The sequence below is a fragment of the Typha latifolia genome, chromosome 11, assembly GCF_019914945.1.
Source record: "Typha latifolia isolate L0001 chromosome 11, TyphaL0001v2, whole genome shotgun sequence".
Taxonomy (NCBI): Eukaryota; Viridiplantae; Streptophyta; class Magnoliopsida; order Poales; family Typhaceae; genus Typha; species Typha latifolia.
The window spans coordinates 5,158,144-5,230,232 of record NC_133096.1 but is presented as its reverse complement, the minus strand read 5'-3'; the positions used below and the strand labels follow the sequence as shown (position 1 = coordinate 5,230,232).

Sequence of the window (72,089 nt, the reverse complement as noted above, 5' to 3'; positions counted from 1 at the left end):
ATAACTTAAGCTATGTTGTTTGCATTTTTTCAAGTTAAGAATTAATTAAAAAGATTATGCTAACATGTGTGACTATGGCGAACGACATGTGTTTGAATATCTGCTGTGCACACAGATTAATGATATCGAACGTAAGGCCACAGTATCGCGACTATATCGAGTGATTAATCATCCACTAAGTGCCTCTCAACCCTCGCGCCCACTCGGGTATCCTCATGTCATTTCAATCATCTAGAAGGGTGCCCGGTCTTGATGGATGTTGATATCCTTAGCGGATGGAATGGCATTATTATGTTTGAAATACCCTTTGCGGATAGCAAAATATGCTTTGAGCCTTCGAGCATGATGATCGAACTAGGTACTGAATATTGACTGTGTATAGTGTTATAGTATTATGATGATATTTAGAGATGACATTGATAACTGAGATTTTGATAAATGTATGATTTTATTATCATCTGATAAACCTAATTATCGAGTGAGCATTATGCATCATATGTAGTTGCATTTGATATCATAATATGGGCATAGTCGGCATGCATCATATGTAACATATTAGAGAGAGTTATAATGATGCTATGACTTGGATATTTATTTATACATTGTTGAGAGTTATATACTTGATTATTTATGACATGATATCTACCATACATTTATACATTATCGATCATACATTTATATACTCATTCATTACATGATGTTCTTTTTTGATTCGTATTATTTAGTATGTATATAATTTAGGGATAATTCCTTTTTCACCCCCTAAACTATCACTCATTTTCACATTAACCCCTTGAACTTTTTTTGATACACACTGAACCCCTTAAACTATCGAAAATACCTCACTTGACCCCTTCTGATAGGGTTCCGTTACCCATTTCCATCCAAACGATGTCACGCGATAATCACTTGACAAATATATGACAATTTTACCCTCGTACATGTGCAAGTCACATGCTAAGTCATGAGAAACTTTTAGGTGGATGAAAATACCCCTCATTCTCTCCCTCCATTACTGCGGCCTTAACCTAGCCTACCGTAGCCTCCACTGCCATAGCCACCACATCCACGGCGTTGACCACCGTCGCCTTCTCTATAGCCTACCGTCGTCTTCCTCTCCGGCATGCTCGAGCTCGAATACATCGCAAGATTTGCATTCCCGTTGGAGTTGGATCTTGGATCAGCATAGCTTTGGCGACTATACCGCCGCCTCCAACGACTACAGCCAATCAAGGCGAGACAGATCCACCCTCTTCTCCGAGCCCCACCTCGACGTTGCTATCGCCCTCTTCTCCGAGCCCGGCATCGTCATTGCCATCTTCTCCGAGCCCTTTCTCTCTCTCTAAATTCCTCCCCGTCATCGTCACCCTCTTCTTAGAGCTCTCTCTCTCCAAATGCCTCACGCCATCATCTCCAAGCCCAACATCCCTCTTCTCTAAGTCCGGTGTCATCATTGCCCTCTTCTTCGAGCCTGGCATCGCCGGAGAAGTCGCAAGAGCCATTGGGGAGGACAAAGGCTAGCGTCACTATTGCCCTCTTCTCTGAGCTCGGTATCGCCGAAGAGATCGCAAGAGCCGTTGAGGAGGAGGAGGGAGGGATCAGGATCGGGATTAAGGCAGAAGGAGAGGGTAATGAAAGAATTAAAAAAATTAAAATATTTAGAAAGGGGATTAAGGCAGAGAGAGAGGGTAATGAAGGAGTTTTAAAAAATTAAAATATTTAATATTAGTTAAGCCATTTAATTATCTCGTCATTATAAGTGGAGGGGTAATTTGGTTAATTTATTAATTCTGTCAACGACGTCATGGGGTGAGGTATTTCTGATAGTTTATGGGGGTTAGTGTGTACCAAAAGAAAGTTTAGGGGGTCAATGTGGAAATGTATAATAGTTTAGGGGGTGAAAAGAGAATTATCCCTATAATTTATTTTTTATTTGGCATCACTAATTCGGGATAAAGTTTATTCATTGAGCCTTTAACTCATTACTCTCTTTATTTCTTTTATAATCCCCTTAGATATATGGTATCTGATAGCAACTTGAGATATCCTAAGAAGATACTTTACAGCAAATATGAGGTGAGCTATAGATGTGAGATGGTTTAGAAGATAGTTTATCTAGATATTGAGTTGTACTATTATTTAATATTTGTACTCCATTATATTAGACAATGATTTGTATAATACAGATCAAATTATAGTATACTCATGTATTAGTTATTTTAGTTATATCTTGATGGTTTGTTATGGCTTGTTATGGCTTGTGTGTGCCCTACCAGATTATGCCCTACTAGATTATGTAGCTGTCTAGTATAGTTGTTATGGATTTAGATATGAATATGTTAACAGGTTCAACTTGATGATATCATGATTTAATTTGTGATAGATTATGTGAGCACAATGATGCTTCTATGTGTGGCGGCCTTGCCCGTCCTTTTGTGTGCACCATACATGCCGTGTGGGTGAGTGGGCGTGAACTTACCCATGCCGGGCTAGGTTTAAGGATGATCTGGCAAGCCATCAAATACACTAATTATCGATTTTATTTAGGGTTATGCTAGTAGTTGATCTCTACGAGTTTGATATTTATGATAGATGTCTAAGTTATAATGTTGAGGTTATTAAGTGTTGAAAATTGACGATATTAATAGAAATAATTTGAGATATTGGTATATGAAGATGAGATGCATCTGAGCATCAAGACAATTTCTTAGTAAGTATATATAAAAATGTGTCTTATAGTTTATTTTGGAGATATATGACTATTATGCATTGGAGTCAATTGAACCTTGTGCTAATAAATTCTTAGATGTTACAAATTTTGAGGAGCAATTAGAAGCCGATATCTTACATAGTGAAGGAGAATTAATTTGCTTACTGTTGGAGAAGCCATAAACAATGGATGGTGCTCTTAATAATTGGTGAATACTCTAGTTAGATAGAATTTGTGTTCTTGATATTGAAAATGATGACTAAATTGTCATATATATTATCAACATTAATTAGTTTGAGATGTTCGAGCTATGTTCCCAATTAAGTATTTTGTTGTGTTGTTCTTTAGTGGATTTAGATTAATGCAAATTAGATATTGTTCATATGTATTAGGATAGGGCAATGAGCAATTTACTTTGCATTTTGCTATGGTGATGTCTTTTATGGCATTTGATTATTAAGCTCTAGAAGTCTGTTGTGTAATATGACTTATTAAATTCTAAAGTTAGACTATTAATTTTTATAAGAATTACCTTGAATACTGTTATTATTTTGATGGTCATATATTGTGAGACTTTAAAGATAAATAAATGATCTCTTGGATGAAAATTATCTTAATGATGGTAGAATGTGATATTCAACGAGAAATAAATTAATAGTTATGTGATCTCTGATACAATTCGGACTTCACCGATGTCATCTCAAGCATAGGTACATTTTAGGGGCATCTTTGTCTCTTGTTTTAGTGTTTAATTCTTAAAAAAAAATTATGTATGTTGCGTTCAAACGCGGGTGGAGTGCGTTCAAACGAGCTTGTGAATGTCTGCATAAGGTTCGCACATCCAGAGAGTGCGAAATGTGCGTTTGAACGCCGCGTTCGAACGCACCTGCAAATGCCTGCATCACGTTCGCAAATCCAGAGAAATGCAAAATATGTGCATTTGAACGCGATCAGACGCATTTGAACGCGGTGGGCGAAAATATACTGTTTAGGGTTAATAATTACTATTTTTGAATTATTTGGTTAGCCTCTAAAGGTGTGGATGGCAACCATGGAATTATTATTGATGAATTGAGTTTTTGCCCTGCCTCCTTCGTCTTCTTCTCTCCCATTCTCTCATTCCCCAGCGACGCCGCTTCTAACCTCCCTCGACCGGCCAATCACCCTAGTCCCGTATGGGCGGCCCTCTCCTCCTCCTTCCAATCTATCCATCACTTGTCATAATCCTTTCATCACCCATAACTCTTCCACCACCAATCCACCACTTACTCACTGGTGCCACCCCATTAATGCCGGTCCACCACCATCCACCATCATCTAGGATCTCATGTCTCCATCCACGGATCCTAAGACAGACTACCGATGTTTGGCTACTAATAGGATGATATATCGAGATCTCGACATTCGATTCACCTGAAACTTACTTTGATGGAAATTTCTTTTCTGGGGCTACAACATATCAAAATCTCACATCGATCCGACGATGGGCATCATTCGAGATCTATTTTCAAAGTTCTATATCAGATCCTGTCCAAATCTGAAAATCGGAACAAACTAAGCCTTTGGCCAGAAAGGGAGATCGTATCAATCTCATGATAATCCTCTATTTTGTTCCTAATGATAAATATTCATTTTTAAGGATGAAACTTGTTTTAACAATGGTAGATTTTGGAGACCCTTAATTTTTGATAGATTCTATATTTATCTCTATTGCATATTTGAGTTAATTTGTATTATTCATGTTATTTAGACTATATAAAAGAGAATGCCTACTTCTACTTATTGTAATATTATTAATAGTCACTAAAAGAGCTAGTTAATGTTGGAAAGAATCCATAGAAATTGTAATATTAGGTATCCATCCGGTGTAGTTTGTACCAATAGAAGAAGAAAGTATATTCCTCTAATTTTGAAATCATAATATTAGACCTAAAGAAATTAGTTAAGCATGTCAAAAATTAAACTGATGGTTATGTTTCCTATTATGACCTAGCTTAGAGGGTTTAGTGGGTCTAGTCTAGTTGAGTTAGCTAGTCATGAGTCCATTACTATTCCTACACTTGGTCTAGTCGAATCATGTATTTTACTACTTTGTGGGTTGAGTTAAGTCTAGTCTAATTCTTTTCAGCTTTACTTGGAGGGCAAGTCACCTAAACGAAATAGCCACTATAAAAGAGGTGTAGTGAGTACCCTAAAGGTATTTAAGAGGAACTACCCAATTTGCTTTCTCTCTCTTTCTCTCTCTCTCTCTAAACCCCTACCCTCAGCTAGCGGTGCCCATACCAAGGCCACTAGCTGAGTTTCACTCACACTAGCCTAAGACCTATACTCCATTCTCCCTCACATCACCTTATCACAGCCTATCTTCTTCTTCCTCAGCTCGACGCCACCCCACCTCCAATCTCCCTCACTACAACTCTAATACACCTAGTTAGAGTCTTTTCTTATTGCATTAGTTATTTATTTTTATTAAAATAAATTTTTTGTAGGTCGTGTTTAAATACAGAAAGGGGTGCGTTCGAACGCCTTTACGATCATCTGCATCAGGTTCGCAAAAATAGAGAACGTGAAATGTGCGTTCGAACACTGTAGTCAGGGGCGTTCAAACTCTTGCATCAGGTTTGCATCGACAAATAACGTCTTTTGTGCATTCGAACGGAGTCGGGCGCGTTCGAATATGATTGGCGGGAGTCCACTAGAATTAGGGTTAATAATTATTATTTTGTCTTATCAGCTAGCCTCTATAAAGGTGTAGATGACAGCCAAAATCATTATACTTAATAAATATTGGTTTCTTGCCTCCTCTATCTTCTCTCTAGCCTCTCTACCATGATCTTCCTCCTCCCTCTTCACTAACCAACCACCTCTACCGTTGGCAATGTCTCTCCTAACTTCTAATCTCTCTCGTTTGTCGAGTCCTCCCTCTTCCTTCGGATCTTGACCACTTCTTTTTCCATCATCTTTATCCCTTAAGCAACATCAACCATCCACCCTCATCTCTATTATCATCCATAACCCTATCATCCACTCCACCCATCACCACCACCTTTATCCCCACTTTATCATAATTTTGTCCTAGTTGTAGTTTGAATCTGCGAAAGACGTAAATATGGAAAACGTAGATTAGGAAGTTATGAATCGATCCAACTTAGCTTCGTAATTTTCTAACTATAGGAGACTATTTGGTGAATATTTTTCCTCAATTACGCGGACTGCTTCCTATAATAAATTCAGATCTTGAAGGGATCATTCCGTAGGCACCCTATCAAACCCCCATTTGTACCTCCAATACCTCTTCAAGCCAATCCAATCCTAGTAACAATAGTCATCATCCTTCATTCCTAACTTTGACATAATCCCCACCACTCTAACCAGCTCGACAACCTATCTCCCTTCCCCGTTGACCAGTACACTGGTATTTGAGTCGTCTATCCTCGGCCATGACAACCACGCGAGTGATGGCAAAACGATGAGCTATTGCCGAGACGCCAACCCCCGCCCCCCCAATGTAGAGGTCAAAGCCTATTTGAGCATGCCGTAGATGGGAGGGATGATGCAACATGAACCCCGTACGACCCTTCTTCTCCAGCAGCTTCTCGACCTCCAAGAGTGATCGCAAGAGTAGATGAGGGGCTTGAGGGCCGATCTGTGATTCCTAGTGCTCGGCAGCCAACTGTAGAAGTGCCTTAGTCATTGAAACTACAACAACCACCTGTATTGGCATGGGGGCTTCCTTCAACCGCCAGTCCTCTTCTTTTGCGCCCATCTAGCATGAGAAGCCCACTCTACTCAACCGGTCACAAGTGGGAGGAAGGAGAGTGCAGCAGGGGAGCCAGTAGGCCTCCGAGCCTGCACCCACCATCATCGACTGCTCCCAGCCTGCAGCAGGCTAGCTAGGGCTTGTAGCCACCTTAGTAGGCTTCCCTTGGCCTGTAGCCATTGTCACAGGCTAGATATGGCTTGCAGCCACCTCAGTAGGCTTCCCCTGATCTACAGCCTTCGTCATAGGTTGGCTATGACCTCAGCCCACCTCAGCAAACTCCACCCGACCTATAGCCACCATCACCGCAAGTTGGCTATGGCCTGCAACCACGTCAGCGAGCTCCACCCAGCCTACAGCTGTCGCTTAGCCTAGAGAGCTTCTAGCAAAGCTAGTGCCATCATGGGCAGTAGTCAGCTATGGCGAACCCCTACTGCCATAGCCCACTTGCTCGAGGTTCTCTTTCACGACCTCCCTAGCCGGGGGAGGTGCTGAGCTGAACCACGCTCTCATGGGTGATGACACACCGGCCTACCACCTCAGGCCAATTTTCCTTGGGCGACTACCACAAGCTGAGGGGGACCCACCACCTCCACTGGACCATAGGACTCATCGTCAAGCTAACTATGGATTGGATAGAGAAAGATTGGGTTATAGATACGGATGGAATCTAGAAGGGGAAGACATCGCACTAGTGGCTCCTTGGTTGAACTAAGAGGACTTTGGCAGCATCGCGATAGGGACAATTAGAGGCAATGTGACTCAGAAGTGCTGATCCTTCACCCGCCCATGATTAGACCCGAAATGGCGTATGACCCCAACCATGATAATGACATCCGTGGGTGTGCTACATAGTTCAACTTTCCAAAGTTTTAAAGAGGTAACCCATTATTTTGGATTTTCCAAGCTGAACAATTTTTTTATTCTAGGGCACAGCGGAGGACATCAAGGTATTGTTGGCAAGCTTCAATTTGGAGGGGGCTACCCTATATTAGTACTAGTCGATGAGCACCCACTAGCTATTCGAGTCATGGACCAAGCTCATAGAGGGGTTCTCAAGGTAGTTTTAGACCTTTCTCTTCGAGGACTACCACGCTACACTCTCCAAATTGGTTCATCGAACATTTGTAGCCACGTACAAAAAGGAGTTTGAGTGTGTGAGTAGCAACTGTCGACCTCTGTGGTAGCAGCAATTGTTGATCAACACATTCATCTTCAAACTGTGCAAGGAGGTCAAGGTCGACATCCTTTCCTTACAACCTTGAACCTTAAGCGAGGCCTTCGAGGATGTCACGCAGGATGGAGCGAAGCGCATGACCTTGAAAAGTGTCATGAGGACCACATGGACCTGTCTGAACAGTGAGCATGCACCAAGGAAAGTCTGTGCGATCGGCGAATCCAAGTTGGGCCCTAGGGCCACGCCTACACCTTATGGCATGAAAACTATATCGAGACTAGCTGCAGGCCTTAGAGAAGGGAGGACATGCCCTTTGGTTCACACTCTCACACTGACACAGGTAGAAGAGCAACGAGCTAAAGAATTATGTTTCCCATGCAACCAGCAGTTCACTCCGGGCCGCCGTTGTACTAAGGGCAGTAGGAGCGTGATGCTGATTGAAGGTCAAGATGATAGTGGTGACCATGTGGCTAAGGATGATATTACTATGGAGGACAGTAAGGAGACACCGAGCAGTTCTCTCTACATGCTTGTTTCGGCATGAGTGGCCCGAAGATCTTGAGATTGGATGGGCTAATCAAGAAGTAGTGTGTCCACATCCTTATTGACACCGGGAGCATGCATTACTTCTTGGATGAGCATCTCTGAAACTGAGGTAGAGATTTGCGATGGCACGAAGCTACGAGTGAACAGTTTGTGTTACCAAATCGAAATCCATATACAGGGACACAAGCTCATTGTGGACCTATACTCACTCACACTTCGAGGAGCTGACATTGTCCTAGGTACATAGTGGTTGCAAAGTTTGGGACCCATGACATTTGACTTCGGTAAGCATATTGATGGTGTTTCGACAGAATGGCAAAGTAGTTGGTTCGAGAGCGCAAAGACGAAGCCAAGCCCAACTTTGCATTAGATGAAGGGGCTACCTTGGCCCACATGGATAGGGGAAGACATGGCGGAGGTACTTCAGCCATTAGCAGCACAGCCTGAAGCTACGAGTCTAGCTAGCAACAAACCAACTTAGAACATTTCTCGACTTATCACCTTGAGAACAAGGTGAAGAAAGCATGGTGGACTGTTATAACCTAGTTTGGAGGGTCTAGTGGGTTAGTCTAGTTGATTTGGTTATGAGTCCATTACTATTCCTCCACTTGGTCTAGTTGAGTCAGTCATGTATTTCACTACTTGGTGGATTGGGTTGAGTCTAGTCTAGTTCTTTTCATTTTTACTTGGAAGGCAAGTCCCTAAACGGGATAGCCACTATAAAAGAGTTGTGTGAGCACCCCAAAGGTATCAAGGAAGAACTACCCTAATTTGCTATTCTCTCTCTCTCTCTGTCTCTCTGTTATAAACCCCTACCCTCACCGGCAATGCCCATACCGAGGCCACCAACTGAGTTCCACTCATATTAGCCCAACACCTACACTCCCTTCTCCCCTACTTCACCTCAGCGCAACCCATCTTCTTCTTCCTCAGCTCGACACCACGCCACCTCCAATCTCCCTCATCGCAACCCCTATCTCCACCTCCGATCCGTCTCCGAGCCAATCCAACTATAGTCGCAACCGCCATCTTCCTCCATCCCCAACCTCGACGCCATCCCCACCACTAACCAACTCAGCAACCCATCTCTCTTCCTTACCAACCACTATATTTCCTTAAAGAAATCCTGTTATGCAAAACTACATTTTTAGGTTAATGACTAGATTAGCACTAATAATTTATTGGTAAGCTAACTGATTTTATAATCCACGGTTAAAAATAATAGCAAAAGTGAGTATTTCATTAATTTTGGACTATATTCTTTTAGGTTTAGTGTAAGGTAGTAAAACTAATATGCTTATAAAACTAGGTGTGATAGTGGAGTGACCAAGGCAAACAACTATGCAAATAGGAGTTTCTCAACTATGCATATATGAGTTTCTCAACTATGCACATAGGAGTTTCTCAAGTCTTTGAATGCACAGTTGCTTTTAATTTATTATATAGTTTTGACTTTTTAACTAACTATGTAATGGAACGATTAGTAGGAGACATGATGAGATGTATGAGTATTGTGAAACGGATTGATTCAATCTGATCAAACTCAAAATTGTATTCGGATCGGACTAAATACGGATGCAAATTTGCTAGCCATCCTATATTTGGATCTGGATACAGATAGAGATTTAAAGAAAAGAACCAAATTTACTCATTTATATATAAACAACTAAAACTCTCTAACCTAACCTAGTTTTCATCCAACAGACCTCCCTCGGCCACCACCAAACTCCATGGTCTTCCGATGTGTGACCTCCTACCTTGATCGCCGCATCCTCGTCAATGTCGACTCTAGTGACTCCCTCTCTTTCCTTTTCCTCCGCTCTATTGTCTTCTCTGACACAGTCGCCATCTCCTCCCACCTCTCCGCTTCGTCGCCTTCTCCAACTCCACTAAAGTGATCTTATCACCATTATTGCCAAGCCCACCACCACCATTATAACCACACACTGTCGTTGTTGCCATGATGGCTCTAGTCTACCAATTCCCTCTTCCAAAACCTCCACCTTTGAACAAACCTCTATGAGATATCTCCTCTTCTCTTCGCCTCACTGGTCTGCCCACTCTCGCTCCTTCGTAGCCATTGAAGGTCGGGTGTCATGTCGCCTCCGTCAGCAAGGAGGAGACTGAGGTGCATGTCTCCGATGGTGAGCAGCAGGACGCCACCCCTAATGACTTGTAAAATAATCCTAAGATCAATCGTGTCTCTATCTTTCTCTTTTTACCTCTTTTTATCTCTTTTTAGTTAGAAAATTAGTAATTTTTGCAAGATTTTCATCTTAGTTTGTTAAATATTTATAGGTTTTGGAGCTTCTCAAGACCAACAGGGGTATGCTTTTTGGCGAGGTAAGATTATCTTATATGCAATATTCATTTGACATTTTCAATTTTTTTTGGTGACTTTGGTCTTTAATTATTTCTTAGCAATCTATTGATTTGTGTGTGATTATAAGAGAATCTCACTTCAAGTAATAAGAACGTTAAATGACAAACCATAGTAGGTTATCATCTGATCCGTGTCCTCTTATTTGTTAAATTTAATGTGTTATTTAAATCTAGTATTAGAAAGTGAATAAGATTTGACAAAGATTCACGATTGTCACATTGCTAAAGCTATCGGCCTAGTGAATAAAGAAAGCTTGTCTGGTACTTCTATTCATCATTTCACATCAGCATATAAAATTATTTGTGTATGTACAAGTTCATTTATACTTGTGTTTTAAAAAGGAGAATTGCTTATCTATTGAGCATTGTATAATTTTATTTAGTGATCCAACTCATATTCGTAACCAATTAAGATTTGATCTGTTTAAGATTTGATTTATATTCGACCTGTTTAAGATTCGATTTTTATCCGACTAATATCTATATTTGTTTAAGACCGGATTCATGTTTGACTAATATATGTATCTGATTATTTATGATATGATTTTAATTTTTGCTATTCATCATATATCCGTATCTAAATTCGTGTCCAGATAAAAAATATGGATTTAATTGTGGGTTGAGCATTATCCAATTCCTACTCGATCTGTTTTTCACCCATATGTATGAGTCTTTTAAAATTTTGTGTGATCATTTAGGAATAGAGAAAGATAAATAACTCTCTTATGAGTTATATAAGTTAGTGGGAATGGGCCATATATAATTCTCTAGGAAAGTTTTGGAACTACATGGTAGTAGGAAGCTAATGCATACATATGGGTAGTTATTCCCGTGTTCTAGATCCGACATCAACTTGCTCTTCCTGACCGATTTACCAATAAATAGAGTCTTTTAGGGAGTGCTGCTAAACTCTCCTACTCCTCCTCCTCCTCCTCAAAATCCTTATTTTTTCTCGTTCGTCCTCTATCCTTTGGTCATTGATTGTTTAGAACTGCCCCCTCTTTGACATTCCAGCAAAGCTGAATAGGCAAGGGGGTGAGTGAAGAGTGCCCTTTTAATCATGAATAGGAAAAGAGTTGAATGTGGAGCTAATATGGCTAGCTACAGGTACAACCAAAGAAAGATTATGCACATAATAAATTATATAAATAAAGTTGCCTATTTTGAGTTATTAAAGAAATATTTTTTAGAGGAATGATTTCTTCTTGTTTTTTGCCTTTGCTCCTTAGTGGATTTTGAGTGAAAAAGAGTGTGATCAACTTTGATGTGGTGAATTCTATGAAAACGCAAGTGTTTATCTAGTTGTATCTTTGTTACCGTCTCATGTCTCTAATCTTTCTAATATTAGTTAGTACTAGAGCTTTGTTTTTTATGGCCAACCTTCTAAGTTGATGATGTGGTCCTAACACTAAGAAGGCTCTAGTCTCTAAGCATGACTTGTGGGATATCAAAGTGGACGACTTAAGGAGACAAGTGCTAGTTCTTCAAGAGCAACTTTGTAACAGCCTAGAACTAAAAAAAAATATTAAGGAGACAAGTGTGGCCGGCCTTATGCCCATGCAAAAGGGGAGCTGCCTGCGGGTGCCACGCACCCCGTAGCATCGCCGCAGCCATCCGGCTGTGGCTAGCTAGCCGCGACGGGCCCAAGCGCTACCGCAGCCGCCGCCAACCCCCCACCGCCTCTCTCTCTCCTTTTAAATCTCTCTTTTTCTCTCTCTTTTTTCGATCTCTCTCTCTCTCTTTCCCCCTGTCGACGTCAGCTTGCAGCCGCCACCGCCACCTCCACTAATGCGGTGAGCCTCCTCCTTCCTCTCGTCTCTCTCTCTCTCTCTCTCTCTCTCTCTCTCTCTCTCTCTCTCTCTCTTTGTCTCTCTCTCTCTCGCTTGCACTCTTAGGCTCGAGCTCGCCGGAGCCGAGCAGCCGGCGAGAGACCGGCCACGGGCTGGCCACCAACGGTCGATGCCCTTCCCGCTGTAGCCAAGTCCTCCTCCCTTCCTTTCTTCCTCTCCTCTTCTTCTTCTTCCTTCTTTCTTCTTTCTCTTTCTTCTTTTTCTTTCTTTCTTCTTCCATTCTTCTTCTCTCTTAGCTCCTTCTTCTGCTTCTGCAATAGTGCTGGGTGAGCCCAGCACTATAGCAAGCAGTGCTGGGCCGAGCCCAGCACTGGTGACATTATTTTTATTATCTACTTTATTTTATGTTTATTTATTTATTTAATTAGGTATTACTTTCTTAATTAATGCAGATACATTATTTAGACATTAATTATTTTAATAATAATATATATTCTTCAACAGGATGATTATTAATTATAATTAGTATAATTAATGATTAACTATGTTATAAACTATTATGCATAAATATAGGTAATACTTATTTTTATTTAATTATGTATTTATATTTCCATTAGATTAGTAGATAGTGTTGTAAATTATAATTATTAGATTTATGTACTGATATTTATAATATATGCATTTTTAGTAATCTTAAAAATTTCTTATATACTATCGTGCGTAGAATAAGATACTAGTCTTATTAATTAATTAATTAATTTGCATAATTAAGTAAATACTATATAACTTCTAATTAATCAAAATAGACTAAGAATTATAAATTTATTATAAATAGATCTTATCTATATTTATATCTCATTTATAATTATTTAGCTTTTACTTTATAATTATATATTTAGAATATTATAAATAAAAAGAAACAAATATTTCTCCTTGTGTTATAACTAGCATTTTATGATAATAATATAATTATAGTATTTGAATCGTATCTATAATATAGACCTAGTTATGTAATCAAAAATAAAAGAGAAGTGATTCTAAACCTAATAAACAGTTATATTTTACTTGAATTAATTTTAATTAGATAAATGACTAACTTCATGGTAATTAAATATTTTCAGACCCCGAACCCCATTATGTGAGACCCCGTGGACCCTCACGATGAGTTGATATTTGACTGGCGGACGTGAGAGATGCGTGGTTCATGTCTTCTGATCAAACTATAAGTAGTCTTATCCCCTAGACATCTTTCTCAAATTAGGATATATTATATAATTATGTATATGCATGTTTTGCTCTCCAGTATAATTATATGACTTTATTTAGAGATGATTTCAGTCGATCATATTTTATCATGCATTTGATTAGGCTGATCTGAGATGTGAGTACATTGGTAATATATAGAGATGATTGGAGATGACCATACTGTTATGGTTTTATGTCAGAATGATCTCTATCATGAGTATGCATGTAATATATTAGCATGAGTATGCATATGTTGACTACATGGTTGGAGACTATATTGTATTATTTTTTCTTGATTTCTGTTCTACCTAAATTTCTATTATGCATTGATTTGCTATCGTACTAGATATATGCATATGATCTGGCATTTAGAAGGAAAGTATGAAATGTGATTGATAGGATAGTTGATAGAAAGTGTGAGGATACTCAAGTGGGCGCTAGGGTAGAGCGTGCTTGGAGATGATTGATCGCTCGACATAGTCGCTATTCTGTTGGCCTTACGTCTGAGGTCATTAGTCTGTGTGCGCAGCAGACATTCAGACACATGTCGTTCGCTAGGGCATATGTGACGAGTTATCCTCACGAGGTTTCTATTAGCTATGAGAGTGATCGGTCTGGATGGATGTTGATACCCTTGCGGGTGGCGGGGTATGATTATATTTGAGATACTCTTGCGGATGGTGAAGTATGCTCTAAGCCTTCGGACATGATGTTGAGACCGGGTACCAGGTATTGACTGTGCATAGTGGTCTAGTATGATGATGATAGTATGAATAAATTGGTTTCAACTATTTTATTGATAGATCATATCATAACAGTATAAATAATTCGGGAGATTGACTTTAGTAGCTTATTAGTTCTTGGACGGTATTTTATGGATGTATCTGTACTTTATGGATGTATCTAAATGATATTAATGTATTTTTAATTATCAAGTATGATGGATTAGTGAATTCTTAGAACTTTATTAGTTATATGATGCTAGGTTGATGTTATGGAGTATATGTTAATCATTGTTGGATATAAATGGGTATTATGAATGGAGTATTATGTTGTCGAGTTATTAATTAGATTATTGGATTACTTAGCAGAATTTACTAGAAAGCCGTAGCATTTCAATATTATTAAATGATGATCATAGTGGATATTCTAGTAGCAATAGTGATTGAGTTAATTATGATTGGATTGAAATTATGTGAATCAAGGGATAAATAGTTTAGATACAGAGAACAATTGATAGGAAGATCATTATAAATTTTTAACATAAATGTTGCTCGAGGTAGTCTGGATTTAATCATTCAAATATTGCAGGTTAAAAAGAAGGACCATGTTGGGAATATGAAGGTTGTATAAATTTCATTTGATGTTGTAATATGATTAATATTAAGGGTTGGATTAGATGTGATGTATGATATTTGGAAGAATGTATTATGAATACAAGTGATATTGTAGTCTTATATTGATAGGTGTGATCTCTTATATTGATTTATTTAGTAATTTGTATATTAGTTTAAACATATGAGCAGTGTATCTTTGGATAAGAGAATTTCTACTAATGTCTAGAATCAGAATAATTCATAGGTATTTGATGATAGCAGAGTAGTTACGAGTGAAAATTGGGATTAGCGAAAAATGTATTTTGGAAAAGAAATTAGAATTTGATGTTTTGATCATTCTATGGTATAGTATATATTTACTGTTTTACCCAGTATTAGTGATAGTATTGAGGGATAATAGTTTAAGCATGTTGGGATCGGAATATACATTCTGTAGACTTTGGAGATAATTTACTTAAATATGTTGCATTGTATTATCATAGTTGATTATGGCTTTACATTGTTATATGGTTGTAGTTAGCAGAAAAAGTGATAGATTTAGACAACTTGAAGTATTTGGAGTAGAACATGATTCAATTAATAGATGACAATACTTTCTATATTGTAGAATGAATGTACGTTCTTTCTTGCAGATCAGTGGTATTATCGGTGTTTCTAGATATAGTATGATTACCAAACTAATATAGATTTATGAATTTATTCTTATATGAGAATTACTGGTGGTGGTGTAATGTTAAGAGTTAATGAGTAAATTAGTGAACGAAGAATGAGTTATGGATCTGAAAAAGTGAGATTAGACAATTGTCGATGTGATTAGAAGGTAGTGGGAACTAAATATGGGAATTTTTCTTACAATACCAATGTGATATAAATTTCGGGGTCAAAATTTCCATAAGGGAGAAAGGAAAATGTAACAACATAGAACTAAAAAAAATTATTATGAGCACGACATGGTCGGCCTCGTGCCCATGCAAAAGAGGAGCTGCCTCGGGGTGCCACGCACCCCTAGCATCGTCGCAGCCCATCCGGGCGTGACTAGCCGGGCTGCGCGAGCCCCAAAGCTGCCGTAGTCGCCGCCAACCCCCCCCCACCGCCTCTCTCTCTCCCTATAAATCTCTCTTTCTCTCTCTTTTCGGTCTCTCTCTCTCTCTCTCTCTCTCTCTCCCCCTATCGACGTCAGCCTGCAGCTGCCGCTGCCACCTCCACTAACATAATGAGCCTCCTCCTTCCTCTCTCTCTCTCTCTCTCTCTCAATCGCTTGCACTCTTGGGCTCGGGCTCGCCAGAGCCGAGCCGCCAGTGAGAGGCCGGCCGCAAGCTGGCCACTAGCGGCCGGTGCCCTTCCCGCCATAGCCAAGTCCTCCTCCTCCCTTCATTTCTTCCTCTCTTCTTCTTCTTCCTTCTTTCTTCTTTCTCTTTCTTTTTCTTTCTTCCTTCTTCTTCCATTCTTTTTCTCTCTTAGCTCCTTCTTCTGCTTCTGCAACAGTGCTGGGCTTGGCCAAGCAGTGCTGGGCTCGGCCCAGCACTAGTGACATTATTTTTATTATCTACTTTATTTTTATATTTATTTATTTAGGTATTATTTTCTTAATTAATGCAGATAAATTATTTGGTCATTAATTATTTTAATAATAATATATATTCTTCAACATGATGATTATTAATTATAATTAGTATAATTAATGATTAACTATGTTATAAACTATTATGCATAAATATAGGTAATACTTATTTCTATTTAATTATGTATTTATATTTCTATTAGATTAATAGATAGTATTGTAAATTATAATTATTAGATTTATGTACTGATATTCATAATATACTTTCATGTGTAGAATAAGATACTAGTCTTATTAATTAATTAATTAATTTGCATAATTAAGTAAATACTATATAACTTCTAATTAATCAAAATAGACTAAGAATTATAAATTTATTATAAATAGATCTTATCTATATTTATATCTCATTTATAATTATTTAGCTTTTACTTTATAATTATATATTTAGAATATTATAAATAAAAAGAAACAAACCTTTCTCCTTGTGTTATAACTAGCATTTTATGATAATAATATAATTATAGTATTTGAATCGTATCTATAATATAGACCTAGTTATGTAATCAAAAATAAAAGAGAAGTGATTCTAAACCTAATAAACAGTTATATTTTACTTGAATTAATTATAATTAGATAAATGACTAACTTTATAGTACTTAAAATATTTTCAGACCCTGTGGACCCTCACAATGAGTTGATGTTTGACTGACGAACGTGAGAGATGCGTGATTCATGTCTTCTGATCAGATTATGAGTAATCTTATCCCCTAGACGTCTTTCTCAAATTAGGATATATTATATAATTATGTATATGCATGTTTTGGCCTCCAGCATGATTATATAACTTTATTTAGAGATGATTTCAGTCGATCATATTTTATCATGCATTTGATTAGGCTGATATGAGATATGAGTACATTAGTAATATATAGAGATGATTGGAGATGACTATACTATTATGGTTTTATGTCGGGATGATCTCTATCATGAGTATGCATATAATAGATTCGCATGAGTATGCATATGTTAACTACATGGTTGGAGACTACATTGTATCATTTTTTCTTGATTCTTGTTCTACCTAAATTTCTATTATGCATTGATTTGCTATCATACTAGATATATGCATATGATCTGGCATTTAGAAGGAAAGTATGAAATGTGATTGATAGGATAGTTGATAGAAAGCATGAGGATACCCGAGTGGGCGCGAGGGTTAGGGCGTGCCTGGAGATGATTGATCGCTCGACACAGTCGCGATCCTATTGGCCTTATGTCCGAGATTGTTAGTCTGTGTGCGCAGCAAACATTCGGACGCATACCGTTCTCTAGGGCATATGTGGTGAGTTATCCTCACGAGGTTTCTATCAACTAAGAAAGTGCCTGGTCTGGATGGATGTTGCTACCCTTGTGGGTGGCGGGGTATGGTTATATTTGAGATACTCTTGCGGGTGGCGAAGTATGCTCTAAGCCTTTAGACATGATGTTGAGACCATGTACTAGGTGTTGACTATGCATAGTGGTCTAGTATGATGATGACATATAGAGATGATATTGATGACTGAGATGTTGAGAACTGTATATGATTATATTCTCATCTGATTACCTAATTATCAAGTGGTCAATATATATCATATATGGTTAAATTTGATATCATAGCATGGCCATGGTCGGCATGCATCATGTGTCATATTTGATAGAGAGTTATGATGATATTATGACATAGAGATTTGTTTACTTATTATCAAAGATTATATATTTTTATTAGTTATGATATGTTATCTATATTTTAATTATATATTATTAATGTTACATTCATACACTCATTCATGACATGATGCTCTTTTTAATTCATATTATCAAGTACATGATTTACTCCTTGTTTGGCTTCACTAATTCGAGGTAAGGTCTATTCACTGAGACTTTTGCTCATGACTCTTTCTATTTTTTTTTCTAACCCCCATAGATAATATGGTACGTGATACCGACTTGAGATATCTCGAGGAGATAGTTTAGAAAGATGAGGTGAGCTATAGACGTGAGATGGTATAGAAGATAGTTTAACCAGATGTTGAGTTGTACCATTATTTGATATTTGTACTTCATTGTATAGACGATAATTTATATAATACATGTCAGATAGTATACTCGTGTATTAGTTATTTAGTTGTATCTTGATGGTTTGTTGTGGCCTATGTGTGTCCTGCCAGATTATGTAGTGGTCTAGTATATATTATTGTGGACTTGGATATTTATATGTTAACAGGTTTATTTGGTTGATAATATGATTTCTTTGGTGTTGGATTATGTGAGCATGGATATGTTAACGGGTAATATTTGATGATGTCATGATTGTATGTGCATAGGAGTGTATCTGCACGTGACGGGCCCCGCTCGTCTTATTGCGTGCGCTGCACGTGCCGTGTGTGCGCTTGGGCATGCACGTGCCCGTACCGGGCAGGGGCGTTACAAACTTGCTCTTACTAGATGAGAGGTTTTGAAATATAATCCTATTATACTTAAGTGAGAGCATCTAGTGAAGAGGCTTCTCTATGTTGTCATCCTAGAAAGGAATCCAAAATCTAACAAGATCTAAATATCAAATTTGACATTCCTAAATTTAAGACTAGGATACAACCAAATAACTTCATAGTATAACTTCATGTTGTGGAGTGAGTCTTTGAGCATAAGATAAAGATCGTGGTTATTAAACTAAATAAACATGCCTCCATTTGATGAGAACAACTCAAACTTGGGTGAGATCATAAATTCAGCCAATATTGTGATATGAGATAAAATTATGAAAGAACTTGAAAGAAATTTATAAATTTCATCGGTTTACACAAGGGAGTCACTCTATGGAAGAGTACACTGAAGAGTTTAATAATCTCATGATGTGGTGTAATGTCTAGGAATAAAAGAACAAATTATAGCTCACTATCTTAGTGAGCAACAACAAGATCGTTGATATTATAAATCTCCAACCAAATTAGACATACAATGATATATGCAGGCTTGCAGTTAAAGCAAAGCGGCAAATAAAATTCAAGAAAAAAATGAAAGTTGATTGGTACAAGCGTTTCTCAACTTATGAGTTATGAGAACATTTATAGCTGAGAGAGTGTCTCTCAATCTCCTAAAAAATCCTCTTCTAAGTAAGATATTGAGATATCATTAATGTATTCGAGCTTATCTAATATTAACCCTTGACGATGCTTCAAATGCTAAAGACTCGATATATCACTTTCGAAAGTCCAAAATTTCTTGGAGAAAGTTCTTGAAGATGAAGAACATAAAGAAAATCCATTATATGATAAAAAAGTCGGAGAAGAAGATATCATTTAAGATGACAAAGCGAGGCTCTCATCATTCGACAAGTCTTAGACATTTTTCTTGTTGAAGATAATAATTAGTTCCATAACAACATCTTCTATACTCGATATACATTTTATGGCAAAATATGCAATATATTATTGTTGGTGGAAGTTGTGAGAACATGATCCATTCTATCATGGTGAATAAATTATCACTCAAGGTTGAGAATCACCTAAAATTATACAAATTTATTTGGCTGAACAAAAATGAGGTAAAATTCACAATAAATGCTTAATTTAATTTTCTATCAGTAAAAACTATCATGATAAAGTATGGTGTGATGTCATCCTCATGGTTGCGTGTCACATATTTCTTAGACATCTTTGCAATATGATAAAAAATGTGATATATGATGGGTTTAAAAATACATATTCTTCAATGAAAAATGGGTAAAAGTTACCTTAGGTCATTTTAGACTGGTATGCACATCCAAACCTTGTAAAATTTTATTTTTGAAAGAACTTTAAGGTTCAAAAAATAGTTATATATTAGTTTTGTTATAAGGTAATTACGTCCAATCTAAAATTCTCTTAATTATATTATCTCTTATCTAAAATTTTACAATGTAATAGTAAGGAAATTCTTTCTAGTCTTCCATCAATGAGAGTATTTAATAATACAAGTCTCTTACTCGATGCTACCCTTCCCAATAAGGTAGTATACTATATGAGATAAAAAAGAATGAAGAGTTCTAATGATAAGTCAATGAGCTTATTTGAAAAAAATTGGCGTGGAAAAGATTGAAGCTATATCTACATGGCCCTTGTCTTATCTTAAACAAATATGAATTCTTAACAAGTAGTGTTATCTTCTTAGGATATATTATCTTTATACAAGACATCAAAATGAACCCAACAAAGATTGAAGCTATCTCTACATAGCTCGTGTCTATTGTAATTCATGACATCTAAAGTTTTCATAATGATGATTTTCTTTACCAATATTTTATTAAGAGATTTAACACTATCACCATTTTTATTATAAATTGTGTAAAATGAATTTCTTTCAAATAGATGGGTGAATCATAAACTAGTTTTGAACTTCTCAAACAAAAGATGATGAAGACTCCACTTTTTAATTTGACAAAAAAATTTGAAGTGGAGTGTGATGCATAAAAAATTAGCATATGTACAATTCTTAGCGAAGAAGATAAACCTATAATTTTTTTTGTGAAAAATTGATCGCAAAAGCTATTCTACTCATGACAAAGAACTTTATGTTATTATTTAAGCTTTGAGATATTGGTAAAATTATCTAATACCTAAGGCGCTTGTTCTCTTTTCAAATTCATAAAGTGTTAAGATATAAATAGTAGCCAATACAAGTTCCATAGTAGACATGCAAAGTGGGTTAAGTTTCTTCAAACCTATATTTTTCATATCAAACACAAAACAGAGTTACAAAATAAATTGACAAATAGACATCATGGCAAACTAAAACCCATGGCGAATGGTCCATTGAAAGTTCTTGCAAGAATATGAAAACATGTGACAAGATCGAACATTCGGGAGATTATAATGTGTTAGCCACTTTCAACGTCATCAATCTCTCACCCTATTATGGGAAAAATAAAGCTATAGAGCTTAAAGACAAAAGAATAACACCATAGTGACCAACGATAAAGAGTTTCTCAAATCTTTGTATGCATGTCATCTTTATTTATTTTATAGTTTTGACTCTTTGACTAGTCATGCAATTATAATGATTAGTGAGAAACATAACATAAATTCTCTATATTTACTACTTAGTGGTAAAATTTTATTTCATGCAAATGTTCTCATATTTGATTTATGAAAAAATTGATTTTAACAACAATGCGTTTTAATATGCATGAATGTACTATACAATTTTTTTTAGAAAAACTAAATTTACTTTTTTCAAATACTCAAAATGAGTTTGATATTTGAAGCTTTTGTAAAGGCATATGTTGAATTATATGCTTAAAAGCTATCATTTGAGTTATTTGACAGAAACCATACATTGTAATCATTGATTAGTAGATACATACTAACATGTAATCATATAAATAAAAAATATAAATTTTTTAAAATGGGACAATAATTAGTACCCAAAAGTCAAGGGTGAGCCTTATCAATAGAAGTAATACACTGATACTTTAGTATTCCAGAATTAAAATGAAATAAAGTTATCAAATATGTGATATTGACCGTGATTTCCTGAGATAACATTTATATATTTGAGATATATATATATATATATATATACAATATTAGTTTGATTATGCTACATACACTGAATTTATGTATTAAAGTTTTATTTTGAGTTGATTATATAAATACGGGTCTAAAATTACCTACGATAAGATAGGTTATAAATAATAAAACTCTATAAATGAGAAAACTACTAATATGTTGTTTAAAATAATATTGTCAAGAGTCTTAGTATGTCCTCGCATATATTAAGAGATATTTAAAATTAGAGGTGAAGGGAGAAAATATAATGAGTTCAAAATTGAACTTAATAAGTAAAATCGATTTTTAAAAACTGAATATGCAATTAAAATAATAATCACAATTCCTATAACATTATAGAAAAAGTTTTAGCTTGTTGTCACAAGTGAGGCATCAAATTTTTATTTAATATAAAGATGTTTAAATATATAGCTGGTCATGTTCAGATTTTATTATAATGAGAAAGTTGTGAATAGATAAAGAGATGTAATAATATGTGAGAGAGGATATCTAGCTATCGTTAAAATACTCTTTGAAACTTTTAGCCTTCGTTCGTTCTTTCGTTCACTTCGGGAAGAATTTTTTCTTATTCTAAAAAACTTGTTATTCTAGAATAATAGCTAAATATTATATTAATCACATTCTAGAATATAAATGTTATTTATCAAAATTATATATTATAATACACACTAAACGTAATTACTAATTTACTATTGATATATATCCTATTAACCTATTTAATATCAAATCAAAAAGTATTTATAATAATTTCATAAAAAATAAAACATATTTTTTCTTTCACTTTATATCACATCAAATATTATTTTTACATTCTTATTCTATAATATAAGTAAATATAAGAATAATTATTTCTAAAATGAATATCTTATTTTAGGATAAGAAAGAGGAATATCTATTCTAGAATTGATTTAGAGAAGCTAAGTCCGATCTCCAACAGATTTATTGTTGAGTCGAGCCTGATTCAAAATCCGGTTGGGTTATGGCTCAAAAATTAATTTCGGTGAGCATCTGGCGGGATCAGGACTTTTAGGCTAAAGATCCGCATATTAGACGGATCATGATCTGAGTCGGTTTCACACTGAGCACAAATGACAAAAACGAGTTAAATACAAACCCGAGTAAAGAGAAAGGAGTTAGCTTTAGAGTTAAGCAAACTGGGCAAAAAGCAACGATTACGCTGCGGTCCCCCCCTCCCCAAAAGAGCATCGCCCTCCTCTTTCTAGGGTTAGGTTTTCATCTCTCTCTTCGCTTTCGCCTCCGCTGTCTTGGTCCGAGATCTTGTTGGTCGGAGATGGAGTGTTTGACAGAGCTACCCCAAGCGTACATCGAGCGCCGCCCCAGGAAACGCCAGAGGTTGGGGTGGGACGTTGTCCCTGAATTTCCCGAGGTGCATCTCCCTCTTCTTTTCTTGATCCATGCTTTTTTTTTTTTTTTTTTTTTTTTTGCCTTTGTTCCCTTTTTTTCTTGATGTAATTTGGCAGATCCAGGGTATTTCTGTAGGTTTTTCGCTGTATGAGGTATGGTAGGTGTATTTGTTTCAATATATTTAGGATGATTATATCTTGTCTTAATCTGGAAGACTTTGATTGGAATCATTTCGATTAAGAAGAGATCTGATGTCGTTGCGTCAGATCTGTTAATGTTGATAATTTCGTGTTCGTTTCCAGGGGATTTCTTTAGATCTTTTCGTTGTATGAGGTATGGTAGATGTATATGTTTCAATATCCTTTCTTTGACCCTATTTTGTCTTGTTCTGGGGGATTTTGATGGGAATAATGTCCTATTTAAGGAAGATATGATGTTCTTTGATTTGGAGCTTTTAACATTGATAATTTTGTGTTCTTGTATTAGGTTTTATTTATTTTATTTTTCTTCTTCCTTTGACAATACTTTTGTATTTTCATATTAGCTTTATGAGTAGTTCTATACAAATTATTTATTTTAAATTTAATAAAGTAAATATTTTTTGGACTAAATCTAGATCTGCTAATATTCCTTATTTACATTATGTTTATGACAATCACAGTTAGTAGGTTTGACAGTTCTTACTACAGATGCACTCGTTCATTGTATTAAATTTATTGATTAAAATCTGAAGTGGGTCATCTTTTAGGAGATGCCAGCCACTCTGGTGTTCATCATATTTGCTAGTTATTCTGTTTACAATCAAGAAAACATACTATTTATAAGAAATTGTTTGAAATTATGATCATAATTTGTGGATTTGGCATTCTGCAAGTAGAATCACAGCATAAATTCTTTAAATATATTGTTCATGATATAAAACATGTGGCGTGTTTAAAATAAAATGTAATTGTGGTGTTTATTATCTTTGCTAATTTCTCGTTTAACATCATAGAGGCATATTATTCATTTGGAAGTGATTTACCAATATGTTGCTGGTTTTAACACTGATTTTATATGATTTAGTTAGTGGTAATTAGAAAACGTATTGCTCATTTAGTTCAAACTTCAGGTTAGTTAATTTATTTGCATAGCTTTGAAGCCAGATATGTGGTCATTACTCTGTGTATTAAATGATCATTTATCTATTTAAAGTGTCTGCACTCTTGAATATTGAGTTTTAGATGTCAAGATGCAACCTGAAGCTAATGGTGAATTGAATTGATGGTTTTTATTGTTCTCATTTTGACAGGATTATAGTTTCCTGGCTATAAGTTTCAACCATTGCCCCATTAGTTTTCTGCTTTTTAACTATTAATAAGATATTGGAAGTTGTTTGGTGGACTAACTCGATCATATGAGGGGTTATAATATTTTTTCTTTAGTGGGAATGTTAATGGGTGGTTCTGTGTATGCTCAGATAGGATTATCATGTGGGCAAGAAGTTGGAGATGTGGTCAGCTTGATATCTTTGGTGCCTTCTTCAGACCATACTGGTTCTTCCCAGTATCCAAAGGGTCTAATTCGATATGCTTCCCCCCCTTGGAGAGAAGATGATAAAGATGGACATTACATGTTTGCAGTTGGAGATAATTTAACATCTCGCTGTAATTATACTTGATCCATCTGCAAAGTTATTTTTTTAAAGCTCGTTTTGGCTTTTGAATTCTTCACTCCTAAATCCATGCATCTTTTATAAATCACTAATGATTCCTAGGTCAATCAACCTACCGGTACATGTACCATTTTATATTTTAGTTGTGGGACTTCATTTACTTGTTTAAATATTTTTGATTTCTCAAATTTTTCCATTACAATCTTGCCAAGGTGTAGATCTGTTTTGCAAGTTGTGACTATGCAATTTTGAATTAGCATTACATTTGAATCAGTTACTCTTTGTGATCATCAGTGTTCATTTCCTTCATTACATTTATTTTCTGAAATATTGGTTTGAACCCATCTTTTTCTGCTACAGAAGTTCATTACTTTTAGCTGTCTTAAATGTTACTCCATTATTTCTGCCAGGGGAAATGTCTCTCCCTCTCTCTCCAAGCATGTGTTCACTTTTGTTCCTCATGTTCTTTTTTTCTTTTTCAACTTTAAGGGTCTTTTGTTTTACTCAGTTTTATTATAGTGCATGAGGTTGCTAGGGTTTTATCGTTTGGATGTTTTGTGTGGGACCATATTTCTCTATTTCAAATTGGGATTCTAATTAATTTATATTTTGTTTGTCTGCAGATAAGATCACTAGCAAAATGGGTGAAGGTAAGTTTGTAACCTACTTATTTTATGTGCTTTCAAGGTTTTCCAATAATGATTATCAGTATGAGTGTTATCCTCTGTCTTATAACATATTCTTCCTTCTTGCTTGATTAATTGGATTTTGAAGAATTGTTTCTTTTGTCTCTTTGTCATTGTAGGGTGTATTGTTTTGCCATCTCATTGTCTTTTGTTGTTTTATCATTTATGTTAGGTACCTTTGGCCAGGTTTTGGAATGTTGGGATAGGGAGGGGGAGGAAATGGTGGCAATCAAGATTATTCGTGGGATCAAGAAGTATAGTGAGGCTGCAATGATAGAAATTAATGTACTCCAACAGCTTGCGAAATATGATACAACTGGATCTCGGTAAGTATTGTTTTAGCTATAATATTGAAGATGCTATGCTCCTTTTAGGTTCATCATATTACTTGGACAAGATATATGTGTATAAGCTGGTCTATTTTTGCAGTTGTGTACAAATACGGAACTGGTTTCACTATCGTAACCATATCTGTATAGTAAGTATATGTTAATTTGTTGTGATTTCCCACTTTCCCAAATTCTAGCCTTGGGAATTGAGACATATCAATGAATTTAAATGGTTAACAGGTTTTTGAGAAGCTTGGACCAAGCTTATACGATTTTCTACGGAAAAACAATTATCGCTCATTTCCAATTGATCTAGTTCGTGAGCTTGCCAGACAACTATTGGAATGTGTAGCATGTGTGTAGACACTTCTCATCAATATTTTTTCCTATCTGATGTGATTGCTATTAGTAGTATATTTCCTGTTGTTTCTATATGTCCCTTTATCTGGATTTATCATTCATCTCAGTTTCATGGTTCTTGTAGTTGGGTATTCGTCACATTATTTGCTTTGATTATTATGTTCATATTTCCTTGCCTTATATTTCTCATTTGGTAATATATAATGTGCAGTGGTACCTTATTATGCATTCCAATTCACCATGTAATTTTCTTGCAGTTATGCATGATTTGCGCCTCATTCACACTGATTTAAAGCCTGAGAACATTCTTCTTGTTTCTGCACAGTTCATTAAAGTACCCGACTACAAAGTATAGTTATTAACCTCTTCGATTTAATTATGCTTTATCTCCTGAGTAGTTTTTTTCATTTATTTTTCCTGTTATGCAACTAATGCATAGTTGTTTAATCTTCCCTTCAGGAAGCTACAGTAATGTAATTAAGATTTTTTTCTACTGTCTATCTAGGTTTCACCCCGAACTCCAAAAGAGGGTTCTTACTTCAAGCATTTGCCCAAGTCTAGTGCTATCAAGGTAATTGATTTTGGCAGCACTACTTATGACCATGAGGATCATAGTTATGTAGTTTCCACAAGGCATTATCGGGCTCCTGAGGTTATCTTGGGTAAGTCTGTCTTGAAGAAAAATGTTTTTATTTTCTTAGTTTTACACTGGGCTCAAAGTTTCTTGGTCATTGCCTTCAGGACTTGGATGGAGTTATCCCTGCGATATTTGGAGTGTTGGTTGCATTCTTGTTGAACTATGCTCAGTATGTTGATTGGGTTTTTGTTTATATATTCAAGTTATATTGAATACTAAACTTTGGAAGCCACACTGCAGGGTGAGGCATTGTTCCAGACCCATGAAAACTTAGAGCACTTGGCCATGATGGAGAGGGTATTAGGACCCCTGCCCTACAATATGTTGAGGAGAGCCGAGTAAGTGCTGTTCCTTTTTTCTCGCACAAATTTCAAAGAATAAGAAAATGAGATGGGTGGAGGTTGATGGTGGTGGTCAATTTTAGTTCATCAGCATGATGGGCCTACTATTTAAGTCTTCCAACATTCTTAATGCTCTTTTGTATTACTTGATTCTTATAGTCGGCATGCTGAGAAGTACATCAAAAGAGGCCGGCTGAATTGGCCGGAGGGTGCAGGATCAAGAGAGAGCATGAAAGCTGTTACAAAACTCCCCCGGCTTCAGGTATGACGTCTATAGATAATTAGTAGGTTCACAAAATTAATATTCATGAATTCTCTTATTGATGAGGGGTTTGAGTATTAAATCATTATTTACCATGCTAAATCTGCATAGCATACCTGCTGATAATTCAGCTTTTAGTGGCACTTCAATGGAAATGCATTAGTGATCAAAATGAAAGCTAGTTGTACTTGGGCTAATGCCACAATTAGAGGTGAAGTCCAAGAGGTCTGGGTAAATGGAAACATCTTGACATTTTATGTTTTCCTCTTTTTATCCTTTTCTTCTGGCTACCTCCGTAGCTTGACCTAGTTCTTCAGCTTGTGCAATACATTGCTCTTGTTTCGGTGGTGTCTTGCGTCATGCTTTGTTGTTTGAATTAACTTGATCCCTGCAGCATCTGTGTAATTGGTGTTTTGTCGCTCTTATTTCGTTGTGCAGAACCTGGTGATGGATCACGTGGACCATTCAGCAGGGGATCTTATTGACCTCTTGCGTGGTCTTCTTAGGTACGACCCTACTCACAGGTTGATTGCCCGTGAAGCTCTGAAGCATCCCTTCTTTACAGAGATCCATCAACGGAGGTTATAAGTACATCACCCAACTACTGGAAGATGGTTTTGCGTCGAGCTCCATTTTTCTAACACTGTTGAACAGCGGGAAGTGTTTCCAGATCTCTGTTCTAGAAAATGATCGGCAAAGTGCCTGATCGTTGAGTGGGTTCGGTCAACTGATAGTGTAAATTCCTGTACGTATCTGATTTAATCAAAAGTTCCTGTGCAAATTTGTGCACTGTATGTAATCTTAGGTACAAGTTAAAGTGTTGTTTTGCGTCAAATTTCTGGAATCAAATAGGAAATATGGTAAATGTTTAGGGTGCCATTTTTTATCGACCATAATCTAATAATTATAGGCTAGGCAAAAAGGGCTAGCTCTCTTACATGGCCTGTTAGAGGTACATAACGATGCAATGGAGAATCCTTTAGCCATCATGTTTGTTTGTTCGTATATTAATTTATTATTCTCTCTTATACCGTACAATTTTTAAAAATTATTTAATAATGATTTAAAATTATTATTTCCTTTATATTAGATTATTGTTTTATATCCAATCAAGAGTATCTTTATCATTTGATTTTAAATGTCATTAATTTTTAACACAAATTTATTATTTTTATTGCTTTTTAATATTAATTTTATATCATGGTAAATATGATTATGTTTTATATCAATATTTAACTAAATAATAAAATAGTTCGGTGTTAGCTTTTCTCTTTTGATATTAAAAATTAGAATAGTTCGTACCAGCATAAAATATTAAGTTCAAACTATTTCTTCATTTTTTTTCATCCAAAGTAGACAATATTAGACTGGAGAATTGAATGGGAATGTGGGGGCAAGATTAAAAGTAGATTTTGAAGGAATTTAAAAAAAATATTAGAAGTTTTAAGCTTTTGGAGAAGTTACCGTAAAAGCTACTACTGGAGAATGTGGAAAGATGATAGGGTAATTGACAAAGATATCCTGTAGAGCATAAAGAAGGACGCGGAGTATGTTTTTCCACCTGAAGTCTGCATATAGTAGATAACGAAGAACATATATGGTTCTATATGCCATCTTCCAATGGATAATTCTACGTATCCTGTTAGTCCCTGGCTTAACAATTTCATGCACAAGTTGCTTCATACTAAAGTAGGGTTAACTAAAAGCCTTTGAAGGCATAAATGTAGAACACATGATTATTAGTTGGCTGCAGACTATCGTAAATTAACACTCTTCAATCTAAAGCTAAAGCATTGGTTGGCTTTATAATACCTAAACAGACCATAACTCGTTTTCTTGGCAAGAAAGTATTTGAACCAAAAAGAGGTCCCATTAATTCCACAACGTAAGCGTATGTATATTCCCTTTCTTTATTCCACACGTATCCCTAATTATTCTTTTATAAATTTTAAAAAAAAAATCCATCACAGGCTTTCTATGAACATATACACTGAATTGTTCCCAGACTCAAATGAGGCTATTATATCTACCTGGCATAGAAGAGATATTATAGATGTCAAATTCTGAGCGAGAGAAAGTATTGGCTGGAAACACAGCGATTTTACTTGCAAAGCAACGCATGTTTCTTTAAGAGAAGTGAAAATTTATTTTTAAAAGAAGCGGAAACTTAATGGTGTCTTAATTAATCAGTATTGTTGGAATTTAAACCTGAGTATACTCATCCAAAATAAACTCTGAGCATCATTCCATTAGCTCGAATATAATAGATAAGAGTTTTAAAAAAAACAAAAATACAATGAAATTTTGCCAGAATTCATTGACATTGTCCACTGACCCGTTCATATGCAGCACTAGCTTCTGTTAAGAGTCGACAAAATGGTTATTGCCACAATCATAAAAACAGATGGTTGTTAGAGAGTGAGACAGTCCCCTGCACAAAATGTATTGCATCCTGTGCTGTCAAAACCTATGGATTTCTAAACATTTGCCAACATCAAATATATAATATCAAAATTATATTGTACTACACGGAAAAATGCTACCAGCAACCAAAGATAGCATGCCTCCACTATTAACTGAAAGCTGAATGGGGGAGAATAACACGGATGTTGATACAAGATTTACAGAACATTTAACTGGAATCTTGGCCATTTTCAACATTTTTTCCTCTTAAGAGAGCCAAAGTGGGCCCTATAGCACTACCTCTTAGTGCTCTATAGGACCACGAGGTAGTTGTAATGCTCTTCTTAATTGGGCTCTGACTACAACCATTTTCCTGGAGTTCAGACTTTTTCTCATTTAAAGCTTGATAAATCTGCTCCCAACCAATATTTGACTTGTTTCCTAGAAGTTCATACATGAAGCTTGTCAATTCTACATATGCAGAAATTTTAAGGTAATATAACCAATTCTTGCAAATAATTGTATATACACATAAATAAGCCAGTCTGAACTTTCTTTCTCATTCAATGCATACCTGTAGAGACAGAAGCTGAATCTATAGTATTGTTTTCAGAGAAAGCCACTTTTGGGTTATCTTTTGAGCTACGTTTACCCAAGGCCACTTCCCCATTATTCAGTGGTGCTGCTTCCTTGTTTCTTTCACTACAATGAGAACTTGTAGTCAGAGACTCCAAGTTCGCATCCTTCAGCAGTTGAACATCGACAAGAGATGAGTATTCTATCTGATTGACAAATATTGACTGTTATTGTCAAGTTCCTTTAAAGATAATGTGGAAAATCATGTAAATGACAATAAAATAACAGAACACATGATATTTCTGATATACCTCTAAAGAGCCATCCTCATTGTAAACTGACATTTCAATTTGCTCTGTGATCTCTGTACTTTCCTTTCCTTCCAAAAAAATTGGGTACTCTGGAACAGGTACCAGAATGATTCTCATCGACACATTGTCATATGATGAAACTTTTCCAACCTAAACAACAAAGATGTCAAAATAGAGAATCACTAAATCCATTAATGTATCACCATTAATCAAATATATGTCTATAAAATTTCACATTGACTGGAGATCAAAAGAATCATACTCGTTTTGGAGAAAGCTCAGGACACCATGTTGATGATAACTCCACCAAACGGTACACAATCACATCACCTTCCTACAATCGATAGAATCTTATTATATCGTATTTCTCAGTAGCAAGAAAACAAAACTACATGACATCTCACACCACAAGCCATAAGGCCTGCCAGCCATATGTAGAACATTTCAGAAGCGCGCATGCTATTCTTTACCTGATATAATGGTGCAAAAGAACACAAATGCAGGCAAAGTAAAAAGAAGACATAATGCGGATTCAAAAATAACAATCACTCTTTGCACTAGAGCATCAGAAACATAATAAAGAAAAAAAGACTCATCATTTTAACAGCAAAGCTATAAGTAAAATAATAAAGAGCAAACCTTGGGTTGGCGCACTAAAGGAGAAAGGCTCTCAAAATCTAAATGATCATGTACTGGTTGTCCTTCTTCACCAACAATCTTTTCAATGGCCCACTCATCAAAAGCTTTATCATCATTGCTCCCCCTCATGGCCTTCTCCCTGCCCCACTTCTGTCCTTTCTTCTTGCTGGTTATTCCATTCCACTTCAATGTTTCCTGGAGAGCATAAATAATAATATGTATCATTCATGGGGGCACTTATATATAGGTAGTCATAAATTATCTAAAACCAAAAGTTCAGTGAGCATATGACAAGAGCTTAGCATAAAGACATCTCAACACAAGGTTTCACTAATTGCACAATCTTTATTAACGCATATTGAAGCTTTGTTCTCAGTCTAGAAGGAATATGGACTTAATGCAATCAATGACATGAATAAGCATTAGATGAATCATCCTGAGAACACAGCAAAAAGGGTTTAACTAATGACTTGTTTCCTACAGTAGCCCATTTTATATTATCCAAATTTCACTAGTACAAGGAACCAACATGTATCAAATGTTCATATTAGGCTCATTCACTTATAAACCTTGAAGTATTGATCTAGTAACAAAATAAAAGTGCTCCTAATAAAAGTTGATGAATTCCAAAAAAAATAAAAATAAAATCAATCAATTTAAAGACAGGCTTATCTCTTGTTCATCTTAACCTCATCTGTTTTAAAACTTATTGATCATTGAGCATCCTTGTCTCAAAAAGGATGAAAATAGGAATCTTTCCAAGAAAGGGAACCTGAATGAAAATAGAAAGATTCTTAAGAGTCTATATAAATCTAATGGTTGCCAGGTAAATTGTCTTAAGAACATTGTAGTAATTTTAGTATATTTCCTCCTATTTGGCTTCAGTTCAATCCTGGCAGTCAAGTGCTAAATATGCCATCCTGGACCTAAATGATTATCATACCTAACTAGTAATTTTCATGACCTTGCATATCTTCTAACTTCTAAGTTCACATGTTGTCGTTCCTGCTTTTGACAACTTGACTTAAAAGATTGTTCTCTAAGATTTGTGCAATTTAAGACATGCTTCTAGACTTCCACTCTTGGACTTATGTTTACTTAAGCACATTGCAACCATTGCAATTCGGGTATACTGCAACACAAGGAAACAGACAACTAGACTAAACTTCGAGATCAAGTCATGTATTCAGAAAGTACTTCTAGCTTCAAGAAAATACTGGTTGAGAGTATAAAAGAAATTCTGGGATGGATGGAGCTTAAGATACTAAAGATCTTATTTTTGGCAATCAAGGCATATTCAAATGGAGCTTCATTGTCAGTGATGTGAGCCAATCAATTTGTAATTTCAGCAAAAGATTATTGTGTTCTGGCACATCCACAATGTCAGAGTGGTGTCAGTTCATCTAGTACTGCAGCATGGGTTTATTTCAACAATAATTTGATAAAAGAGGTTAAATATGAAGTTCAGAATAAGATTCTTAGACTAAGATTTTGTTGCACAATCATATTACTACTCAAATTTTATCACTCATAATTGCTTCTTCTACTATTATTTAATTGCAATTCTAAACTATAGTTTACCAATATATGTTGGAATTTGGAGTGATTCATTTGAGATAAATTATTTACGAAAATCCGTGCAACCTTATCTTTTCACCAATGCACATTTTTTTTCCTAAACTTGGATTTTACTAATTTTGCAGTCATAATTTATGGACAGACCTACATTACCTTCAATTCAATATGTCATGAAATTTCAGAAATTTTCCTGAACTTTTGCATGACTTTCCAATTTTGAACTTTAGAAAAGAGGAAATATCTATTTTGCGGATCTCAAAATATGGGACTTCATGGAAGATGAATATTGTAAGGTCAAGTATGATGATTTTCCCTTACATTAGTCACCAATTGCCAATTTTTTCTATACTTTTTAGCTTTTTGACATAATTTTTTTTTGAGGAAGTTGACTTTTTATTAATTTTTAGCCAACCTTTCACTAAATTCCTAATCTAGAAATTCTAACCCTCTCCCACGCACTCACGTGACAACACAGTATTCTTAATGATTTTCTCTTGGCATTCAGTTATCATAGAGATCACCAGTGCAGCACCGAATCTGTATCAGCATGTCACAACCAAGGTTCCCAGTTTTGGCCGATCCCAGCCGATATCAGTCGGTTTGCTGGTTTCGGCTGCGGTTTCGGCAATTTCAGCCGAAACCCGATCCATTTCGATCGGGATCAGTTTCGGCAATTTCGGCCGAAACCCAATCTGTTTCGGTCGGGATCAGCCGTTCCGGCCGATCCCAATCGAAACGGGTGGGAACGGGTCGGATCCGACCTAGGGGACATCAATAATTAATGTCCTCACCCCCACCTGCCTCTCTCCCTTTTCTCTCTCTCTCTCTCTTCTTTTTTCCTCTCTTTCTCTATTTTCTTTCTTTCTCTCTTTCTCACGGATCTCTTACTCTCTTTCTCACCAGTGACTGAGTAGTGAGTAGATCTCCGCTTCTCCGGTGACCTCGACCTCCAGCGACGTTCTCCGACGAAGATTTGACGACCTTGATCTCTGACGACCTTGGGTAAGTTTTTTTTCAATTTATTTTTCACTGTGCAGCAGGTGCTGCTGCAGGTGCTACTGCATTGCTGCTGTTGTTGCTTCTCAGCACAGCAGCAGAAGCAAAGTGGTAGCTGCAGCAGCTTCTCTACTGCAACAGCACCTGATGCTGCTTATGCAGTTATACCTCATAAATTTTAAATTATTTTATATTTTATTTTGATTTTTGTTTATATTTTTTAGTTGCAGAGTTAAAATATTAATGGCTCCAAAAGAGAAGCCATATGATACTGACATTGGGTGGCAACATTGCAGCACTATTGGGCAAGATAAAAAATGCGTTAAATGTAACTGGTGTGGAAAGAAAATGAGTGGTGGTGTTAGCCGTTTGAAAGAACATTTAGCTGGAAGACAAGGAAATGTAGCAACTTGCACTCAAGTGTCTTTGGAAGTTAGAAAGTAGATGTTGACTCATTTAATTGGCAAAAAGAAGGATAAACAATCTGAACAACAAAGAGAGTCAATGATTCGTAAAGAATTGATGTATAATCCTGTACACATTGATGATAATAGCAGTGAGCAAAGTGAGAAGGATGAGAAAAGACAGATGAGGAGGACAATGAAAGAGAGCAGAAATATGTATAGAGAAGAGGAAGAGATGAGAAGAAGCATTGGTAGTAACTTTCAGAGATCTAGATCAGTTAATATACGAGGAGAGAGAGCATATGGGGACAGCAGTTCTACCCATAGGATTCTTAATATTACAGCAGAGTTTGAAAATATTGGACCAATGAATACATATCTTCAGAAAAAAGGGGTCGTACACAGACTTCCATCAAGACAGCTCTCAAAGGAATTAAAGATGCAAAGAAACACATTGGTAGTGCTATCTCTAAATTTTTCTTCTACAACTATATTCCTTTCAATGTAGCTGATAGCCCTTACTATCACACTATGGTGGATACTATACAATTAGTAGGGCATGGTGTTCCCATTCCTAGTTCAAATGATATTGCTACTAAATATCCTGACTCAGAGGTAGATAAACTTCATATTTATATTGAGACATTTAAACGGTATTGGGATAAATTTGGTTATACACTGATGTGTGATGGGTGGACTACACAAAACAGAAGAAATATAATTAATTTCTTAGTATAATTTGGCATGGGGACAATATTTTTGAAGTCTGTGGATGCTACTGCTCATTTTAAAAATGCAGATTATATTTGACAGTTGATGGATAAGGTGGTACAAGAAATCGGTAAAAAAAGAGTAGTCCAAGTGGTTACTGATAATGGGGCAAATTATAAAGCTGCTGAAAATTTACTGATGATTAAAAGACCTCATTTATATTGGACGCCATGTGCTGCACATTGTATTGATCTGATGTTAGAGGATATTGCAAAAGAGCCTGAAATTAACATGGTCATATGTGAAGGTCAAAGGTTAACAAATTTTATATATAACTATGGTTGGGTTCTTAATTTACTCAGGCAGATGACTAGCGGTAGGGAGATCATCAGACCCGGGGTCAATAGATTTGCCACTCACTTTTTAGGCTTGGAGAACATCATGCGCTACAAGGATGATATTATGTGGATGTTTACATCACAAGATCCATATGCTAGTTATTATCTTCAGTATCCTTAGTATTCTCAGGCACAAGATCCAAATGTTGGTTATTATCCTTTTCAAACGCAAGTCACACAACAAGATCCATACAATATGACTAGTATAATGGAATCACTTTTTGGAGCATCAGGTCTCAAACATCAATATTTACAAACTTATGGTGATTATGATGATGAAAACTATAGAAATTTACGAGAACCAGCTCGGTATTCATCAAAGTTTTAAATTGTGAGTAATTTTTGTTTTCTTATTTTTTGTCATTTTTTCTAAATTTTTCTACATTTTTCTGTATTTTTAAATAATATTTAGAATTTTATATATTTAAAAAATAGTCCAATCCGATGCGAACAGCCGATACGTATCGTTTTTCTGGACGGCCGATACCGATCCCGATCCCGATACTGGGAACCTTAGTCACAACTCACAAATGACAGAGATACTTAACTCTCAAGTTTCTCTCCCTATATTCATATTTTGTATGTTTTAAAAATATAATATGCATTTAAGATATTACACATTAATTGCAAATATTGTAATGAGAATGTTTAAGAGGTGATGACTAATAAGGAATGTCCCTTTCTAACTTAAATTTTGAGGTTGAGAATTAATAGTAAAAACATTTAGGTTCATCATAGAACTGACTCCGCGAGTTTCAACCTAATGTAAGCTGCATGATTATGACAACAATCTTAATTGTACATTATACAGTTATAAAGAGAACCAAACTTTCAGTTTACCCAAATAAAATACAAATGCATCCAGTTTATTGCAGGAATATTATGGTGTCTAGTTCAATTATGTGCATTGCATATGAAGCATCAATGCATCTTAATTAATTTGCTTAACAGAAACTATACTAAAGGGAAGTACTTAAACATGGACCAAGATCACCCCAACATCAATAAGCAACACATCAAGTCACTCCGTAGAAGTTCAAAGAACAAACCTAGTGAACGATTAAGAGATTAAAGTTTCATTAATTAGTATACAGGACTCATTCATGATCATGGACTTAAGTGCATTTGATGCTACTAGCCTGTAAATTCGAAGTACAAAAAGAGAGAACCATTTCACCATTTTACATGGTACGGATTCTCCGGCACCTTCCCCTTCCTAGCAGTATTTTTTACACAACAAGAGAAATTTTTGTCACGAGACTAAGCCACTCTAGAATGTGGCACTTAACGAAGGCAACATAAGGCAAAATGTGCACACACCTATATAATGGTGAAAGGACTGCTTGAAGATTTCAAACCTGTGGCTACAGGTTTAAGAATGGAAAGCCTTACCATCGAAATGATGCCTAGAAGGAATGAGTACTTCCATACTCTAGCTGTATTAGTATTGAGTACTCACTATTGAGTTATTGGATACTTAAAGACTATCTCATACTAACTTTAGGCAAATGGTTTTCATATAAAAATGATAATGGAGATAGGACTTGGCTACTTCTAAACTACCATTTTACATACTTTGAAAGTCCAGTTCTTTTAACTTCATTCATCTCTATTCATTGCAACAATTTGTGTGAAATTCAACAACATTATATCTTTCCTTACTAATTCCGCCATGTTAGTTATGGTCTTTCCTTCTATATGAATTAAATCACTCATTCATATAGGTTCACTAAGCATCTAAATCTATTTTCATGGATATGGATTGCCACATTGGGTGTTTAGACCAACATTTGGTCATGCCAGTAAATTATTGAAACCAGTACATGAACAGCTCGATATTCCCAGTCTCCAATGCCAATCAGTGGCAACCACACAAAAAAAGTTGATTGGTACATATCATGTTGATGCTCAGCCAACCAACACTTCCCTAGATGATCTAAGACTTTGAAAGAGAGCCATGTTATCATTTCATGAGATTTATTGATGAATAAGTTGATGTGCCTGGTTAGACAACATTACGTGTAGTAATAATTTCTATATAAAAGAAAAATACAAGTAAATGCATAAGTGCTCTTTTATATATACATATATGCATATATATGGAGAGATGTATATAGAGAGTAAATATATAAACGCTACATAATCTTTACATATTGTATGCTTATTTTTTCCACTGTTTTGGAAAGCGGTTGGGCCTATGCAGATGAGCTGCCTAGTCACTATTTAGCGCCCGCATAGGCGGGTCGGACCGCCTAGTCTGCATTTGGAGGTCTATAGGCAGGCCAAGCATTCTAATGGTTCACAGGCAACTTCTTGTCCTAATAGGCTCCAACTACAATAGTGTTTTATAGAGGAGTGCTGTCAAAACCAGAATAAAAAAAAATAAAAAAATAAAAAAAGGGGTTGAGAGAGAAGGGTGCACGTGCCCTGCACGTGCAGCCCCTCCCATCTCCCTCTCCAGCACGCGTCGAGGCTGATAAGGGGGGATTTCATCTAATCCGAATCGGATTAGATTTAATCATCTTCTAATCTATAAATTAGCCCTAATCCTCTCTCTCTTCAACCCCCAGCCCTCTTCTCTCTCTCCTTCCTCCTTTCTTTCGCTTCTTCCTCACCGTCGGAGTCATCGCCGTGGAATCGGCCAGCCGGAGCGTCGCCGGAGGAAATTGGAACCACCACACTCCTCCCCGGTGAGCCCTCTCTCATCCTTCTAGTTTAATTTAAAATTAAATAGGTAAATCCGAAATACCTAATTTGCGGAATTCGGCCTTGTCAGCAAATCTGGCCGGCCGGCGGCTTCGAGTCGCAACCGCATCGTCACCGGAGGCTCCGTGCTCCGAGCCTGGTGTCGGAGATGTCTTCTACGAGGCCCTTGTGGCTCTGATCGGCGTTGGATTCCGCGTCGGCCGTCGGTGATGAGTCCTCCTCCACCTCGTGAGGACGACAGAGGAAGGGTGAGAGGGAGAGGAGAGGTTGAAGGTGGTCGTGAAGGGGTCGCCGGCGGTCACCCTCTCCCTCAATCATCTTCTCGCGTCGGTCACGAGGGGGGAAGAAAAGGGTTGGCTGGGCTCGGGTGAAACCCGAGCCAATCACCTTTTCCTTTTAAGTCGGGTTCAGTTCGGGTTTGGATTTCGGATCCACAAACCCGAACCGAACCACTTAAGTTGGTGGGCTGCGAGTTAGCTCGAGCCTAATTCAATTAATTCGGCTGGGCTTCGGCCCAATCCGATTTAGTTGATGTCTTTTGGATTGGGCCGGGCCAGCAGCCCAGCCCAATCCAATGGGAAATTTTTAAACCCATTTTAGTTATTTTTGGTTTTTAAATTTTAAAAATATTGTTATTATTCAAATTAAAAATTTGAATATTATTTATTATTTAAGGTGGTGAATTTTAGTACGTGAGCTAGAGATTTAAGGTTTCGGTTGTCTTGCCTAGACTCAAGTGAGTGGGTTCACTCACGTATTTATTTTATTGTATTTCGTATTTTTGTCAGACCATGTAAATTTTCTGTGTGCAAATTATTTATTTCACCCTTATATGTAAAAATTAAATTGTTGTAATTTCTATGTGCAAATTTATTTATTTCATCCGTACGTGCGAAAATTTAATTGTTTTATTTTCCTGTGTGCATTTAATTATTATATTCAGTGCATCACCATACTTCGTACAAATATTGAAATTTGTGAAAAGAAAAATGAGACTAGTATTGATACGACTTAGAGAACAGTCTCGGTATAAATTGTTTACGATTTTCCTTGGTGACTCAAGTCTATCTGGAAGTCTAGGAGAAAGTCCTAAATTAGATCACTGCGGTGACTTTCTTAGGTGACTCTGGCGGGGTTAGAGAACAGTCCTAGGATGAATGAGAAAATTTCCTAGGTGACTCTAACTTCTCTCAACGGTTAGAGGAAAAGACACTATGTTGATCACAGGGTGATACCCTTTGATGACCCTAACCGGATCAGCTATGAAGAAAAGTCCCGAGCGTCATCTCGAGGTGACTTCTAGTTGATGTGGATCCACAGGGTTTAGACCCATTGAGACATATGACAGTATAAATATCAAAAGATGTTAATATGTTGAAAACGTGCAAGGTTACAAGTAGTAACATCTCTCTCTATTGTTATCATTGTTATTATTCAGAGAGCATGCCTATTGCATATTGTGATGGATATTGTTGCTTTTAGTTTAATTTATTCAGCATTAATATGAATTAAAATTTATTAGGTTAGTGAATGGATTCCACTCACTGAGCTATAGTTGTTGGCTCACGGGTTCTTTTGTTTTTTGTATTTGTTTATTTATTTCAGGTAATAGTCAGCGGGGCGACTGAGCGAGATGTACCCGGACTCCACCTCCACTTAGGATTCACCTATTTACCTTTCCGCTCTTTTGATTTTATGCTTTAGATTAGACATTTTATTTATTTAGTTTAGAGACTCAAAAACATTAACATTGTTTTTATATTTTTATTGCAATTAGTTATAAAATTTAATATAGCACATTCTGATTTATTTATTTATTTTGCCATCGTACACGTAGAGAGTATTAATAAGACTTCGTGCATCTCAAGCATATTGAGATGCATGGCCGGTCATGATTCCTATTTTGGGTCGTGACAAGTATTAATAAGGCTTCGTGCATCTCAAGCATATTGAGATGCATGGCCGGTCATGATTCCTATTTTGGGTCGTGACAAGTGCCAAGTCCCTAATTATGCCCAAATTTCTCCTCTTGCTCATGGTTTTATTGTAAATATAAGTTTTCAGACATGAGGTTTGGTAGTGTTATTCACTTATTCAGTTATTTGTGTGTATATAAGATAGAGTATAGTTACACATATTGGTTTATATCAAATATAGATTTTCTATTATATCTAACATATATTAAATTTTAATATTTCTAATTGCTAGACTGCATAGGCACTTGTTTATGCGGACATATACCACCTATGTCATGAGGTGGCCACCTACATACTGAGGTGCTTTTCACAATATTGATTTTTCCTCTTATGACCTTTTGTATTGCATGTCTCCATTGTTTTTAAAAACGTTCATAGCGGTCACCTTAGCCGGTGCATTGCCCCGCAAATAGGGCATGCAACCTATTTTATGTGATCAACAGCATATGCGATTTTGACAGGCTGAGTTTGGCGGGCATGGCGGGCATGGCGAGCAAGTGGATCGTGCACAATAGCAGTTAGTTAAAAGATAAAAAAATTCATCTTCTTCTCTCTCGAGCTCTCTCCTCTCTCGACGGTGGCTAGCAAGCAACTCTCTCCTTTGTACCTCTCTCTCTTCTCTCACTCTCACTCTCTCTTGCCACCCTCATCAGCAGCCACTGTGTCCCTCTCAATCTCTCATCTTGCTTTCTCACTCACTCTCATTTGTGGTCAGTGGACTATTAAAAATTTTACATATAATATATTAGTATCTATTATATATTATATATAATTATTTTTAATTTTTATATATTAAAAATGCTAGACTGCATAGGCGCCCTTGTATGTGCCTGCATACTGCAGATGCCTTCTAACACATTGCATGTAACCATATGCATGCTTATAGACTGAAGCTCTCAAAGGCTAAATGGCTTGACAAAAGAACAATGGAGCCCATCATCAGAGGACTTCACAAACAATGTGATAGCAGCAAAAATTCTTTTCTTAACATTATGGAAGGTATCTTCTAAATTATGAAAAAACATGGTTTGTTGGATATAGAACCTTTTTAAATCTCTCAAACCCTACTACCAATACTCCCTTTTATTTTAAGTATCTAATCCTAAAAACGAACACCCATATCAGCAAACTGAAGCCCCAATTTTGCATTTACTATGGGTATCATATCTTTCACATTCCGACACCAATGATGGCCAAATATCATGTAGAACAACCATTAAAGTGTAAGTCCATAATGAAGAACAATAATTTTAAAAGCTCCAGGGTACATATGAATCAATGGACAACAGAAAAGCCTATATGGAATATAATCAGCGTGAGAATGGATCTTACCATTGTTCTATCTTCATGCCCCATTGACCCAGTTGATTGCAAATTGCTCTGTTCTTCATCTGTCAGTAAGTACTTTTTATCAGTAGCTTGAATATGTCTTGTAACTATGACAAAACATAAATGAGGCAAAATTGTAGGTATCATTAATGAAATACAAATGTGAGAAATGTTTTAGTGTTCTACTGCTTAGATATTTATCATGTATCAGCAACATCTTATCAATGAACATGTCGATAAGCCCTAATGAATAGCAGATCCTAGAGCCTATATGGAAATAACAATCTCAGTTAAATGCAGGATATGTAGATATAGCAGCATAAAACAAACTATCACCTTCATCACCTGAATTCTAGGAAATATGCAAGATGGCTTCCTATTAGAGTGCTAGGATTAAAAGTTAAAACATTCATTTGTTCCACTAGTTCGCCATAAACATGTAGAAATACCATCCAATAATCGCAGCTCAAACTATTAAAAAGAACCTTCCCAAACTTCAATCCAGAGCATATGCGCTAAACATTCAGACCAGTAAGGATGTAAAGTAGGCAGAGTAAGGAGCATCAGACTATACCTACAGGCTCAAAGCGAATGTGACCAGGACGAATAATGACAGGAACAATTTCGTCCATTTCAGTGTTCTGGACTACTTTTTGATGATCCGGAGATGTGCAAGGCACCTCATTTTCTACATCTTGGATCTGTAGACTCTGCAGATTTTAGGATTTATTTTGATGAATAATCCAAGTATTTACTACAATAAGACACATAAGGATAAGAATAGGACATTACAAACTAAGTGCGCTTTCAAAATAAAAAATCTTTTTTTATATATACCTCTTCCAATTGACGACTAGACAATTCCCGCTTCCATTGTCTTTTAGCCTTCTTACGACGAGCACTTCTACTGGGAAGCTAATCCAAAAAGATAACACATGACTATATAACATATGGATCTAAAATGAACTGAAAAGAGGCGAAAAACATAAAAGAACTAAAAATGGTTGTCTGCAGCAAGATTTCTATAACTCGAAATCAGGATCGGCCGTTAGAAAAACAATACATATTGACAGTTCGTATTGGATCAGACTATTTTTAATTACATAAAATTTTAAATATTATTTAAAATGCAGAATATTTTCTAAAAATTTATTAAAAATAATAGAAAAATAAGAAAATCAAATTAGTCAAATATAAAGCCTAAAAACTAAAGAAAAAAACTCACTCAAAATTATAATGAATTTCAACTTAATTAGACAAATTTTTATACTCGTAAATTATTACTACAGAACAACAGTGAAAAGAGAAATCTCCCTATAAATTATTCATTAAATAACATGTGAATTATATGGAGTTCTTAAAGATGGAAAAATATTTGAAAACCTAAAAGATGTTTGGTGAAGTTAGAAACACAGGGCTTTTTGAGGCTCAGACTTAGACATGCTTGTAAAGGATCAACAACTGTTAATTGTTGGGAACTTAGGACAGCCATTGGATCTTGAATAGCAGATGAAATCATGAAATCATAAACTATAATGACCACCACCAAATCTGATTGTATGGGTGTACTGAATTCCTACCTTTTCTGCATCATCAGTAATATGAGGCTTGCAAGTCTTCATTTGGCCTTTCTCCTCAACTTGATTACTCCTACAAAAGAATCCAAGATAAGGAAACTACTGCATTCTTGCAACAAAAACAAATCTATATACAAGATATAAAACACAAAAAAGTTACTACGAGGAGTTCCTACCCTCCATCACAAATGATATTGGTTAGTGTTATGATTTGTAATTGAGGACAGTTCCTCTCTCTCCGATGGATGGGCTGTGCATGTCTTTTATAGTATCTAATCATAGGAGAAGAGTGTTTCTAACAAGGCAAAAGCTATCATAAGAGTAGTTAAAAGTTGGAAGCCAAGAGAAAGAGTTTCATACAATTTTACTGAAGGTGTTTAAAGAACATTCTAGAACAGTTAAAACGGATCCATTTGAACATCCTCAAATCCGTTCAAACACTTACAGAAAAAAAAAATCAATTTGATGTCGTTCGGACTTCCGTAAAATGGATTTTCCATAAAGTAACCATTCTTGAAGTGTTCGAAGACAATTTTGGACACCCCGAAGACTTCAAGAATCAAGAGCCATCCAAATGCCCAACTAAGTGGTTTGAACATACGTGAGTGTTTGGAAAGTTTGGAGCCAAATTTCAAAAGATCTGACAGTGATTTTGGGGATTCCAAGTATGATTGAAAGAGGGTTTCGCCATCTATATAAAGAGGGACAAAGGCTGTTACATTGGTGGTGCTTTTTGGATCTCTTTCACATAAAAACCCTAGGAGCCTAAGATTGAAAAATGGGAGGTCATCTTTTGTTTGAGATTGACTTCATCACTTAGGGCATGTTTCGGTAAGTAAGGGAAAATTTCTAGAAAGATTTCAACACGTAGGAATTGAAAAGTGAAACTAAAGGATCCTATAGTTTATTTTCCTTATAACTATTTAGCATGTTTGGATACTTTAGGAAATTTTGGAGGAAAAAATATAGGAAAGAAGAGAGATGGGAGACGTGGTGATGGGAGGAGGATGAGGGGTAAGAGGTAGTGACTAGAGGAGAATGAGAAGGATTGAGTGGTGATGGTGGGCGGAGAAGATTGAGGAGGGGCTGGTGATGGGTGGTGGAGGAATGGAAAAGGTGGTGGTGGGTAGAGAAGAATGAGGAGCACTTGGCAAAGGAGGAGGAGGTGGTGGTGGTAGGTGGAGGAGAAGGAGATAGTGGCATGGATCCCAAAATCGGCCTATCCTGAATCGGATCGGTCAATCGGGATCGGCCATAACCGATCTTGATCCAAATCGAAGACCAATCTAATGACTAGTTTTGGTGTGAGATCGGCCAATGTATCGGCCGAAACTAAGTTTTTAAAATTTTCACTTCGAATCTAAAATATATTTAACCTATAATTGATGTCCTCAACTACCTTCCTTTTAATTTTTTAGTTTTTATCATCTATCTTTCACACACACTCTCCTCCCACCCCCTCACACTTTAGCGAGCACATCCGGTGAGCTCCTCTGGCTATTCCACACTCAAGTGAACTCGGATGAGTGTTTTTTTTATTTATCTTATCTTTTTCTCGCCCACTTGTTAACTTCGTTTTTCCTACTGCTATAAAACAATCTCTTCACTATGGTTCAACAATAGTAATTTGAGTATAAATTTTACCAAATTTAAGTTGGAATTCATTATAATTTTTGGGTAATTTTTTTTATAGTTTTTATGCTTCATTGACTAATTTTTATTTTCTTATTTTCTTATTATTTTTTCTAAATTTTTAGAAATTTTCTTACATTTTTAAATAATATTTAGAATTTTATGTAATTAAAAATAATTTGTTCCGATACGGGCGACCAATACGTATTGCTTTTTCTAACGGCTGATTCTGATACCAAGTTTTACATTCTTGGATAGTGGTAGTAATGGTGGTGATGAAGGTGGTGGGCAGAGGGCAGAGGAGGGGAAAAAGATGGTGGTGGTGGTGAGCGGATGAGGATATGGTAATGGTGGTGGTAGTGGTGGTGGTGAGCAGATGATGGAGAGGGGAATGTTGATAGGAGGGTGAGAGGAGACATGGTGAGAGAAGACATGCGGAAATGAGAGAGAGAAAGAGAAGAGAGTGAGGGAAAGAGTGGATTCTTTTTCCCTTAGGAAAGGGTTATTTCCTCTGGAAATATTTCCTCCAAACATCCACATAAGAAATTTTTCCTATTCCTTTAAATTTTCCTAAGGAAAGCCTAATTCCCATAGAAACCTATGGGAATTTAGGCTATACGAACAATCCCTTAAGCTGCAGCATGAAGATTTTGGGTCTACAATGTTTCATCTTTTATCATCGCCTTAGGGTCTATAGAAGGTTAAAGCTCAAAGTCAAAAGAATGGGTTTTGTATAATTGTTGCAAGTGTTCAAAGAGCGTTATGGAACCGCTCGAACTCTCATATCCGTTCGAACGGATTTTCATATTAGCAAAACAGATTTTCATAGAGCAACCATTCTTAAAGTGTTTAAGTCCATTTGAATTGCTTTTGGACACCCGACGGAGCCATTCAAATGCCTAATGAATCTTGGAAAATTTCAGAGCCTACTTTGTAAAGATTTGAAAATGATTTTGGGGCTTTGTAGTCCGATAGAAAGACAATTTCTTCACCTATATAAAAGGCATGAAGGCTAATTTGTTTGTGGTACTCTTAAGATTACCACATCAAAAACCTTAGGAACTATAGAGAGAAGAAAAGACATCATAACTGTCAAGGCCATCTTCATTGTTGGAACTGTAACATAAAGATCTCGAAGGTTCTACACTTGTTCAACTGTATCATTACCTCAAGGGAATACTGAGATGTGGGGTTTCTTTACTGTAGGTTTTATTGCAGTTGGTGATCTGTTGCACAGGGAGTAGTTTATCATGAGGCCTAGCAAGCGAGGAGAAATTCTTGATGTGGGTGACAAGTCGATAGGACAGGTCATAAGTACATCTTGTATCTACATTTATAGCACAGTAATTTTGATCCTTGAACAAGATCACAGATGAGTTTCCATGTAAAATATAATGTGTGTTTGATTTATTATTGTCTTCCGCTAAATAACCTCGACTACACACAAAATTTTCAAATACAAATGACTAACAAAATTAAGGACCAATCAAAAACAGTATACATGGACAACTTTTATGTATCTTACAGAAGTTGAAACAGTACACATCAGATGAAAAAAGCAGAATAATTTTATGGTATAAAATATTCAACAACTATAAAAAGATCATACTATAACGTACTTTTCTCCTTCTAGCACAGAATTGCTGGGTTCCTTAGAAACAACATTAATTTGAGAGTGATCTAATGTATCTAATCCTGTATCCTCCTTAGATGACTTCTCTTTGCTATGCAAATTTGGGTTTTCAGAACTGGTCAGCTTCAATTTCTTCCTCCTGCATCAAGAATAGAGATGAGGTGAGTAAAAGTTTGAGAGGGCCATTATGGCATAACCATAAAATAATCCAACAAAATTAAGCAGAAGGAACCAGATAAGAGTTTTAATCCATATCCATATTCTAGAAACTTGCAGGAATCTGAAAGTTAAGATATTGGAGAAAAAAAAAACAGCATATATTTATGAATGCGTGTAATATAATTTCACCAAAAGACATGCAACTTAGTTGGGCGTACAAAGTTACACAAAAGAAAAAGCTGGCATATGAAACTCTTTGTACCCATCTCTTAATGGAGGGGTACCAATGGAGAACCCAATTAAAATATCACCATCTACTCAACTTGTGCATTGCTTCCATCAAATGGGCTGAAACAGGCTCGATAAGAATTCTACTATGTTTAGATTATGTGCTGGATTTGGTGCCACCAGAGAACCTTATCCAATCTTACCAATAACCCAATTGTAAAAATCAAAGTAATAAAGTGTAAATTAGGGTGCCAACAAGAACACCTTATATATATGCAATGTGTTACGATCAGATCACGTGGGTTAAGTCGAATCGAGTTTATTTATTTTTTAATTATTTTATGATGTAAGTCTTTTAGGTAAGTCTAATTTAGTCATGTGAGTCATTAAGACAAGTCGAAATAAATCATGACAGCCCTTAAGACAAGTCTAGTTAAGACAAGTCCAAATAAGTCATGACAACCCTTAAGACAAGTCTAATTAAGTCAAGTAAGCTTTTAAAGCAAGTCTAATTAAATTATGTAAATCTTTAAGGCAAGTCCTAATTAGAGTCATGTCAGCCTTTAGGGCTAGTCATAATGGGTCTCGTTGTAACCGACCTCTATATATAGAGTAGTTGGGCTCTTTTGTTAAGCATCGAAGCATTGAGAATTAATTAAGTTTAGTTATTTTCTTATTATCATATTTACCGTTTTATCGTAGCCATTAGATCGTCTTTACCTTTTTAGAAGTAGATCATAACCGTAGAACCTCCAAAGCTTTCAAACCCTAGCCACCACCTTTTCTCCAGCAGTCACCCTACCTTACGGCCATCCACCACCACCCTTGGCCGTCCGCCACCCTCCAACGACCACCACAACATCAAATATTTACCATTCTATCCTATTCTGACCTATCTCCACAGTTTTATTTTTAATTTTTCATCCCGTTTTTTATTTAAGTGAAACTAGAACTATAAGAACCCTAACTTACGAGGCTACCATCACCTAAATTTTTATAATTTTCTTACGTCCGGATCATTCCAGATCTGGTTCGTAACACAATGTGTAAAGATAAAATTATTATGCATAATCAGGTTCAAAGCATAAACGTGTCGACCCACCTAAGCCAAATATTAAATGGATCATTTTTATGTTTGCTCTTTCAACCCATTTAACCCAAAATTAATTTATTTAAGCGGATCGAATTGTGTCAACCAATTTATGACCCAATAATCTGATTATGATCCGAATAACCCGTGTGACCCATTTAACCCTTTAAAATCTAATCCATTTAATTTGTTTATAACATGGTTTACATAGGTGACCATGTAAATTGGTTTAATAAACAGACCATATTCATGTTGCCTTAACCACAACCCACCTGACAGGACCCAAACCGACCACCACCCCTATATACAGACGAGTTAAACAACAGAAAACATATTTTATCATCAACTATTAGCTAATATGTGGGATTGCTGTGTAAAGTTCGCTGGATAGTGTTAGTTCTGCATCGTATGATACCATGAAAAGCACATGTTAAGCACTTACTAAGGAATGTACATGGTACGGCACATGAACATCTGGAAAGAAAAACCCATAATTTTCTCATGTATCTTAGAGGTCCTGCTACCACGCCGCAGAACAGGAACATTAACATATGGTTGTATGCAGTGACTAAATGTTTAAACATTTATTATCTTAGGATGACAATTTGAAGGATTTTAGGCTTGAAAGTTGAAATAACCTATGTTGACTGTTTATAGAGTAAGGTACCTGGCCCACTATTGGAATAAGGATGGTCACAACATCAATATCTCAAGTCAAAGATTGCTTTCACACACAACATTTTGATACTGTGGGTGCTCACCTCACCGCATAGCGCCTAGGCAGTATGCGGGCACATATGCGAAAGCCCTGACGGTCTAGCATTTTTAATACATAAAAATTTTAAATAATTATATATAAATATATAATATATAATATATAATATATAATATATAATATATACAAATATAGTATATATAAATTTTTTAATAGTGAACTACACCACAATGAACATTATCACAAATCACACCCATAACAAGTTCTCACTTTCTTACTCTAATTGCTACCCCAAATACTAAAATTATATAACTAAAAGGAAGATAGAAATGGTTTAATGACTTACATCAGATAAGGAACATACTATTATGCACTTAGGATAAGACTAACATGACAATTATCCAAAGAGAAACATAAGATAGACAGAGTGATTAAACATATTTGTTACGAACCAGATCTAGAACTTAAGAAAATTATGAAACTTTATATGAAAGTAGCCTCGGAAGTTAGGATTCTAATAGATCTAGTTTCACAAGAATTTGATGTCTGGATGAAAAGATAATAATAAAATAGTGGAGCAAGGTCAAATAGGGCAGAACGGTAATTAACCGATGTTACGGCGGTCATCGGAGGGTGATGAACGACTAAGGGTAATAGTGGACGACCGTAAAGAAGAGTGGCTGTTGGCTGTTGATAGAAGAAGATGGTTAAGGTTTAGAATATTGTAATACTTCTACAGCTATAATCTACTCCTAGAAAAATAAAAATAATCTAGCTGCTACGGTAAGAGATAAGAACAAAAGTATTAACTTAGCTAAACTTAGATTCATTCAATAATAATTATTAACACATGTCTACTCTTATTTATAAGAGTAAAAATCTCTAGCGGATCGGATCAACATGTGAATTATCCGATTTATTTAAAATTCAAAATAATAAGATAAAGTTAACTATCAAAGTTGACTTGACTTAACCGATGTAATTAGATCGTAACAATATTATATTTCCTCACAAAGCCCTTGCAATGATCAAACAAGATATTATAAATCCTAATATCTAATGATCATCCTTGTGTAATTGAAATCTCTCTTTAATATAAAGGACCTACTTTTTGTAGGAAAAAGAGAAAAAAGAAAAACGCTTCCCACAAAGTCAGGTCGTCATGCACAAGCAGGACGCCAAGGCAGCCCACCCACATATCGGGGGCCCACCTTTACTATAAGTAGGATGGTCGGTGTGCCGCCCCGCCAAGACAGCTGCCTTTTCCATTTCTCAAAAGACTGTGAATCACATGTATATACATTTTTGGTAGTCTCCTAATATTTTATCATTTGCTTAAGTTATATGATGCCAAAAAAAATTTCTCAGCATCAATATACCAAGTGCTCGTAGAGATGGGCACATACTTCATATGCTACTACATGGATATGAATTCCAAGATAGTTTGGAGATCACTAAAACTAAATCATTGAATTGACCTCCACCAAATTGAGTACATTGAAAATAATCTAAGGATATTGAAATTGGTCAAAAAGAGAGAAATTAAACTATTACATAAAAGGAGTTTCTAGCGAGAATAATCTAAGCATCCTTGCCAGCAATGTACGATGCCCAAGACAGGTGAAGCAAAGGGGGTCTAGATAGGGAAAATGCCCACTGGATATCTCTACGCTGCAACAATTAGAACCTTTTGCACCATAATAGTTATGAATCTTATGATACTTTAGTCCCCTAGTGGATTATGGTTTAATTTGGGCAGATTCTTAATTAAAACCTACCCTCTTAAGAAAAGTGTATGACGAACCATTAATTTGTGGGGCTGCATATAGAGACTTGATTTTCATGTCATAATTATGGCAGTTACTATCATAGTTATTCTATTGAATGTCCAACTGTTCACTAAATAGTAGCTGATGCACACATCACTAATAGAACATGATGGCATGTGTACTAGTGCAGGAAGTGCCGACAGTTGATGATCCCCTCTATAGGAATTTAGTTATGATTGATTTTATATTTTTATTTATTTAGAGTGTCTTTTGTTTATTTTTTATTCATAGTGTCTTTTGCTTACCCGTTGTATTTTCTTTAGGTTAATGAAGATTATTTGACTTTGATTCTTTGAGAAAATTAGTGTGAAACTATTTTAAGGGTGGAGGTGTGAAACCCCATTCCTTTCTTCCATTTGTTTTCTCCTTCATCTCTTTCTCTCCACCACATTTTGCATTTGTAGGCCTGCCCCAAAGATCATAACTTCATAGCTCATCAACTCTCTGAATGACATCCTAGTATCATGGGTTTCCAAACAATAAAATTTTGAGTAGTAAAACCTAGCATCCTAACAAAATAACAATAGGAAAGGAGAGAATGAGAATTGAAAATAAATACATGCATGTAATTTCTCATTCTTTCATCTATCTTAGCTCATGGGTGTTAAAACTTCTTCTATGTCATCGTTTCATTCAATTTTATAGAACTATATAATAAATGTCCTATTACATCATTCCTGATATCCTATTTTATTGTGGACGAGAGCAACTAATTCAAGTTCAAAAATTAGTTTGAGCTCTCAATGGTTGAGTAATTATCTTGATCAGCTATTTCTCCAAGATGAAAGATAACCAGTTTATATTAATTAAAATTTTACTTTCAACTTCAGTGACAACTTCATTACCATGCAAATATTTAAATGAAAATTGACTGTCAGATGCAAAGCAAGTCAGTTCTGAATCTATTAGCAGTTTAGCATCACAACTAACTAAAACTTTCCAAAAAGAATTCAGAAATAATAATGACCACAAGTAAGATGTAAAGGCTCATAAAAGAATACTTTGAGCTCTCAGGTTTTTCTGCATGTTTTCTCTTTCCTTTTGAGTTAGTGTCCTCACTTATAAAGGCCAGAACTCTGTGCTCGTGCACACCATCTTCATTTATGCTTCTATTCCTGTCAACATCCTCATGGAAGTCCTTAATGGCCAGAGCATCATTACTGGAGAGTATAGGTTGCTTGTCTATAGTCATAAGATCTTGAATACAATGTGCATCACCATTTATTTCTATAACCTCCTCCTTTTTACATGCTTTCTTCTTCACCCTGGTAAGAAAAATTGGATTTACTTACTTCAGCATTGCTATGTCATGAAACTATGGATGTTATTGTGAATGTGAGATTACCCACTTGGACAAAAAACTATTAATAAGATTATTTTTCACACATGAAATCAAAGCATGCAGATGAATGTTCACAAATTCGCATACAATCTAACAATTCATGAAGAACAGAAGTCTTAATCATCACAATCCAAGCTTTGCCCATCAAATGTAGTGTATCTCACAAGTAGTGGAATTATTTAACATAGGTTCACATCTAATAGAGGAAAAGAATAACAGAAACTTATTGTGGCAGAAAGGTATTTCAGGAAGAAATGGGAGAGAAGATGATAAAATTTAGCATATGATAAATGCTTAATGCAAAACCACCAACAAATTACACTGATTGGTTGATGTAATGCAGCCCCATATATAGCCACCTAAACAACCTAAATAGTGAATACCTAATACAATGTTATCTCTAGTAGCTAAAGCATTCAGACTTGCCATATTGACGATAGAACTTTGACAAGCACCATTTGACTCTAAATAATTCTTATTGGCTTAAAAGATCACTTAAAATGTTTCTTTCCATTATCATGAAAGCTAAAATGCCACTCCAGGATTATATCACTGATATTCAAGCTTTTTAGATATTATGGAGGGAATAATACTAGTCAAAGTTGAGGAAGCTTTTGGAGAAATGACAAATGTGTAAGGCCAGCAGCTCGAGGTCATTATTTTAATGGTTTTTGGCCTGTTGCAAGTAAGGTTGATCCATTTGGGATGTAAATCTTATTTTATCTTGAGACAATTTCAATTTAATTTGGTATTCATCCGATATTAATAGGCTAATCTATCATTTGGTTCATTCAAAATTCAGATCCTTAATCATCCAGTTTAACAACTGACAAGAAGACTACTTGGACAAGTTTGGAGCCTCATTTTTAAGCATTATTATCTATACGCACGATTACAGAACTTCAAAATAATGGCCAAACCCACTATTAGGGTTTTTTATCTATGTTTTTCTGGATAAATGCAAACAATTTCTCGTGATGGTTATGACTTCTTCCTTTTTCCATCCTTAGCAAGAATGGGTGTGAGACCATAATGAGTGAGTCCTCTACTGGTCTATCCAAAACCTAATTTTCTTTCCTTCTTTAAACTTTTCTCTTTCCTTGTCTCACTATTTCTCCCTTATGTTGCATGAAAATCCTGTGTCGGTTTCGGGTACAGGTACCCTTTTGTTGAAGGTCGTTCGAGCTTTTCCTGGGAGTATGGCATGGGTTACTTCAGCGCCGTAGCGCCTGGTACTTGGACATCGGCTCGAGGCATTTTCTCTACCCCTTCTTACCCTGAAAATACAAAGTCACCTTGCGTCCTTGAACCGATAACCATCTTTCGGCTAACCTAGCCTCCTCCGTCCCTCGGGACCAACAAGGGGTAGTACAGGAATATTCACCTGTTGTCCATTGACCTGACCAGACTAGTACCACAAATCCTAACAGACTTGAAGTGGTATTCTGCATCTTTCAGTCTTTTGATATTCTCTTGGTGGCCCAAACCAGATTCACCACAGAAACTTCAGATCTGCATCAAACCAGCCCATAATAGATCATCAAGTCCCAAGTCTGTACTGAAGTCCATCGTTGTCACCACAGGCCGAAAAAATAGAAAAAAGAGGACTCAAAGAAAGAATAATTTCCAGGTATCCTTTATTCACTTTTATCTGCCACCATTCCCCACCCAGGCACCCACAGTCCACCTTTCACAAAAAATAGCAGAAGTCTTGAATCAAGGGCCCCATGCAAATAGCTATTCTTCTTACGCAATCCATTGCAGATCCATGAGACAATGCGGATCATTCACTTCATAACTTAACAATCTGTTTATAACTCAACAATCCTCTAAGTGATAATCAGTAACAATCCACGACGCCTCCCCATCACGGCTCTCAAAACCCTCTTTTGTCCATGATCTTCATCTCTCACACTGTCTCCAACTATTGATCTAAGCATCTCGCATAACTCTCACATATGCAGACAACAACATTTCACTCCTAGGCAGCACTGGCATGTCTGTAGGCATGCAATATGTCTGCAAGATCAAAACAAAAGTATCCCACAGTACTATGACCCTTCCAATTTTCCATTACAAAGCTCTATGAGATGGATGACACTTACAGTCCTAGATAGCTTCTCTTATTTTTTCTTTTTCCTTTTTTGTGTTGATTTGACATTGCAAGTGGACTACTAAAACTTATTCTTGTTGACAGTACTATGACCCTTCCAATTTTCCATTACAAAGCTCTATGAGATGGATGACACTTGCAGTCCTAGATAGCTTCTCTTTTTTTTTTCTTTTTCTTTTTTTGTGTTGATTTGACATTGCAAGTGGACTGTCGTAACACTTATTCTTGTTGATTGCATTATGGGAAATTGCGAACTTGCTATTGATACAAGAATTGTAGTAAGGATGAAAGAATCTAAAGCAAGATGGAAGATATTTGATATAGGAATGAGTCCATTGACAGGATCTGACTACGTTATGAATTACATTACTGATGAATGGTGGTTGATATGTGTTCTTGAGAATTAAATTGAAACAGAAGTACAGATTCAGACTACAAGATCATCATCCAATCCATCGGATGCAAGAATATAAGGCAAATTATGGTATCTAGGAGGTTTATTGACAAGAAATGGTGCAAGCAGAAGGTACCCATGATGCGGACATCACTGATAGGACTCAATGGTGTGCGTGTGTACCAGCGTAGGAGGCATCGACAGTTGATGATCCCACCTATAGGGATTTGGTTCTGATTTTTATTTATTTGAGATGTCTTTTATTTATTTTCTATGTAGAGTGTCTTTTGCTTAATTCCATTGTAGATTTATATATAAATCTGTTATATTTTCTTTTGAGGTTAATGAAAGATTATGTGATTTTGCTCTTTGGAGAAAAATAGTGTGAAACCATTTTTAGGATGGACGTGAAAACCTATTCCTTTCTTTCTTACTTTCCTCCCCCATCTCTCTCCACCACGTTTTGCATCAATTACCTTATGAAAAGGAAATGTTGTGAAAACTGACAGTGCACAAGCGGTCAAGCCACCGCATAGCATAAATGTGTTAAGATAATGGATGCACACGAGGAAATGTGGTTTACCAATAAAGCTATTGAAATATAATTTAAAATTATAAAATATATATCCAAAATATAACTACAAAAATAAAAATTAGGTGGATATCAACATCTGTAATTTGCTATCCAAATTCTTAACTCTTAAGTAACTAATCAGATGCATTTCATGCTTTACTTGCTTATATCTACCTAAATCATGTGATAATAAGGATGGATTGCCGTGCCAACTAGCACGTGGAACATATGGGTGTAGACGGCACCCCCTCTTTTGCCTCCTAGCAAAGACATGCTTTTATGGATCACTTCTTAGAGGCGTTTCACAGTAGTGGAAGAGTGAATGAGGCAATTCACAGTAACAGAGAGGTCGCGGAGAGGTATCATGGCCGTGGTAAGGGGCAAAAGGTACTCGTGTTAGAGGAACAGCAAAAAGGATCATATGACGAAGATAGCCCATTCAACCCTAATTCACTAATTAGATAACTTAAAGTGAGTAGATATACATTTACCTTAAGTCAGATCCATTAGTAATCCTTTGTCTTTCACAAACCCTACTCCTTTTTTTGTATTGGCCACGACAAGGAGGCTAGGACACATGAGGAAATAGGTAGGGCAGTGGGGAGAGCAACTAGGGCATGACGAAGGCTTGCCGCCGCCGATTAAAGACATAACAGGTCCTCCCTTTTCCCTCTTTTTCTTCCTTATTGTTGGCATGGCGCATTGCGAAGGCATGTGCCATGTTAACAGTCAACTAGCACCCCCGTGTCAATGACAAGGAAATCTTTAATAATAGGATACCACCCATTTGTAAACTTTATTTGGCTGATTGTGCTAGACCCAAAAAGGATGTGGTTTATGTGGGGCAATATAGGGAGCATTTCTGCGCATAGGCAGGAGCATGCACCTCTTTCTAAAACACTGAAAAAAAAATGTATGATTTTGAAAAGGTGGCTTGAATGAGAATGGTGAGATTAAGAAAAAAAAAGCATCTAGATATCAAACAAAGGAAAACTTCAAGTGAAAGATGAGTGAAATATCATAAAGGTACTCAGTAGTCAAAGTGAATGCCAATCAGCAAGTGTTTGATTTAAAAACAAGCATTTAATAAAGCAACCATAAGGATGAAGCACCAGTTAAACCATGATATTGTCCATGATATGTGATCAACCAAATCAAATAAGGAACATGAATATCTAAATAATTAAATAAAGGTTAAATAAAATTAAAAGAAGATATCCAAAGCCTAGATGGCAAATGTGAAAATTAAAGGTTTTTGGTAAAGCAAAACTAACAAAGACCAAGGAAGATCCAAAGAAGAAATAGGCATGGAACTTATATTGCACAAAAATGTTCATGAAGTGTTTGTGGAAAGGAAAAAAAAGTTTCAACCATACGATAGACAAGTAGTAGAAGATGCATGCACTAATAATTGGAGTTTTTTTTTTTATAAAAGTTCATAGATAAATAATTGGAAATTGATACAAAAAAAATTTGACAAAGCTTAGACAAATAAATAAAACACAAGATAGATAGAAAGATAATAATAGTGGGCAGTAGATGGTGATAGTACATCATGAGAACAACACCAGTAGTACTGAAAGGACCACAAGAGTTACCAAAAGGTCCAAAACAGATGATGATCAATGTAGAAAGAAGGGAAAACAGAATTAAGAATGAAGACTTTGAAAAAGTTACAGAATTTAGAATCTAAAAAAAGTATGGTTCAATTAGTGGCCTTTTAAAATTGAGCTGCTGAGGAATGATCTGGAATTAAAAGAAAAAAGAACATGTCTTACACCCTAATTATCCTAAAAGAAACCAAGAGACATCCCTATAACAGATTGACACTTTCTAGAACTATATAAATTGAGGATAAGTGGTGCATAATATGTCTTGAAGCAGAAGACATCACATTTGTAAGACATTTTCAGCAGACGAAGTTGCTAAATCTAGAAAGAAAATTAGTAAATCACAGGTTAGCTTGTTACTCAGTATTGTAAAGTGATACATATTCTGCTAATTTGCTACTTCCAACAATATGATATCTCAAAACAAGCTGTCTGCGTTTTCAGCAGCTAAATTCCACATGAAAATTATACACTGCAACAGAACTTCAGTTCTAATAACTATTTTGCCCTAAGAGTGAGCAAGAATTGTTAAACTTAAACACTAGTAGATACAACATCCAGTAATAATAACTAGAACAAGCAGTGATGAGACTCACTAACTTAGTACAAGAACTTTTAAATTAAACAAAGAAGACCCAAGCTTCAAAAATATTGAAACTTTATTTGAAGCTTTGTACTTTAAACTGCTAAATTTGCTTTTGGAGTTCAAATTACAACAGGATCTCACTGTTATGTATTAGAGAAACTCCAAGTGTGTGCAAAGTAGTAAGAAGCATCAGAATCAGGAACTTCCTGAACTATGTTGCTACACTTCAATTGTAAATTTGCGTCATATTTCAAAAAAGGACACTTTGCAAGTATTTTGTGATGATAGTTGAGCCAAATTACCTTACAATATCCTTGTCTCTGAAAATGCAAGTTGACTCGAATGATGGTAAAACAAATTCATCCATCTGCCAAAAGAATAAAAGAAATATTTGTATTAGTGTGCTGCTATTGTCCTGGTCTCTTTCATCAGATACTTGATCTGGTTTACCAATATAAGAGCAGTTCATCTGAAATAATTTTTTCCCCAAAGAAAGCAAATAGCCTTATACTAAGCAAATCGGAATTGTAGAAACGAAGGAGCATTTGTTGGAATATAAAATATAAAAACCACCGTTCTCTATCGCGTAAGCTTAAGCTAGAGCAGTTAGTAAATTAATATGATATCAGAGTCAAAAGTCATGGGTTCAACTCCTGTCATGTCCATCTTTGCCTAAAAATATAAAACTTCACTCATTTAAATTAAATTCACTTCTTGGGCCCATCAAAATGCATCAGCCCAAAAGTGAGAGGGAGTGTTAAAATATAAAATATAAAAACCAGTATAAAGGAAACTTTTAGAGCAGTTAATTATTTAATAGCACCATGGTCTTACATACTTAAAGATTTGTCGGAAGTTACAATGGGCTGACAAATAAAGGAAACTAGATGGTAGATAGATAGAAAGAAAGATGAAATAGACCCTTGCACTTAATAAAGGTGAATGGCTTCCATACAGCTAAAACGCAAGTAGTTAGGGGTTTGGGGTTGACCATCATATCATGGTCCTCTTTCAGTATTCACGTTAGGCATACTGACCGTAAAGGATGAGAATAGAGGTAAATCAGCTTAATGATCTAAGAACCTCCATGTTTGATCTTCTAATGTATGGTGCCTTTCCTCATTTAATTTCTTGTATTTACAGCATTATTTTGTTAAAACAATCAAAGAAAACCCCTAAAAAATTCTACTAAAGAGAAGGTGGCATTTATCTTCATCACTATTGGGTCCTAAAGATTATCCAGTGAATGCCAAAAGAGAGGAGGCGAACATTATGAACCAATGCAACAGAATAAAAATTTGTGACCGGTGAGAAATCTACATCAATGTATCAAAAATAAAACGATTATATCAAAGAAGAATCTTTTTTTCCATCTGAGAAAACAAAAAATACGGAAGAGAAGTAGACATTTTGCAATCTACATCAGTGTATCAAAAGAAAACGTCCAAGTATGATGCATTTAGCAACTCACTAAGAGGATGAGACCGTCAGGGGGAGCACCGCGTAAGCAAAAGCGGCGAGCGACGTGATCGGCTAGGTCGGCGACGGTCGCGAGCTCCGGTGGGAGGAGGAACCAGCAGCGCCTCAGACCTTCTGACCTCTGGGCCTTCGTGAGGAGATGGCGATCCTCGAACAAGAGTCTAATCCTCACCGGCTCCTCCATTACCGTGGGATTTGAGGGTCCGGATGGGATTTTCCTCTGGGAAGGGAGAGAGGAAGGGCGGAGCAGCAAACAAAAGAGTTATTGGAGCACGGTTAAACCCTTAGTTGGGTTTTGCCGAGTTTTAGGTGGCGTTTCGTGGCAGGTATTCATACATAAGTTATTAATTTTTTTTGGTAATTAGAAATTTATTTTTAAAAAAGAAAAAGGGCAAAGCCATCCCAAATTACAATCTGCTGCCTCTACCGTAAAAAGAGTTACGGAGCCGGTAGCATCAAGATATAAGATAGAGGTGACTTAGATATATCTTAGTCATTCCATAAAAAAGAAATTATCATAGCCTGCTTTGCTAACTAATTGGCAGCAAAATTTTCCTCTCTAAAGATGTGCCTAACGATTACTTTCCTAAAAGTATGAGCGAGGAACAGTATATCATTGATATAGTTTTTTATAATCTGGTTGTCATCTCCTTTAGCCAGGAGCTGAATAAGTTGTTTGGAGTCAGTTTCAATAATCAAGTTTTGGATGCTTAGACTTCTGGCTTGCTCCAATGCCTCTCGTCATGCCCAAGTTTCAACGGTAGCACTCTCACAACTAGCAGGAGCATCACCTACAGAAAGAATATCAACATTAGCATCTCTAAATAGCTAGCCTCCTCTACTCTTACCGATGGTCTAAGTTAAAGGATCTGTCGCAATTGAGCTTAACCTAAGGATGCGAAGGAGGGAACCACCTAATAAGAGGTGGAGAAGGTTGCTTCTTCAGAGAGTTAGAGTTCACAATGTGGTTAAAGTAATCTATTGTCATAGTAATAATATTTCGTCAAATAATTATTGGAGGAAAATTATTGGGATTTGAAATTGGCAGAATTTCTATACTTCCATAGTTGTCATAAAAAAGTTTGTAATAAGTTCAAGAAGAAAATATCCCCCATACTTAACCAGCCACCATCTAACTAGTTACCATTGAAAAAGAGATGATACCAAGAATAGTCATGTTAAGGTCCCAAATCTGCTTAGTATTAGTACAATCTAAGAAAATATAATTCTCATTTTCAAGATCCTCACTACCATACATAAGCTATTATACCGAGTGTGATAAAGTTGTGTATAATTTTTTAAGTAAAATTTCTATAGCAAAAATAACCAAAATACTCTCATGCTTCTTTCCAGTTTCCTTTCTTCTTCTTTTTTTCAACCAACATCTAACATTATTTTCTTCCATTTACTATCGGTGTTATCATATTCTTTGAAAAACATGATTTTCTAATTATAACACTAGTTTTTGTCTGGAATACTTATGATATATTAAAATTGACTAGAAAAAATAATCTTCAATATATAATAAGCAAAACTATCTATCTTACTTAGCTAATTTAGCTTTACACTATCTTTTATGAGGGCATTTTAATCTTTTCATCTTAAATGATCTTATTAACCATATTTATTTATAGTTTAGTAACTAAATACAAATCCTTAGAGCATCTTCACTAAAAATGGAGCAAGAGCCCGGTGCACTCCAACGCACCGGGCTCCATATATATTAAAATAATAATATAATATATATATTATTATATTAGCTATTTTAAATTACTTAATAAGTCATGTTAGCGTTATTACTTTTTAATAAAAAAATATATGGTTAGAAAACTCTCATCGATATCTTTAAAATAAGACTAATATTTAATAGTTTCAGAAGTAATTTTAAATTACTAGTTTTTTAATTAAACGCATCGAAATTACATTATATGAAATAAACATCGAAATAAGCATTATATGTCATTAACTAAAAATATTAAAATTACATTACATAAAATAAGCAGAAATTAACCAAACATAATAAAAATAATAGATGTTTAATATTCTAATAAGTCATCTCCGTAGCCACCGGTTTCGGTTCCGTAGTCACCGATTTCAGTTCCGTAGACACTGGTTCCGGTTCCGGTTTTATTTTTAATGTATTTTATATTTGATGTATTTCATATCTAATATATTTTAATATTTAATATTTACATTGGGAATAATTTTGAGTAATTATATTTTAGGACACATAATTTATTAGACTCACTTTTATAAATAATAAAAAATTTAAAATTTAAAATTTAAATTAACTCAAAAATAATTTAATATTAGACTCATTTTAAAGGTCTCGATGAGAACTTTCAAATGGTATTATTTTTGGTTAAAATTGATTAGTAAAACTAATTATATACTCAGTTTAATTAACTAAATTATTTAATAAAGGATACAAATTGAATTAAAATTATTGAATGTAATAATTATTGGGTAATTTTAGTATTTCAAAATGTTAAAATGACAAATGGAGTCGGGCTCCATTTTCATGGTGGGGCTCCAAATTTGGAGCCCCAACATTGCTAGCTCCAAATTTGGAGCTAGTTTTAGAGCCCCATTGGAGCTCAACCGGGCTCCAAATTTAGATTTTGGAGCCCGGTTGGAGTTGCTCTTACATAAACTTATTCCATATAATTATTATAGTTTCTCCGAGCTTTATAACTAAACAATATAATATGAGTAAAGTTATAAGATACTTAATTCGCATTTATGAAATGCATATACAGTTATCCTTAAAAAAATATTATACACGAATTAAATAATGTCTTAGAATTTTATCTGTAACACCCGAACTCTAAACACGTGCATGGCACAAGCCTACACAACATGTGCGTAGCACTTGACTATTTGGTTAGTTACTGACAATCAAATAAACCTGTAGCAACATCATAATTTTATCCACAATATCTAAACTAAGAATAACTCAAGTCTAATTAATAACAGCATACAGATAACTCTACTTGGGCCCCACACAGGTCACAACACATCATCAAGAGCTTTTCACAACTACATATACACAACGGTGGTATATACATAATTATACAAGTACAAAATCACCTGCTAAAATATAAGATAAAGATACAAACACACTTTGGAGAATGTCTACTAATACATTAAATAAGATAACTCATATAGTATATAACACTAATCATACTCTACTCCTCACTCACTAGCAAGACCTTTAAGGGAGTATCATGCTCCTCTCGTTCACTTGAGTTTTTGGAAAGGAGAAAACAAAGAGAGTCATAAGTTAAAGGCTCAGTGAATAGACCTTACCCCGAATCAGTGAAGTCAAATAGAGAATAAATCAAGTACTGGATAATAGAAATTAGAAAGAGTATTATGTCATGAATGAGTATATGAATGTTCCTCAATAATACATAATTGAAAAGTAGATAACATGTCATAATTGATAGAAGTATATAATCCTCGACAATGAATAAATAGATCTCCATAAAACTCTCTCAAATATAACACATGGTGCATGCTGACTATGTCATGATGTCAAATGCAATGGTGTATAAATTATGATAATTACTCAATAATCGATGAAATTCTCTTGTATTGCAATCACCACCGACATCTCGGTATACCATCATCACACTAGACCACTATGCACAGTCAACACCCGGTATTCGGTCTCAACATTATGTCCGAAGGCTTAGAGCATACTCCATAACTCGCAAGAGTATCTCAAATATAATCATACCCCGCCATCCGCTAGGGTATCAACATCCATCCAGACCGGGCACCCATATAGTTGATAGAAACTTCGTGAGGATAACTCGCCACATATGCCCTAGCGACCGTCATGTGTTCGATTATTTGTGCACACATACTCAATTGACCTCGAACATGGGCCACGAGATATCGTATATCAGCGACCATAATCATCACTCTATGCACCCTTAACCCTGGCGACTACTCGGGTATCCTTACGCTTTCTATCAACTATCTTATCAATCACATTTCATACTTTCCTTCTAAATGCCAGATCACATACATATATCCAATACAATAATGAGTCAATACATAACAAGAATTTAGGTGGAATAGGAATCAAGAGAAAAATGATGCAATGTAGACTTCAATCATGTATTTAACACATGCATACTCCTGCTAGTCTATCACATGCACACTTATACTAGAAGATCATCTTCATATAAAATCATAACAATATAATCATCTCTAATCATCTCTATTTATCAGCATCATACTCATATCCAAGATCAGCCTAATTCTATGCATCATTAAAATATGCTCGACTATAATCATCTCTAGATAAAGTCGTATAATCATGCTGAAGGCTAAAACATGCATGTACATAACATATAGTATAACCTAATTTGATAAAGGCGTCTAGGGCATAAGACTACTTACACCACTGCAAATACCAAACCACCACTCGTTCACGCTGCTACGATAACGATCAAACCTCGATAGCTAAGTTCACGGGTCTTGAATAGGGGGTCGGGATCTGAAATTATTTATAACAAATAATGTCAGTCTTTCTATTAATTTAAAATTAACCCGACAAAAAGATAGATTCTTATTGTAATTATGTACTCTTCATGTCTATATTTGTTTTGTTATTTATTAACCATAATTATATTATTTAATAGTGTATTTAAAACATAATTATTTGCCTATTATTCTCCTTGATAATTAAGAAAATAAGAATTAAGTTACTGCAAATAATTACGTAAGAATATACGTACATAACCCTAATAATTACTATTACCTACCTAGGATTAAAATAGTAATTTATATTGCAGGCATTTTGTTGAACATGATATAATTAAAATTATTTACTAACTATGATATAATTATATTTAATTTATATGAATTAAATACATTAAATTAACTAAACTAATTGAATAATTAATAACATACTCAAATATAATTAAAAATCAATAATATGCATATATATATATATATATATATAGCCCAGCACCACTTGTAGGCTGCAGTCTAAGAGGAAAGAAGGGAAGAAGAAGAAGAAGAAGAAGAAGAAGGAGAAGGAGAAAGCGGGGAAGACGGTTGGGCCGCAAGGGAGGGGTACGGCCGCTGGTGGCTACTTAGTGGTCGGCCTCTTGCCGGCGACTCAAACTTCCAGCGTCTCGAACGGCAACTAACAAAGAGGAAGAGCAAGAGAGAGAGAGAAGGAGAGAGAGAGAGAGAGAGAGAGAGAGAGAGAGAGAGACTCACTGGCGAACAGAAGGGCCAACCGCGGCCCTTCCCGGTGGTCGGTAATTGTTTGTGGACTAGAGAGAGAGAGAGAGAGAGAGAGCTAGAGAGAGAGAGAGTGTAGGGAAGAGAGAGAGATTATTAGAGAGAGGAAGAGTAGATCACACGACGGCGACGGATTGGCTGGTGGGCCGGGTCCCACCTCCACGCGTTGCCGCGGCGTGGAGAAGAGTGGCTCGGTGGAGGTGCATGGCACTCCCACCGCACCACAGCATGCATGGCATGCTGGGCACGAGGCTGACCACAGCGTGGCCGGTCGCGTCTTGCCTAGCAAGCATTAATTTTTTTAAAAAAAAAGAAAACTCTACTTGGGTTGTTACATTATCAAAGTGGGTTTTCTTAAAAATTATAATCTATCCGGCAAACTTAATATCAAAAGGGTCATCTGAATCAAATTTCATATCATAAGTTGCATAGATAATCGCTAAATTATTTTATATTTTATATAGAATTAAAGTATTAAAATGTTTAGCGATTTATCATTTTGATAAAGTGTTGAACATTTCAGTATTTTATTTTAAATATAATTTTCCTTGCGCTTCCTCTTAGGAACTCTTCTTCCCCTCTCAATAATAGACTCCTCTCTATTGTGCTTAATAAGATCAAGTTTTTATTATCTTCTTTTCAATCACTCACCATCTCTATCCATGCAATCTAATTTCAATGTAGTCACGATCGTGTCCTTCCCACTGCTCGTTGTCGTTGTTCACAAGCTCCTTAACATTTCTTGATTGCATAGTCTTCAAGAGGCTTGATCCTTATGGAACATGAAATATTTTTTTTTTATATTTCTACAACAAAACATGAAATGCAATACTACACGAGGAATTTTTTTTTTTTTTTGAGTGCCTAGAATACCTTGAGGAAGTTTATGAGGTTGCACAAAGTTTTGGTCCTTCTGTCGAGCAATAGGTTCACCATGTCAAGTTTGTTGTTAACCACTTCTTGGAGGCCAAGTACAAGTTATATCTTGAGGTGTTCGAGCATGAAACGATGTTGCCTACTTCATAAAAGGTTGTGGCCCAAGCAAGAGTACTTATATTCCTTCATTTTAGACACAAAATTATAAACACCAAGAATCCTATTAAGCTTCTATGCCTCCTCAACATTTTTAACTCATTGAACAACTTACAAGGTTTCCTTCGTAACCAGACGGAGATTCCGATCCACTTTATGTGGGGCATACTTTCTCTTTGACTTCAGTTTGGGACTGCATGCCATACTCTCTTTAGACGAATGATCTTCTTCTTGATAGGTTCATGGCTATTGAAATTTATAAAATCAAATTTCTATTATTTAATTTTAATATGAACTTAGAAAACCAAGCTGAATAAATTAATCTTCAGACATGATTCTATTATAACAACCTATCCCTAAAAAAAATTTGCATGGCACGAGGGCGGCCACATTCGTCGACCCGACCAACCAGGTCAGGCCAGCTAGCTCCAGTGGGCCCGCCAGCGCCATAGCCGCAGTGCCGACGTCCCCATCACCTCTCTCTCCCTTTAAATATCTCTCTCTCTCTCTCTCTCTCTCTCTCTCTCTCTCTCTCACACACACACACACACACACACACACACACACACACACACACACACACACACACACACACACCTGAGCTCAGGCTCGTTAGAGCCGAGCCGCCGGCAAGAGGCCGGTCGCTGGTTGGCTAGCAGCGGTAGGTGCCCCGTCGGCCCGGGTCTACACTTCCCTCCCCTCCTCTTTCTCTTCTCCTCTTCTTTTTCCTTCTTTTCTTTCTTTCTTTCTTTCTTTCTTTTTTTTCTTCTTCCTTTCTTTTCTTCTTATATAATTAACATTAAAAAAAATAATCCTCTGCTACAGTGCTAGGCTGAGCCTATTTATATAATAAATTATTTTGATAATTTACACTAACTAATATAATTTACTAAGTATTTTTAGTATAGTAATTTATTAATTATAATTATAAATATTACCTATAAATTTATTTATAGTTAGTTATTATTTATTAGATTAATATATGTAGTCTTGTTGATAATAATCTTACATTTATATTTATATTTTATATAACTATTTTTATTGTCTAATAGTTTATATAAAATGAAATACTAGACTTGCATATTAAAATGTATAATAAGATAATGACTATTTTGTGTATAATTTATGATTAATTAAATAAGATTAGGTATTACAAAATAAGTATTAATAATATTATTTTTTAATTATATCTTTAGTAAATCATATATATAGTCGTCTTTGGTTATTTACAAAAAGGAAATAAATTACTATATAGTTATTTCGTATTCTATAATTAGCAAACTAGGATTTTTATTAAATATAAATTATGGTAATAACATATTAATATTATACAATTAAATTTATCCTATGAATGTAATCAATTTTAAACAAAATAAAATATCATATTTTACTCGAACGGATTATAATCGGAAAACAACTAACTTTATGTTACTTAAATATTTTCAGACTCTGAATCCCCCTATTTAAGACCTCGGGGATCTCACTAACGATGAGTGGCGGTTGATTGATGGGCGTGAGGGATACGTGTGTTGAGTCTCTAATAAGAGGTGAGTAGTCTTATCCCCTAAATGTCTTTCTTAAATTATGTTATATTATATATTATGTATATGAATGTTTTGGCCTCCAACATGATTATATGACTTTATCTAGAGAAGATTACAGTCAAACATATTTTATCATGCATGTAATTAAGCTGATCTTGGATATGAGTATGATGATGATATATAGAGATGATTAGAGATGATTATACTGTTATAATTTTATGTCTAATTGATTCCTAATATGAATATGCGTGTTGTGATAAATTAGCATGTGTATGCATGTGTTGACTACATGGTTAGAGATTACATTGCATCATTTTTCTCTTGATTCCTATTTCACCTAAAATCTTGTTATACATTGACTTGTTATCGTACTAGATATATGCATATGTTCTATCATTTAGAAAGAAAGCATCAAATATGATTAATATGATAGTTGATAGAAAGCGTGAGGATACCCGAGTAGACGCGAGGGTTAGGACATGCTTGGTGGATGATTAATCGCTCGACATAATCGCGATCTTGTTGGCCTTACATTCGAGATCGTTAGTCTGTGTGCGCAGTATATATTCGAACACATGTCGTTCGCTAGGGCATATGTGGCGAGTTATACTCACGAGAGTTCTATCAGCTAGAAGGGTGCCCGGTTTAGATGGATGTTGATACCCTAGCGGGTGGTAGGGTATGGTTATATTTGAGATACTTCTTACGGGTGGCAAAGTATGCTCTGACCCTTTAGAGATGATGTTGAGACCGGGTACCGGGTGTTGATCATGCATAGTGGTCTAATATGATGATGACATATAAAGCTGACATTAATGACTGAGATGTTAAGAAATGCATATAGTTTCATTATCATCTGATTACTTGATTATCGATTGGTCAATATACATCATATATGCTTGCATTTGATATCATAGCATAGTCATGGTCGGCATGCATCATGATTCATATTTGAGAGAGAGTTATGATGATAGTATAACATGGAGATTTGTCTATTTATTGTCGAGGATTATATACTTTTATCAGTTATAATATATTATCTACTTTTTATTTATATATTATTGAGAATACATTCGTATACTCATTTTATGATATGATACTCTTTCTATTCATATTATTCAGTACATGATTTACTCTCTGTTTGGCATAACTGATTCGGGGTAAGATCTATTCACTAAGTCTTTTGCTCATGACTATCTTTATTTCTTTTCTAACCCTCTCAGATATGTGGTACGTGATAGCGACTTGAGATATCCCAAGAATATATTTTAGATTGATGAGGTGAGCTATATGTGCGAGATGGTATAGATGATAGTTTGTATAGAAATTGAGTTGTATCGTTGTTTATTATATTTGTACTTTATTATATCAGACGATGATTTATATAGTACATGTCAAATTATAGTGTACTCGTGTATCAATTGTTTAGTTATATCTTGATGGTTTGTCGTGGCCTCTGTGGGTCCTACCAGATTAGGTAGTGATCTAGTGTATATTATTATGGACTTGGATATTCATATGTTAACAGGTTAATAATATGATTTATTTGGTATTGGATTATGTGAGCATGAATATGTTAGCAGGTATTATTTGATGATGTCATGATATTATGTGCACATGAGTATATCTGTGCGTGACGGGCTCCGCCCGTCTTGTCGCATGAGCCGCACGTGCCGTGTGGGCGCGTGGGTGTGCACGTGCCTATGCCAGGCGGGGGCGTTATATATATCATATTGTTATGTGATCTTTTATTGAGCTTATGAGCAATTTAATATTTTTTGATGTATAGGGTGGTCTAGTATAGATCTTATTGGATCTAATGAAAGCACAAAGCACATAACAAGTGGGCCTATTAATTTATTTTATAAATAAGCTAAATTATTTCTCTCTACTTCATAACTTATTTGATTTGCCCTATTAAGAATTGTCATTTGGAAAGGAGAAGAAGAGGAAGATCTAGCTAGTAGTTGTCTTTAGAGATCAACTAAATATCAAAGATGAACAATAACAATACGATTCAACCTTCTTTGTGTTTTTAAGCTTTGCATATGTTAGATTTTTAATTATTGGCAATTGTGTACAAAATATTTTAAGTGTATTTTTATATGTATATGAGCTTTATACAAGTCTAGAAAATCTCTGATTTGAAGAATTGCAAGATTATTGGAGAAAAGCTGTTGAGTTCACACCGCGTTCACAAATGCGTTCGAACGCGGTGCATTCATAAACGCATTCGAATGCGGGTACTGCGTTCACATAGACCGAGAGCTGCGTTCACAAACACGTTCGAACGCAACCTGAAGAATTCAAGCTGTCGCGTTCGAACGCACTTGGGCCCGTTCGAACGCACCTGAGATCAAGTCAGGCCGTTCGAATATACTCGGGCCGCATTCGAACGCACCAACGAAGTTTGAAAATCTTGGACTTTCGTGAATTCGGATAAGACTTGGATTTGGCTCTATCTTGGAAATCATATGTAAGGATTGTGATGCCCTATCTCTAGGGGGGTTGAAGAAGTAATTTTGAACGAGACTTCTTGAGGCTACACCGGTTCTTCAACTAACAAGGTTCTACTCATCTACAAAATTTAATATTTCATCTTAAGGGCTATCTAGACGAAAGATCAATCTCGAGGGCTACGAGGTTGGACTTCAATTACGGAGAAGCAATGAATCGTGAGTTCTAGCGAGTAAGACTGAGAGGAACAAAGTTGTTTGGATCGACGAGTTGTTTTGTTAGTCAATCTTGTAACTGCTACTATTCTAGTGATTAATTTTGATCCAAGTTTGTATCTGTGGTTTTTTTTCCCGTTTGGGTTTTTCCACGTTAAACTCTTGGCGTTCATATCTGCTTTCGTTCTTAATATTTCTTCGGACTTTTACTTAAGCGAACGAGTGATATCATTGCCTAGTATTTAGATACATACTTGTGTCTAGGGGTTTGTTTTTCAACATATATGTCAATCCAAATAATATAATATATGTGAGATTAATTAAATCCTCTACAAAAAGAATTTCAAGATCATAAAGAATAGATTTGCATTTTATTAATTTGGTATTGATCTAACAAAATATATTATTTCACACAAATGCAAAATCATGTTCATACATGATTATCCTTGACAATCTAAAGTCTCGTACATATTTTTATTTTATTTTTCTTTATTTGGTCATGTTCTACGCAATCAATTTATTTTGGCTTTGTTTCTACGACTTGATATTTGATACAAACAATATGTCCACTTTTAGTTTACAAGGGCAAAATAATAAACGATATTGTATCATGATGTCAATATTTATCCCTAGTAAATTTGAAAAATGATGATGGTAGTTTTAGTACAATATGATAGGTTATTGGTATTTTTATTTTTGTTGAGAAAAGCTACATCATGTCCAAATATCTAGCATCATCTCACATAACTATTATGAGGAATCATATCATCTCACATCTATTATAAAATAACAAAGTAAGAAAACAACACAAGCAACAAGTTTAATCGGCTTCAATTGTGATAGATTATTGATATTAAAAGTTCAAAACCATATACACGGTCTTTTGTCCCAAAAAAGAAATATCTTGCCTAACGTTAGGGGCGCGGTCCGATGGCCACGCCGCAGTCCTACAGTGCACCCCGGTCTGGGGTCTAGAGGGCCTTCCTCGGAGAGGGCCGGAGGCACGACTTCAGGCACAATGCGTCCTCTTCTAGGCTAGACTTTTACCACCTCCAGCTATGCTCGCAATGACCCGCAAGAGGTGGACCTCGTGACATTTGTCTTATTAATCCAATAATCGACTGCTACCTGATTTCCTGAGAGCTGTGAACACTCTAATGAACCCAAAGATGGTGAAGAAGATAATGAAGCAACTCAATCATACGCATAACCCATGAAGGGACATAAAAAAATCCCATTTCTTGTCAAATCAGAGATCAAGCTTGAAAGATTATACAAGTTTTTGTGCTTATGTTGACCTGGTACTCTACAAATATTAACTCACTCTGAAGGATAAAAAGGAGAATCTAGAAAGGATATTTAAGTTTCCTAGATGCCTTTGTTCTTCTATGACTTAATATGTTAATTGATCATTAGATGTGCATGTTGACTGTTGTTAAATCAAGAACATAATTCATGGGGGCATGAAGCCTTAGTTCCTCTTTATGCAGAATTATCATTTGGTACTTCCTTAGGAAGGGGCTTGCAACTAACAAAAGCATCAAATAAGTATTCCTTTCTTGCCAAGTGTCCAAGCAAGTTAGGCAGTATGACACTGTAAGATTAGAGTTAGTTATCATTTTTTGTTCTCCAGTTATAGGCTTTCCTTTGTTTGATTAGATATGAGCGTTACAACTTGTGCAATTTGAAGGACAGATTTGTGATCCCCTTTTATGATCATATCTTATAGACATGAATATTTTAAACATACACTTGTTTGACAAGAATGAAATGCTTTCTCTGAAATATTAGGGCGTGCCTCCCTTGGCTGGTCAGAGCAAGCTACCACCCTAAGTGCGGCTTCGTTCCAAGGCCTTACCTCCTAATCTTGAAGCCGATTGGTGGAACGCTCGGAGGTCTCAAGCCGCCATGAAGAAGGCCGCCTCGTGTTAATGGCAATGGTGACGATTGACCTATGGTTCTTGCAGGAAGAGAAGATCATATAGGGGGCAATCCCAATCATCGAGCTCCTTGACTTTTACGTTAACGAAAGAGATCGAAGCTCAAGCAAAAAACATTGATTGGGAGGACAAGTCATCCACTACCCCATGGTTGTCCACCAACTATTCAGTGTTGCAAATTTGTGTAGAAAATATAGGGTGTTTTATGTACATATTCGCTAAATCATAAGGCTCGATTTACAAATAGTGAAAATATAAGGTGTAAACTGTAATTTTATTAAAAGTAGGGTGTTATATAAAAATTTTCCTTAATAATAATATTTTGATACTACTTACGTAACACACATTAAATATTTATAAAAAAATATTTCTTATCATATAACATCAAAATAGTAATGTAATTCCTACTTCAAATTCTCTCATATTTCTAATTTCCCTCAAAAAAGAAAATTTAAAACTACTAATTTCACAATAATTTATAATGTAATTACAGACTTGCATGCTTCCAAGTCTCTAAATAATTGTAAACTCGCAATAGCTTACTTTTACTTCTTTTGTAATAAAGTAAAATATTGACTTCTAAAATATAACTATATAAAAAATAAAAAATAATCGTGATTATAGCGGGCTTGTAGTTGAAAAAAAAATAGTGACATTATAGTATTATTACGGAATGTAAGCTTGCTAGCTTATAAGCCTACAACCTTTAACGAGTGACTTTACATTATAGTATAGTTGCGGGCTTGTAAGCTAACAATTGAATTATAGGCCTTCAATCTTGAAAGAAAAGCAAACAATAAGCAATATGCAAGTTCGCAAGTCCAATAGTGTGTAGCTTAGTTGACACCTAAATATCATATTTTCTTAGCCTAGTTCAAACTATTTAAATCGTAACTAAAAAATGGGGTTAGCTAG

General features: G+C 35.7%; 2 protein-coding genes across 4 annotated transcripts; one reads left to right on the top strand and one right to left on the bottom strand.

The window, feature by feature from the left end:
* Positions 1–23,234: 23,234 nt before the first annotated feature.
* Positions 23,235–28,612, top strand: LOC140797830 (serine/threonine-protein kinase AFC1-like). Of its 2 annotated transcripts, XM_073151506.1 has the most exons (12): positions 23,235–23,486; positions 24,924–25,110; positions 25,742–25,768; positions 25,977–26,130; positions 26,234–26,282; positions 26,374–26,488; positions 26,751–26,842; positions 26,999–27,155; positions 27,235–27,299; positions 27,371–27,468; positions 27,631–27,733; positions 28,172–28,612. In XM_073151506.1, exons 1-12 carry the CDS (start codon positions 23,391–23,393, stop codon positions 28,319–28,321), a joined length of 1,293 nt encoding a protein of 430 aa, XP_073007607.1. In that variant the 5' UTR covers positions 23,235–23,390; the 3' UTR covers positions 28,322–28,612. The 2 variants fall into 2 exon arrangements, with proteins under 2 accessions (XP_073007607.1, XP_073007608.1); XM_073151507.1 differs by lacking the exon at positions 24,924–25,110.
* Positions 28,613–30,217: 1,605 nt separating this feature from the next.
* On the bottom strand, positions 30,218–59,023 carry LOC140798247 (coilin-like). Of its 2 annotated transcripts, none has more exons than XM_073152042.1 (13): positions 58,714–59,023; positions 57,545–57,609; positions 51,625–51,888; positions 46,589–46,741; positions 43,341–43,410; positions 42,598–42,675; positions 42,335–42,470; positions 41,764–41,822; positions 31,663–31,857; positions 31,286–31,357; positions 31,024–31,173; positions 30,711–30,918; positions 30,218–30,577 (listed from the first exon to the last, which is right to left on the bottom strand). In XM_073152042.1, the coding sequence occupies exons 1-13, from the start codon at positions 58,903–58,905 to the stop codon at positions 30,366–30,368; spliced, it is 1,854 nt and encodes a 617-aa protein (XP_073008143.1). In that variant the 5' UTR covers positions 58,906–59,023; the 3' UTR covers positions 30,218–30,365. The 2 variants fall into 2 exon arrangements, with proteins under 2 accessions (XP_073008143.1, XP_073008144.1); XM_073152043.1 differs by having other exon boundaries at positions 42,335–42,461.
* Between the last annotated feature and the right edge of the window lie 13,066 nt (positions 59,024–72,089).

Bases quoted from the DNA above. Each gene is read 5' to 3' on its own strand.
- LOC140798247 (XM_073152042.1), bottom strand. From the start codon at position 58,905: ATGGAGGAGCCGGTGAGGATTAGACTCTTGTTCGAGGATCGCCATCTC. The intron at 57,610-58,713 runs GTGAGTTGCTAA...TTCTTTTGGCAG, and splicing joins CTGACGGTCTCATCCTCTTA to ATGGATGAATTTGTTTTACC. The intron at 30,578-30,710 runs GTATGCATTGAA...ATGAACTTCTAG, and splicing joins TTCAGCTTCTGTCTCTACAG to GAAACAAGTCAAATATTGGT.
- LOC140797830 (XM_073151506.1), top strand. From the start codon at position 23,391: ATGGAGTGTTTGACAGAGCTACCCCAAGCGTACATCGAGCGCCGCCCC. The intron at 25,111-25,741 runs GTAATTATACTT...GTTTGTCTGCAG, and splicing joins AGATAATTTAACATCTCGCT to ATAAGATCACTAGCAAAATG. The intron at 27,156-27,234 runs GTAAGTCTGTCT...CATTGCCTTCAG, and splicing joins GGCTCCTGAGGTTATCTTGG to GACTTGGATGGAGTTATCCC.